This window comes from Zea mays, chromosome 4 (genome assembly GCF_902167145.1).
Source record: "Zea mays cultivar B73 chromosome 4, Zm-B73-REFERENCE-NAM-5.0, whole genome shotgun sequence".
Classification (NCBI taxonomy): domain Eukaryota; kingdom Viridiplantae; phylum Streptophyta; class Magnoliopsida; order Poales; family Poaceae; genus Zea; species Zea mays.
Genome location: NC_050099.1, coordinates 82,581,575 through 82,653,663, shown reverse-complemented (window position 1 = coordinate 82,653,663; position 72,089 = coordinate 82,581,575). Strand labels below are relative to the sequence as shown.

Below are 72,089 nucleotides of genomic sequence, written 5' to 3'. Positions count from 1 at the left end.
AACTCTGTCAATCTCTTTGAATGTGTTCCCTCTATTAACTAGTGCATCAGCTGCTGTAGGATCTATACGGTGTACTTCAGTGTAACATGTGATAGCATTAGCATAGTTTCCCTGGTGCATACAACAAAATAGAGAAATCAGAGAGAGAAAGAACAGGTATTAGGTGTACAACCAGCGATTTCCACAACAGAAACACAAGGCATGCATTAAATTGCAAATTTGCGGTCATTTTCCCAAGACGACAGGATCCGCACACAATTATCGATCCTACTACTTAACTCACAATAGGAGGTAACTGCACTGCACGCGTACTAGTCATCATTTCCCTGGAATATTTTGCATGTTTTCCTTTATTTGCCTCATAAGTCATACTTCTCCCATAAATATATACATAATGAATTGTCCAAAAAATAAAATTAGAGTGTTATTTTTAGTTCTAGATAATATTAGGAACAGAACCTTAACAATTACAGCGGAAACAAGATGATCAGTCAATTACTTACTTTTGATGGCGCTTCATCGCCATTCTCATCTTTATCCTTCTTCCCTCCAAATAAACTATACACTTGGAAAGATCTATAACTAGCTCTCTTCCTTGCGGAACACGACAAACAGAAAGCGCCTTCTATGTTTATTCTATTACCTGAATAACAGTCAAGAGTGGGCACAAGATGTTCAGATGTTACCCAATCCAACATCAAACTATCAGCAAGTATGCACTGGTGACTCAGTACAAAAGAATGTCAGTCTAGAATAAGTGCGCAAGATTCCATTTTATAGAAGTTTGGTTCAAGTGTTCAACAAAGCAACAAGAGTCCATAGTCAATCTAAAAACCTAGAGTAATTTTCACATGCTCGTAATTGTTCATCGGCAGGTCCAGCTGAGTAATCGTTACAAGATAAACAGTTCTTGTAACACCCTAGGTGTTACCAAGGCCCTAACTCCCTACTTGTACTCATTACATGTTATCTCATGTGGTTAAGTGGAGGTGAGGGAGCTCCAAAATCTTGGAACCATGGGTTAACTAAGAATGTTAATGACAAAAGCTTCACCCAAATGTTTTGAGCAATTGTCACCTTGGGCAAGAGAAGATTAAACCCTAGAACCTTCTTGAGCCCTTAACTCCCAAAACCCTGGTTTGAGGGAAAGGTTAAGCAAATGTGCAAATCATGAGTTAACCCTTAACCAAAGTTTAAGTAACATTATAATCTACAAAATGCAGAGGGGAAACATTACAAAAAGGCCCCTTAAAGACCCCAAATCCATTCTTTAAGTGGAAAGCACACTAGAGCTCTCTAATCCTCTCTAAGTCAAAAATAAACCCTAATCTAAAGATCAGGCGTGTTCACTTAGTAAATGGCGCCAGAACCACTTGGTCTGAATATCAAAAAGGAACTAAACCACCTAAGGAACCCACTGGAAAAGTTTGAACCCAAGCCAAATTCGTTTGTCACGATTTGATAGCACTTTTGTCTTGGGGTGAACAGTGAGACAACCCAGAATTGGCCTCCGCAAATCTCCCTACCTTGGGCATATCTGCCATTGGAACTCACATACAAGAGACAGCCCTAGGTGCCAGGAAGAGGTATGCGCCGGATTTTTGCCAAGATTCGCACGTTTGCGATCTCAGCAAGCTTTTGAACAAGGGCAGAAACACACCTCCATGTGTTCGACGTGCCCTGAACTCGCCAGAACACGCCCGGTGCCCGACCCCACGCGCCATGCGTCGCGCCAAGTCGAGCCCGTGCCATTGCCCGCACCTGCGCCTATAAAGCCAGCCAAGGCTTCAACCGTACGCCCCCGCTCGCTCTCGACCTCGCCGAAGCGCAAGATCACCGGTGTTTGCCTGGCGCACAGCGTGCCAGCGGCCGACCGAGCACCCACCACCATAGACCAGCCAACCGAGCAATCCCCAGCCCCGTCCGACCCTCGAGAGAGACTCTGCGTGCCTCGGTGAAGCTCCCAGAGCGAGGAATTGAGCTCTGCCTCGTCGGAGACACCAGATCAAGGTCACCGGACTTCACCCGACCGCCAGCGAACGTGGACCAACCTCCACGGTGAGCCTTTCTTCAATTCCTTGCACGGGTAGACTCCTTAGCACCCCGTGAAGCTTCCCGTGCCCTTGGATTGAACTGTATCGCCGTGGATAGGCCGGAGCACCCGTCGCCGACGAGCTCGCCCACCTGCGCACGTGGACCGGCCGATTCCGGCCATCACCGTCGTCAAGCCGTACCTCGTCGTGACCGCAAGGACTTCCTGGAGCCAACCCCGCCCTTCGCCAGACCTCCCTCGCCACCGGTAAGCTGCGCCGCCCTATTTACTTCCGCGGGTACTGTTCAAAAGGGGGGAGGGACCTCGGGGAAGAAGGAATAGAAATCGGGGGGGTTTGAATTGTCAGAGACTCAGATGAATAGTTACACAGGGGTATAAGTTAAAGTATTGTTTTAGGAAAAGCCCAGGGTCCTCGGTGTAAACTGGTTTTCCAGAAAACCTTTTAAACATTTCTCTTTTAAATACAAACAGAGCTTGTAAAATTCATAACTTCAGTTTTATTCAACCAAATTTAGTCAAACCAATTTTGCCAGATTCTAAATAAGGTAAACTACTTAGGAAAAATACAAAACCCCCTAAGTGTTGCAGAAGAATTTAAAGTTCTGAATTAAATAGTGTTCTGGCCAAAAGCAAAATAAAAGAGGGAAAAATAGTTACACTGTTAGACTGGGGTTAAGAAAAATCAAAGAAGTACTTAATCACTCCTTAACCTGTTTAAAAATAATATACCCCTCAGTACACCAAATTAAGGTAGGGTTTACCATTTAAATCATTTTTAGTCCAAAGTTAAAGAAAATAGAAAAAGTAGTTTAAAATAAGAACCAGGGGGTAACCACATTTTTGCTAGCTCACTTATTTAGTAGAGTTCACTGAAAAATTTTGTTAGACCCTCTGTTAGTACAAAAGAAATGCATTACCTTTTATTTTATGAGAACAATGAAAACTTAGGAAAATCTTAGAAAAATAATCCTAAGGAGAAAACACCCCAAACTTTGGGATAACTAATATTTTGTTATTATAAATATAGGAAAAATACGAGTTCTGTTGTTTGATGTTTTTCAAATAACAAGTTAGTTATAAGTATCTTTTTGGCATTAAACTTTAGAAAATCACAACTAAATATCCAGTAGGTCTTTTTCTGTGATTTTTAACACAGAGGCCTAATATCACCTATGAATCTTGACAAAAATAAAATTTAGTGCAGAGACTTCACCTAAATTAGAGCTATGGTATAAAGTGCCCTTTTTCCCCTTACTTTTGATAATTTTACACATGTAGTGTCTGAATTAATTTCAGCCTCAAACTTCTAGAATAACCCACAATGGTAAATGTTTACCCACTGTAATTTTTATGACATTCTTGAAAAATGTAATCTGACCATAATAGTTCAAAATGCTTATTTAGAAGCAATGGAAAGTCAAAGGGAAATGTTGGGATAATTAGATAATGTACAACCAAAACCTTTCAAGTACCCTATGGAACATAAAAATATAATTAAAAAGTGTAACATCATTCAAAATCTCAAAGATGAAAGTGCAAAACCCTTAAGTATACCCACAAGAAACCCTAGAGTACCCCTACACTTAGTACTATTTTACCATGCATAACCCCTACAATTTATCATGTCATTAATAAGCATGTATCTTATTCATTGCATTCGATAGATTGTAATCTTGCTGACGGGGAGTACATCCTCGTGCCGGAGCAAGGAGTTGCTCAGGAGGTAGCCCAGGATCCAGCACCAGAGCCTGCCATCGAGGATCTGCCTGCCCCAACTTTGGAAGGCAAGCCCCGGTTTTATGCATAACCTACTTATTATGCTATTTTACTACACTTATTGTTTGTAGGTTTGTAATGCACACTTAACTGTAGGAGTTGTTTGGAACCTTAGTTGCATGACTCAGGATACCTTTTGAGATGGATACTAGTATGCTAGGTCAAGTAGCTACTTTACTAATTAGGGATCTCGGTAGAAGTCGAGTGATTTTCTAGCACTCGCGCGAGGTCAGGAATTGATTGTATCCACCTTGATAACAAAATGATTATGGTCTGTGGACACAGATCAATGGGGATGCGTTGTTTATGAGACAGAAATTGGAATAAGGATTAACGTGTGGATACTTGTGTCAAGCGTTTGAACGTACTAAGCACATGCCGAGAAATATGGTAAATCAGTAAGCCTAGTACCTGAGTGAACCTGACAACAGATTGCCCTCCTCACGCAACCTGAGACGTGGTCTCCCATTCCGGTTATGGTGGGTACAAGTGCGGTCACTGCACGACGGCAGACGGGGTTGATCAGTGAGGCATTGTACGCCAAGGCGGTGAGCCCCTCTCTGCTGACGGGGAATCGATGGGGACGATTGATATGTGTGGGGATGGAGTGCCTCGCCACGTCGTGTATTTAGGTTTACCTTGAAAGGATAAAAACCCAATTCGAATCATCTGCTTCTCGCAGCTAATGAGACTGCTTGATCCATTGTACTGCATTGAGTAACATGTGGAAATGTGTTGACTTGGCAAAAGATGTTGAATGCTAAATGTTTGATACCATGTATGACTAGATAGGTACACATTTAGTCTTAAGAGAGTCACACAAAAATTTGAAAAAGCTAAAACTTGATTTTAGACTCAGCTAGTGCTTTTGGCAAACCAAACCCCTCAGCCAAACAGTTGCATGTCTAGAGGTAGAGGAGTAGACTCTTCACACCGGGTAAGTCTAGCTGAGTATTAGTATACCCAGCCTTGCTTGTGGCATAATTTTACAAGTTCCTTGGAGGACATGGTTGCTAGAGTGACTTGACCGTTCATCTTGCCACCGGGTTGGACAGTCGAGTGGGACCCTACCTCGGCAGGCGAGGAGCATGAGGAGTGATGGGACATGCTTCCCCATCTCTCTGTTTATTTGTCGTTAGTTTTATTCCGCTGCATTCCGAACAATGATCACCGCTTTTGCTAAACTCCGATGATGTTGTAATAAATTTAATACTCCTTAGTGTATGGTTTTATGATTTATTGTATTTGCTCTGTGTCTCACCTTCGAGTGAGCATGTGGTACTTGATCCTGTTAGTGGCCTCGTCGGACTAGATCCGAGGGACTAACGTTTTATTCATATTTAAGTGTGGTCTAGCCTTTAAGGTGGGACTTAGGCACTTAAGTTGGAATAATTCGGGCGGTTCCGCCACAGTTCTGACTCGAGCTCAACGGTCCACAATGATCTACTGTTGCAGAATCCTCTCGAACAAGGAATTCCACATTGCTATCAGTGGTCTTTTGTGGGAGTAGCCCAGAAAATGCACCAGATCCAAAACTGTCAAAGCTCAAACTAACACATTCTGTATTGGTAACATGCAAATGATCAGGAATTATAACTGCTGGGTTATCTTCAGCAGTCTTTTTTGCAGCTAACTATCATTATGTAGGCTTAAACTCTGGAAATTTTCTGCTGCTGCTGATACATCAGCACTGGAATCCTCGACTGCAGATAAACAACAGTTACCAAAGGAATCAGATCATTGTGGACCATGCCAACAATTTTGTACAAAATTAGAAACAAGATCAAGCTATCAGAACGCAACCCGATCCATAAATATCCAATGCAAACTATGAAAACAAAGTAAACATTAGTGAAAATATGTTAACAGAAATGGTATGGGACAAATCCCAGAAAAATGGATCCTGAGGGTGAAAAGGAAAGAAACATACTAAGCCTATGTTGTACTAATGTTGAAATTTTCTTTTTTCACACAGCTTGGAGAAAATATAAAATATCATATGAGGTTGGTAAGGAATAATACTGTAAGTTGTAACTGATATTTGGCATGCCTAGGTCTGATATTGATAGCTAAATCAGCCATAAGCAAGTTTGCTTACATTCTGTTTATTCAGTTATTCCAAACTAATACTACACCTATAATACTCCAATTTGGCACAGTTGTTCATTAGTCACCACTCGAAAGCAGTAAGAACATTTTGTTATTAGCTTGCACCTAGGAAAAAACATTTTTCTCTACCATCATGTCGATCAAGAGATACAGTTGATCAAAGAAAAAAGATACTACAAGGAACATATTTAATTCTCTGTTTCGTAATAGTGGTACTGTTGCATCAATGTTCATGAATCTAGTGAGCACGCCATAAAGAAACAACATAAGCATTTTCACGTTGCTATAACTATGATTTCCACAGCACAAGCAGGCAGAACACTGAGCACTGTCACTGAACTGATCTCCGTACCTTGAGACCACATTTTGCTGAAAAGATCAACAGTTGTACCTGCCATCCGTTTGAAAAGCATCCACCAATCATAGAATTCCAAGAGATGGCATCCCGAGGATGCATACTGTCAAATACCCGCGCCGCATCCTCCATCCGTCCACACCTCGAGTACACGGTAATCAGAGCATTTGCAAACGCGCATGCTTGACCGAGACCCAACTTCTCAAGTAATCCATGAACCACCTCTCCTTCCGTAAGACTACCCAAACTAGCAATGCACTTGAGGACACAGGAAACAGCATGTGCATCCGGACTGACCCCGCAGTCCTCAAGTGAGAAAACCTAGATTGACAATTTATAAAGAAAATGCAAGGCAGCAGTTCAGAGGAAGTAATTTGGATGTATGTAATAATTACTAAGAAAACATATATATAGGAAACCTTAACTCAGATACTACATACTAGCATATAGTAATAGTATGGAAAACTAGCAACACTAGCATATCACCAAAAACAAGTACAGATGGTCAAGTTGGAAAGAGCAAAAACAAAAAAGGTGATGCAGCATAAGTTGAGTCATTGGTCAAACTTAGCAACTTACTGTAAAAGGACAATACTCCAGGTACCATTATCCAAAAACCGTGTGTATATCAAGAAGTTAATACAAACAAAGCAATATGCCTGCATCTTGGTTAAGTACACTAAATACGCTGAATCTTATTTTGATGGGTCTCATTACATTTCTTGGGAATACGGAAGTCTAGAAATGCTGCTAGTTCAAAACCTCTGGCCTCTGCAGATAAAAACATAAAAAAAGATGATACTGGTACAGCATAAGTTGAGTCATTGGTAAAACTTAGCAGCTTACTATAAAACAGTAATACTCCAGGTATCATTATCCAAAAACTGTGTGTGTATATCAAGAAGTTAATACAAACAAAGCAACATGCCTGCATCTTGGTTAAGTACGTTAGATATGCTGAATCTTATTTTTATGAGTCTCATTACGTTTCTTCGGAATATGTAGGTCTAGAAATGTTGCTAGTTCACAACCTTTGCAGATAACCTTTTATGCACACGAAAAGTGTAAAATTACCAGTTCCTTACACATTTTAATTAGCACAAAAGACTATACACCAAAGAGGCAAATCTGACTAATCTAGATACCAATATGCTTCCAAGTTCTGACAGAAACTTAGTAGTAGAAGAAGCAAATTCAGCAAAAAGGATTGTGTCTCCAATTTAGCCCGTGATTTTTTTTCCATACCACAGAAACTGCGCTGACACAAACCTAGCAAAATACAGTCCGCATTACAGTACTTTCAACACTGAGGACACCAAACTGCAGAGCATTTAACTGACATGAGTCAACTGAAGTAACCTCGCAGTTAACTTTGTGTATCTCCTTTCTAGTCCTTAGAAAGTAGAAACTAGAACATAGAGACCAACTTGCTCCAAAATATTGACGATTAATGACAACAGCCCAGTTTAGCCATGAACAATCTGCTAGAAGCAAAATGTCACAAAACAACTTGCTCCAAAATATTGACGATTAATGACAACAGCCCAGTTTTGCCATGAACAATCTGCTAGAAGCAAAATGTCACAAAACAAACACAAGGGCATGTGTTCCACTCAAATCAGTACTACCTCCACGAACTTGTCTGACGACCAACAAGTAAACTTCTATCCTATGGTTCGCGAGACAGCATTTCATGGACGCACCTTCATTTCGTAGCCCATGGCCTACAGAACCGAAGCGACGCTGACCATCTGAAGCTGCATTGCGCTGGGATACAGGTCACCGAACACCTGCAGAAAGTTCGAACGCGGGCAGCGAGAAAAATCAGAAAGCACATGGCGAAAAGCCCATCCCCTGCCCATACAAATCCTCCCCAACGCCACGCCAGCAATCCTCAGTACTCACCATGGCAAGCCACGGCTTCCGTGCCCCGAGCCTCGTTACGGGCGTCCCGAGCTCCGCCAAGCTCTTGGCCTCCTCCCTCTGCTCACTCACCCATTTCTCCCTCAGCCTGGTCGGATGGAACTGGAACGCCACGCCCGCCTCCCACATGACGTGGCATGGCGGCGGTGTGGCCGCTCGAGGTGGCGCTGCGGTGGCGCGGGTTGCTGTTGGTGGCGTGGTGGCGGCTCGGCCTGGCGCTAGGTGAGAGGAGCGTGTGTGTGTGGGCGGGATGAGACAAGGGGTGAGAGAGAGAGCCGCACGCGTGGGATTTTGGATTTAGGTTTTCAGGATTAAGTTTGACGGTGTGCACAAGCCCGACGTACTTAAGTTAAGAACGTGGGTACCCACGTTCCTAACACGTTAAGTTCGACGGTTTTTTCCAGGGCCCACAAACTTAACTTAAGAACATGGGTACCCACGTTCTTAACATAACCCATGAACTTAACTCAAGTAAGAACGTGGATACCCACGTTCTTAATTTTACCCACGAACATTTATCAGTTTCTTGTAGTGCTCGTGATCTGGAGTTAGCAACAGTGGTTCATGCACTGAAGACCTAGAGGCACTATTTGGATGGGCAGAAGTGTGATATCTACATGGACCACAAGAGTCTCAAATACATATTCACTCATTTAGAGCTAAACATGAGGCAGCGAAGATGGCTGGAACTAATCAAGGACTATGAGCTAGAGATACATTATCACTCTAGCAAAGCTAATGTGGTTGCAGATGCTTTGAGCAGAAAGAGCCAGGTCAACATGATGGCCACTCACCCGATGTCGTATGAGCTAGCAAAGGAATTCGATAAGCTGAGTCTTGGATTTCTAAACAATATTCAAGGAGTGACAGTTGAGCTGGAACCCACTCTAGAGCAAGATATCAGGAAGGGTCGGAAAGATGATGAGAAGATCAACGAGATTTGACAGCTAATCATAGATGGGAAAGGCAAAGACTTCCGTGAAGACGTAGAAGGAGTGGTATGGTTCAAGGATAGACTCTGCGTTCCCGACATCAAATCAATCCAGGAACTGATTCTAAAGGAAGCTCATGATACAACATATTCCATACACCCTGGCAGCGAAAAGATGTACCAAGACCTGAAGAAAAGATTTCGGTGGTACAAAATGAAAAGGGAGATAGCCGAATATGTTGCTATATGCGATAGTTGTCAGATGATCAAGGCAGATCATCAGAGACCCGTAGGTTTATTGCAGCCATTGTAGATTCCTCAGTTGAAATGGGATGAGATTGGGATGGACTTTATAGTTGGTCTGCCCCGCACTCGTGCTGGTTATGACTCCATCTGGGTAGTAGTGGATTGCTTAACCAAGGCGGTCCATTTCATATCAGTCAAGTCCACCTATAATAGTGCAGTGTTGGCAAACTTATATATGTCTCAGATTGTGTGCTTGCACGGTGTTCCACAGAGGTACCCGATTCACTTGCATGAAGCCTTGGGCACAAATTTGAAGTTTAGTTCAGCTTATCACCCGCAGACAGATGGTCAGTCAGAGAGAACCAACCAGATTCTTGAAGATATGTTGAGAGCTTGTGCACTGCAAGACAAGTTAGGATGGGACAAGAGGTCACCGTATGTGGAATTCTCCTACAACAATAGCTACCAGGCCAGTCTAAAGATGTCACCATTTCAAGCACTCTATGGGAGGAACTATAGAACTCCGTTGCATTGGGACCAGCCTGGCGAAAGACAGGTGTTCGGTCCAGATATTTTGCTTGAAGCCAAAGGGAACATCAGAATGGTTCAAGAGAATATAATGACAACACAGTCCAGACAGCGAAGCTATGTTGACACAAGAAGAAGAGAATTGAGTTTTGAAATGGGAGACTATGTCTACTTGAAGGTGTCACCCATCAGAGGAATCAAAAGGTTTGGAGTCAAGGGCAAGCTAGCACCTCGATACAACGGACCGTACCAGATCCAAGCAAGACAAAGAGAAGTGGCATACCAACTCAGCTTACAAGAAAGTCTATCAGCCGTGCATGATGTGTTCCATGTGTCTCAGCTGAAGAAGTGCTTGCAAGTGCCGGAAGAGCAATTGCCAACCGAGGATCTCGAGGTTCAAGAAGATTTGACTTACATTGAGAAGTCTACTCAGATTCTGGAGACAGCATACCAGGTCACTCGAAGAAGTACCATCTGGATGTGCAAAGTCAAGTGGGGCCATCACTCAGAGGAAGAAGCAACATGGGAAAGAGAAGATGATCTGAAAGCCAAGTACCCTGAACTCTTTGCTAGCCAACCCTGAATCTCGAGGACGAGATTCTTTTTAAGGGGATAGGTTTGTAACACCATGAATTTGGGGGTATAAAATTTCTTCTCTAAATTCCTACCAAATTCAGGTGTTACCCTTTGTCTCTCTCTAGTCTTTCTCTATTTTCCTTTTGTATAGAATTAGGTTAACTAAGTGAGGGATTAATTAATTATTTTGTCAAAATTATGTGAGTCATGGTTTGTTGCATCATGTTGAGCCTAAATTATTCTTTGAATTGATGCACATGTTTGAATTGGTGTGAATTTGAAACTTGGTTTGAATTTGATTTGAAATCCATAGAGAAAATAAAAAGAAAAAGCATTAAAAATTCCTTGGAAAAAAGAAAAATCAAAAGCAGCCCAACCGGCCCAGTCCAACCCAGCAGGGCCGCGCGCGTGCCCGCGCCGCCTGACAGGTGGGCTCCACCTGTCAGCGGCGGTTTCCTCCACCGCGCACTCTCTTCCCCCCTCTCCCTTTGCCTAGTGGGGTCGGTTTGTCAGCGCCAGTCGCCTTCGCCCACGCACCCCTGTCAGCGTAGTGAGTCGTTCCCCCCGCGCATCTGCTCCCTCTCTCTACACCATGGGACCTCCCTGTCAGCTCTGTCTTTCCCGCGAACCGCCGTGGACCAGCGCACACGCACGCCGAGAACCCTGGCCACGTCGCCTGCCCACGCACCCCAGCTCCCTTTTGAGTACCGCCCACACCCGCTCTCTCTCCCCTACCTCATTTCACGCAAGCTCACCCTCTCTCGCGCTCTTCCCTTGCCGCTCACCGAAGTTTCGTGCCCGCTGTGCCGGCCGTCTAGCCAGTCAGAAGTTGCGCCAAGCCTCCTTGAGCGCCGTCCCGAGGTGAGGAGCTTGCTCCCGTGCTCTGTTTCCTTTAATTCCACCTCGTCGTGGCCAATTTGTCCCTGTCGGAGCTCGACCGCGCTTGCTCACCGCCTCCACACGGCGGCTGGCCAAATTGGTCCCATCTCGTGCCCCTATGCTGGCCCATAGCACTCCCCTACCCTCACCGGAACTAGTCCAAGCCTTAGTGCACACGATTGCCCCTCCCCGTGGCCGGGATTCCTCGCCGGAGTAACCCCAACCCGCCTAGAGCTTCCCCTCCACCGTTCTCCCGCCTCTGGCCCTGGTCTCGTGGCCGGGATTCCACTAGTGAGTTCGCCGGGTCCTTCTCGTCGGTCCTGGCCAACTCTAGTGACCTCGGAGCCCCTGTAGCCCACACCCGCCCCAGCTCCAGCGACTTCACCGCCGAGGAGTAGGAGCGGCGCGGCCCGCAGCCGTAAACCCCCCCCCGGCGTTGATCTCAACTGTCTGATCCCGATCGCGTGCAGTGGTCCAAATCCCCGGATATTGCTTCGCGCACGCGCGCCCAGCGCCTAGGCCCATCTGTCGGTCGCCTGGGCCCCTGGCACCAGGCCTGATCGACCACTCCGCCTCCCACTCTCGATTGCTGATCGCTTTGACCCACTAGTCAGTGCGTGCCTACAGCCGCGCTCGCGCGCTCGCCCGCGGGAATCTGTTCTCGGTCGTTGATCTGAGATCCGATGGCCGAGAAAGCCCGATACCCCTTCTCATCGTAAAATTATTAAAGAGACCCCCGACTCCGAGTGTCGCGTGCAAGTGATTACAAGATTGCGTGAACAGTACGGGGGTACTGTTCATCTATTTATAGGCACAGGGCGCAGCCTGTGTGAAATTACATTTATGCCCTTTACAATCGATTACAATCATGACACAAACTATCATGGGTCGATTGGTCATTTCATCTTTAAGTCGGTTCACTCCTTCGTCTTGAGACATGTCACTATGCCGAAGCTTTATGGGTGATAGCTTCGGCACTGCTTTTGAGAGGATCTGCCGAAGGTGTTTCTTTCTTCACGATCTTCGGCTACGAAGCATACCCCCAATAGTAGCCCCTTTGCGGTGCTAGATCGTTTTTCGTAACGAGCTTGATCCATGAAAAAGTCTCCTAGGCTTCAGGATGCTGAAGATCCGAAAAACACCTTCCCTGAGCTCGTTGCCGAGAAACGATTAAAATAATCCGAGCGCGAGGTGGCCCCACCTTGCAGCGGTTACGCACGTCTTGGCGATTCACCTTCTCGGGCTCTGTGGCCCACCATTCAGTGGGTGCGGGCGACTGTTCGTCCGGTGCGGAAGACTTGACAATTCACCTTCCCACCTGCGACACTATATAAACAGACGGGTAGGTGTGAAGTTACCACAGCATTCATTGTTATTGCACTGTTTTGCTACCAAAAATTTGACCATAACCGAAGCTTGCTTACTGCATCCTCAACCGAGGCTATTCATTTTGCTCAAGCTTCGTAACAAGAAAGAGCTTTGGCAAAGCTAAAAAAAATTTCAACTTCGTCAAAAGACAAGAAATTCAATCATCAGATGGCTAGGGTACGCTCAACAGCTAGGGTTACTCGCGACGGAGAGGAAGCCGAAGCTGCTGAAACTGCTCCAATCTCTAAAGTAATGAAACGGTCAGGACTGGTAGTATCGGAGGATGCACCTGCCGCTGAAGCTGAGCAGGTTGATGCTGAGGAAATTGAATCTGAAGATGATTACAGTGCCGTGTCATCTAAACCCAGCCACCTGGAGTTTGGGAAATCCACTATTACCGAAGATGATATGTCTAAGCTGATGAAGTTAGGCTATTTCAGTGAAGCAAAAAAGGAGCTGGTTCATTTTGGCGGACAGGAAATTACTCCGAAGCCGGAAAAAGATGAGGTGGTAGTCTTCAAAAGCTTCTTTAAAGCAGGATTAAGATTTCCTTTGAATGGGATGATTGTTGATGTTTTGAAGAAGTTTGGGATTTATCTTCATCAGCTAACTCCTCACGCCATCGTTAGGCTTAGCGTCTACATCTGGGCCCTCCAAAGCTAGGGGGTAGAACCATTTGCCGAAGGCTTCTGTCGAGTACATGAGCTTCATTATCAAACAAAAGCTAGAGAAGATGGGCTGCATGAAAACTTCGGTTGCTACAATTTTGCTTATCGCAAAGATGCAAAGTTTCTAGTTATCAGCTATTGTACCAAGTGGCCAGCTGGCTGGAAGACTGAATGGTTTTACGTCAAAGTTGATGAAGAAAAGGTGAAGCTGGTTTAAAGCCCACTAGAATTAATCTTCGGAGAAACCAGGCCCTAGTGCAACATGAAACCGGGGAGTCCAAGCCAAATTGCACTGGGCGAATTTCGAGTTATTGCGGAGCATATTGGCACTAGGGATCTGGTGCAAGAATTCTTGGCTTTTAGAGTGTTCCCAACTTTGAAAGAGTGGGACATGCCGAAGCTCAAGGGAGAAAATAAAAAGAAGGAACTTGTTCGGTTGCCCTATTATTATAAATTCAAGAAACACTTCAAAGTACCTTGCCAAGAATGGTTAGACACGATTGAAGTTATGTGCAACGAGATTCTTGGCAATTATTCTAAAAAAGAAGATCAACTAATGACTGTAGCCTTCGGCACTCGTCCGAAGCGAAGGTTAAACCGGGTGATGGATGCTGTGTACTTTGAGTATCCTAACTATGAGCGACTGGACAGAGGTGCCGAAGGACAAAAGAGAAAGAGAGTTGCTAGCGTCCTAAATAAAGAAGCTGCTAACTTGGTGAAAGATGATGAAGAAAAACTGAAAAAGAGAAAAATGAGGCCTGAGCCGAAGACAGATGCTTCGAAGAAAAGAAAAGTTGTGGCTCCGAAGCAGAAGGCAACTGATATAGAAGAAGAAACTGCTGCAACATCTTCTGCCACCGACGTGGAGGAAATCTTAAAGGTAATGACTGAATCTTTGCCTATCAAGCTAAGTCCACTGGGGCCACATCTGACGAAGCTTTTTCAGAAGGAAAAGGAGCCCACGATAACGAAGAAGGCAGCTGGGCCGAAAAAATGAAGAATTATTACTGTGACAGAAGTTATTGAAGGGACACCACCGTCAGCTTTGGCTTCGAAGGCACCAGCTGTTGAGAGCGCAACAGCTACCAAAGCTGCACCTACTGAAGCTACAGCTGCCGAAGCTACCACGGCCGAAGATGTACATTTAGAAAGCATACTTTCCAATATTGATAAAATACTTCTAGACATGGCCGCAGAAGAAACTGCTGCAGCCACCGAAGAAACCATGGCCACAGAGCCTGAGAAGGAGAAGGAAATAGCCGAAGACGCTTCGGAAGAGGAAATTTTCAACTTTCAAAACTTAGTTGGACAAAAGTTGACAAAGGCTGAGAAAGAAGAGTTAAAAGAATATGCCATATCCTGCGGATATCAACCAGGGGCACTACTCTTCGGTGGTGTTGATGATGAAAAGTTAGGCTGCGTCCGAGATCAAACCGGAGCGAAGGTTATCGGTACTCTATCAAAGAGTATTGGTTTCCCGAAGCTTGAGACAGACATTAGCCGCTACCGACGACAGCACATTGTCGGTAGTTTATTCTATTCCAATTTCAAGGTAAAAAAAATTTCTTCAGCTTTTTATTGTCTTTAACAACGAAGGTGTTTTCTAACGAAGGTTGCTTGTGCACAGAGTATGCTGTTGAGTAAAGCTTTGAGAATGCAACAAGATCTTGAAGATAAAAAACATGAAGTTATAATTGAGGGTTTAGAAAGCAAAATAAAAGATCAAGCAGCTGCTCTTGAAAAGATAGATTTCGAGCTTCAGACAACATAAGGTTTATTGGCAGAAGCTGAAGCTAAAATTGCAAAGTTAAATACGGAGCTTCTCTCAAAGTCAGAAAGCTTCGAACAGGAAAAGGAGAAGTTTAATGCAAAATTTGAGACTGAGGTCGAGAAAAGTTCAAATTTGCAAAAATCATTGACAGAGCTTCAAAACAAATGTCTGGAGTTCAGTAGCCGATGTGTACAATGGCTGAAGCAGATCTTCAATTCGGTTGGAGCCAGCTGTGAAAAATTTAGTCCTTCGACTGAAGACCTGCCAGGGGCCTTCAAACATATCGAGGGTGAAGTTGATGCCCTTGATGAAATTATAGCCGGACATGGTGATTTCTGTGCCCTGGTAGCTTCTCGGGGCACAGCTGTCGCCTTCCTGAAATCTGGTTGCACACATGGAAAGATTTTCAATAGACCCAACTTTAGTTTATCACCAGTAGATCTGGTTGATATTCCCAGTCTTGCCCGAAGCATAGGAAACAGATTTATAAAACTAGTATGGACGAAGGGTGGACGAAGCATAGCTGGTGACGAAGCTCGAAGTCATCTTAAGCCGGTAACAAAATCATACCTTGTGCTTACCTTTTCCTTTAAACTTGAATTTTCCATACAATACTTTAATATGTACAGGATGACGAAGCTGAGGAGCAAGATGACGAAGCTGAAGAGCACAAAGCCGAAGCTTAATAGATAATGATGAAGCTTGAATAGATAGCTGTGGAAAAAACTCTAAGAACTCTTGTAATAACCTTTGTAAAGAATATTGTAATTTAAGAATTAGATTTTACTCTGTAAATTTTGTCCATACCTTGTAATATATTTTTACCTTTCCATCAATGTATGAAGTGCTTCGATGTGAACGAAACTAGCATTTTTTGAGCCGAAGGCGAAAAACACCTTCCCTTCTTTTCGTACACAACGAAGCATGAAACTGCTTCTTTTTCTTTTTGCCGAAGCCTTATCTTTAGAGTCGAAGCATCCGCCTGTGTTATGATGATGATGATCCTATGTATGTCTAAATGAATGTTTATGAATGCAAATGTATGATGTAATGTGTCGTGCAAATGGATGTCCAAACACACACATACGAAGCTACAATCATAGCCTTCATTCCCTTGGGAATGACCGAAGTCTCTTTGCCGCTTATTTTTCGGCTTCACCGCTTATTTTTTGGTGTATCAGCGCTGACTTTTCGCTGTAAGTTCTGCATCCCCTTAGGAACGTCTTTTGAACTTCTTCGCCTTCTATTTCGGCGGTATTCGCGTTGACTTTTCGCGCTTTGTCTTATATTTCGGCGGTATCAGCATTGACTTTTCGCTGTAAGCTCTGCATTCCCTTGGGAACGACTTTTGAGCAGAAAACTTACGCTGCGCTCCCTTAGGAACGGTTTTTTGTAGCTTCGTCGTGCTCTGCATCCCCTTAGGGACGACTTTCGAGCTTCTCCTTGTTCTTTTTTCTTTTTCCCTGCACTCGATGGTGCATGCTCAGTTTTTACATTTACATATTTGGGGGATTTTGCTCTTGTAGAGCTGCAATAAGAAAAAGAGAAATTACATGCTATGGCACCATTAAAAACCTTTCTCCCCCTTTAGAAAGGAAAAGGGTGCCATAGGAAAAATAAAAAGATTACATCAAGCTATACATAATATCGTCGAAGCTCATCCGCATTCCAAGATCTAGGAATGTCGTTGTCGTCCATATCCTTCAATCTGTAAGAACCGGGTCTTGACGAAGATACTACCAGAAAAGGTCCTTCCCATTTCAACTGTAGCTTGCCTACTGTATCTGGGTTGGCAACTCTCCGAAGTACCAAATGCCCTGGCTTAATGTTCTTTAGCCAAACTTTTCTGTCACGCCATTTTATTGTTTCGGCTTGATATTTATTGATGTTCTCCATGGCCTGAAGCCTAATCCCTTCTATAGCATCTTTTGCCACAGAATAATCAGCTTCGTCCTCTGCCGAAGCCACTGTTTTTATTGATCCTGCCTTAGCTTCTTCTGGGGTTATTGCTTTGTCACCAAACAGTAATTTGAATGGTGTAAAGCCTGTTGACCTTGATATTGTTGTGTTGTGGCTCCACACCACTTTGATCAATTCTTCTGGCCACTTTCCTCTAGGCTGATTGAAGATTAACTTCATTATTCCTGTCATTATAATGCCATTAGCTCTTTCAACGAGTCCATTTGACTCTGGATGTCTGACCGATGCAAAATGAATCTTCGTGCCAATTTGTTCACAGAATTCTTTGAAAGCTTCAGTATCGAATTGTGTTCTGTTGTCCACAGTAATAGCCTTCGGCACTCCGAAGCGACAAACAATATTTTGCCAGAAAAATTTCTGGACAGTGACCGAAGTTATTGTGGCTAAAGGCTTCGCCTCAATCCACTTGGAAAAATACTCTACCGCCACCACAACATATTTTAGATTTCCTTGTGCTGGTGGAAGTGGGCCTAGCAAATCGAGTCCCCACCTTTGCAACGGCCAAGTGGGCTGTATTAACTGAGTGAGAGATGAAGGTTGCTTCTGGTCTCTTGCACATTTTTGACAACCTTCACATTTTTAACTAATTCTGCTGCGTCCGAAGCTGCCTTTGGCCAGTAAAATCCTTGTCAAAAAACTTTTCCCAATAAGGGTCTAGATCCAATGTGAGATCCACACAGACCTGCATGTATCTCTTTCATTAATTCCATACCTTCGGTTCTTGATAAACATTTGAGGAGTGGTGAACAAACTCCATGTTTATACAATTCTCCTTCTATTATCACATATGGTCTTGTTCTTGCCTCCATTCTTTTGTTATAAGCTTCTTCACTTGAAAGACAATTGCCTTGGAGGAAAGATATTATTTCAGTTCTCCAGTCTTCACTGTGTACTGGAGAAATAGTAAGCACTGCTCTCTCCATGAGCTCAACCGAAGGTGCTTTTATTGTTTCAAAAAATACTTCCGAGGGTAAGGGGAACCCCTGAGCCGCTGATTTGGCTAGCAAATCTGCATGCTCATTTTCACCTCTTGGAATATTCTTGACAGAAAAACCTTCGAAGGAAGCTTCCAACCTTCGAACTGCATCCAGATATTTTTCAAGCTTCGGATCCTGTGCCTTGCTACTTTTGTCCATGTGGCCAGCAATAACTTGAGAATCAGTCTTTAGGATGGCCCTTCTTATTCCCATTGCCCTTAGTTTCCGAAGCCCCAATAGAAGTGCTTCGTACTTAGCAATATTATTTGTGCAATTGAAATCCAGTTTGACTGCATAACATGTTTTGACTTTTGAAGGTGCCACTAGGACCGCAGCTGCCCCTGCACTGAAGGTTCCCCAAGAACCATCGCAAAATACTGTCCAAGCTTCGGCATCTTTGCTTGTCCCTTCTTCGTGAGCCCCTGGCGTCCAATCAGTGATGAAATCTGCTAGCGCTTGAGATTGAATTAAAGATCTATGCACGTAATCAATAGTGAATTCATTAAGCTCCACGGCCCATTTTCCAATCCTTCCAGTAGCTTCTCTATTTCTCATGATATCCTTCAGGGGCTGTGATGAAGGAACGATTATGTGATATGCTTGAAAATAGTGCCGAAGCTTCCTGGACGCCATTAACACAGCATACAACACCTTCTCCAATTCTGTATAATTTTTCTTTGATAAACTCAAAACTTCAGAGACAAAGTATACTGGGACTTGCTTTTTAACTTGTCCTTCAAGATTCTCTTGTACAAGCGCCACACTCACTGCAGAGTACAAAGCTGCCACATATAATAGCAATGGAGCCCCAAGCACGGGTGGAGTTAATGTTGTTAAATCGATCAGATATTGCTTCAACTCTTCAAAAGCTTTCTGTTGAGTTGGGCCCCATTGAAAAACTTCAACTGACTTTAGCACTTCAAAGAATGGTAAATTCCTTTCTGATGATCTAGATATAAATCGATTCAAAGATGCCAGTCTTCCTGTCAGCCGTTGAGCCCCCTTCTTTGTGCTTGGCGGCTCCATTCGAAGGATAACTTCGATCTTGCTTGGGTTGGCTTCGATCCCCTTCGTTGAAACTAGACAGCCAAGGAACTTGCCCTTCTTCACTCCGAAGACACATTTTTCTGGATTTAATTTCAGGCCAGCTTGCTTAAAATTAGCAAATGTTTCCTGCAAATCAGTAATGTGGTTTTCTTGCTTCGTGCTTTTCACTATGATGTCATCAACTTATGTTAGCACATTTCTGCCTATCTGAGAATGAAGAACCCTGGCTATCATCCTGCTGAAGCTTCCTCCAGCATTCTTGAGCCCCTCAGGCATCCGAAGATAACAATATGTTCCACTGGGGGTTATGAAGCTGGTTTTTGGCTCATCTTCCTTCTTCATCCAGATTTGGTGGTAGCCTAAATAACAATCTAGTAGACTCATGAGCTCTGACGAAGCTGCTGCATCTACTAGAGAATCTATTCTTGGTAATGGGAACTCATCCTTTGGACAAGCCTTGTTCAGATCAGTAAAATCAATACACATTCTCCATTTACCATTGGCCTTCTTCACCATAACAGTGTTGGCTAACCATTCTAGGCATTTCACTTCTCTGATGACACCAGCACTGAGAAGTCTTTTTACTTCGTTCCGAGCACCTTCGGCTTTATCGTCAGACATTTTCCGAAGCTTTTGTTTCCTAGGTCGAAAGGATGGATCGACATTGAGTGAATGTTCAATGACGTCCCTGTTGACACCACAGAGATCGTTGGCTGACCATGCAAAAACATCTTTGTTGTTGAATAAAAACCTTATCAAGGTTTTCTCCTGCTCTTCAGATAATTGGGATCCCAGCAATACCTTCTGCTCTGCTATGTCTTCACATAGAAGCATGGGCTTCGACTGATCAGCCGAAGCAGCCTTCTCTCTTCGGTACTTATACTGTTCATAAGCTTCGGCTCCATCTATATTGTGGATTGCTTTCGAGTCTATCCAACTTCCTTCAGCCTTTCTGGCAACTTCTTGACTTCCATGAATAGCAATAGGCCCTTGGTCCGAAGGTATCTTCATGCATAGATATGTTGGATGAAGAATTGCTTCGAATGCGTTGAGTGTTCCACGACCAATGATTGCATTGTAGGGGTATTCCATGTCAACAATATCAAAAACAACCTGTTCAGTCCTTGTGTTGTGGACAAATCCGAAGGTCACTGGCATTGTGATCTTGCCGAGTGCTACAATCTGCCTTCCTCCGAAGCCACAAAGAGGGTGTGTAGCATCATGAATCTTGTCCTCTGGCTCTTGCATCTGTCTAAAGGCTTTGGCAAATATAATATCCGCTGCACTGCCTGTATCAACCAGAACATTGTGGACCAGAAATCCCTTGATAACACAAGATATAACCATAGCATCATTGTGAGGGTAATCCTTAAGCTGAAGGTCCTCCTGGGAGAAGGTGATTGGGATGTGGGACCATTTCGACTTGATGAAGGGTCCCTGCACCCCAACATGTTGCACCCTTCTCTGGGCCTCCTTCTTCTGCTTCTTGTTGGCCGGCTCTGAGCATGAACCGCCTGTTATCGGGAGCACCAGCTTCGTAGCCGAATCTGCTTCAGCTTGGTTGTTGAACGAAGCCATCAGCTCAAAAAGTGGAAGTGAGTTCACAAGAGGTGGGCGCCAATGTTGGGCACTTGTTCTCAAATGCTTCGAATCAAGAACAAGGCAACATAAAATAATAAATGTTAATACCCTTCGTCCATTGAAGCATTATCTCCCCAAGGGTATAATGAACTTCGGACGAAGGGCATGAGCAAAGATCACGAAGGTCATGCCTTCGTGATGAGAATTATGAAATAATGAAAGATAAAATATATAAAATATGAAACATGAAAGAATAATACATCTAAACACATAAACTTATTCATATATTTCATCATACAAACTTAAATATTAGAACATAACATTTAATCTCATTTATACCTTCATCTTGACAGAAGGCAATAATCCGAGTGTCGCATGCAAGTGATTACAAGATTGCGTGAACAGTACGGGGTACTGTTCATCTATTTATAGGCACAGGGCATAGCCTATGTGAAATTACATTTATGCCCTTTACAATCGATTACAATCATGACACAAACTATCATGGGTCGATTGGTCATTTCATCTTTAAGTCGGTTCACTCCTTCGTCTTAAGACATGTCACTATGCCGAAGCTTTATGGGTGATAGCTTCAGCACTGCTTTTGAGAGGATCTGCCGAAGGTGTTTCTTTCTTCAGGATCTTCCGCTACGAAGCATACCCCCAACAATTAATTTGCTGAAAATTTGACATATCTTGCGAAGTACTTCTGGTGGCGCTTTCAGATGAGTTACTGTCTTGTCAAAAGGGTAGCTAAAGCTGTTGAGGAGTGAAAGTCACCTAGAGGGGGTGGATAGGCGGAATCTGAAATTTACAACTTAAAACACAAGCTACAAGCCGAGGTTAGCGTTAGAATTAAGTCCGAGTCCGAAAGAGAGGGGAAAACAAATCAACCAAGAAATAAAGCAAATGAACACGATGATTTGTTTTACTGAGGTTCGGTTCTAAAGAACCTAGTCCTCGTTGAGGTGGTCACAAAGACCGGGTCTCTTTCAACCCTTTCCCTCTCTCAACCGGTCACTTAGACCGAGTGAGCTTTCTCCTTAATCAAACGGGTCACTTAGACCCCGCAAGGACCACCACACACTTGGTATCTCTTGCTTTGATTACAAGTCTCTTGGGAACAAGAATGAGGAAGGAAGGAAGTGATCCAAGCAACAAGAGCACAAAGAACATGAACAAAACACTCTCTCTAGTCACTAGGTGGTTGGAATGAATTTGGGACTTGGAGAGGCTTTGATTCTTTTGAATTGTGTCTAGAAGTGAATGCACTAGCTCTTGTATTGAATGAGAACCTCAAAAAACTTGGATGCTTGGAGTTGTGGTGGTTGGGGGTATTTATAGCCCTCAACCACCAATTGACCATTGGGGTAGGCTGCTGTCGATGGACGCACCGGACAGTCCGATGCGCCAGCCACGTCACCCAACCGTTAGAGTATTGGAGCAGTCGACCGTTGGAGGCTTTGTCCTCTAGTGGCACCGGACATGCACTGATTACTGTCCAGTGCGCCTCTGACCTCTGTTCTGACTTCTTCCGTGCACTGTAGCGCTGTGAGGGGCACTGTTGCAGTCAACCGTTGCGCTGATAGTCGTTACTCCGCTGTCGCACCGGACAGTCCGGTGGCACACTGGACAGTCTGGTGAACTATAGCGGAGTGCGCCTGAAGAAACCCGAGAGTGGCTCGTTGGACTCTGTATGGTCCTGGTGCGCCGGACACTGTCCGGTGGCACACCGGATAGTCCGGTGCGCCAGACCAGAGCACACTCAGTTTCTTTGCTCCTTTGAATTTGATCCCTAACTTCAATCTTTTATTGGTTTGTGTTGAACCTTTATGCACCTGTAGAATATATAATCTAGAGCAAACTAGTTAGTCCAATATTTGTGTTGGGCATTCAACCACCAAAATTAATACTGGGAAAAGGTTAACCCTATTTCCCTTTCAATCTCCCCCTTTTTGGTGATTGATGCCACCAAAAAACGGAGACTTTGAGAGCCCTTCTTATTTTGTCTCCATTGGTACAAGTAAATAAGGGTGAAGGATTATACCAATTGAGAGATGTGGAGTAACGACGAAGGACAATGATACCGTTAGAGTGGAGTGGAAGCCTTGTCTTCGTTGAAACCTCCATTTCCCTTTCAATCTATGACTTAGTATAGAAATATACTTGGAAACACATTAGTCATAGCCTTGGTACATAAGTGATAAAAAATATGCATTTGTACCAAACGAAAGAGATATGATCAAAGGTATATAAATGAGCTATGTGTGCAATGTTTTAATAAAAATTCCGAGAATCAAGAATATTTAGCTCATTCCTAAGTTTGCTAAAGGTTTTCTCATCTAAAGGCTTGGTAAAGATATCGGATAATTGTTCTATGGTGCTAACATAAGCAATATCGATATCCCCCCTTTGTTGGTGATCCCTCATAAAGTGATACCGAATGTCTATGTGCTTAGTGCGGCTGTGTTCAACGGGATTATCTGTCATGCGGATTGCACTCTCATTGTCACATAGGAGAGAGACTTTGCTCAATTTGTAGCCATAGTCTCTAAGGGTTTGCCTCATCCAAAGTAATTGCGCATAACAATGTCCTGCGGCAATATACTCGGCTTCGGAGGTGGAAAGAGCTACTGAGTTTAGTTTCTTTGAAGCCCAAGATACTAGGGATCTCCCCAGAAACTGACAAGTCCCTGATGTGCTCTTTCTATCAATTTTACACCCTGCCCAATCGGCATCGGAATATCCTATTAAATCAAAGGTGGATCCCTTGGGGTACCAAAGTCCAAACTTAGGAGTGTAGACTAAATATCTCATGATTCTTTTCACGGCCCTAAGGTGAACTTCCTTAGGATCGGCTTGGAACCTTGCACACATGCATAAAGAAAGCATAATATTCGGTCGAGATGCACATAAATAGAGTAAAAATCCTATCATCGACCGGTATACCTTTTGATCTATGGACTTACCTCCCGTGTCGAGGTCGAGATGCCCATTTGTTCCCATGGGTGTCTTGATGGACTTGGCATCCTTCATTCCAAACTTATTAAGGATGTCTTGAATGTACTTTGTTTGGCTGATGAAGGTGTCATCTTGGAGTTGCTTAACTTGAAATCCTAGGAAATACTTCAACTCCCCCATCATAGACATCTCGAATTTTTGTATCATGATCCTACTAAACTCTTCACAAGTAGATTTGTTAGTATACCCAAATATGATATCATCAACATAAATTTGGCATACAAACAAATCTTTTGCAATAGTTTTAGTAAAGAGTGTAGGATCGGCTTTATCGACTTTGAAGCCATTAGTGATAAGGAAATCTCGCAGGCATTCATACCATGCTCTTGGGGCTTGCTTGAGCCCATAAAGCGCCTTTGAGAGTTTATACACATGGTTAGGGTACTCACTATCTTCAAAGCCGGGAGGTTGCTCAACAGAGACCTCTTCCTTGATTGGTCCATTGAGGAAGGCACTTTTCACGTCCATTTGGTAAAGCTTAAAGCCATGGTAAGTAGCATAGGAAAGTAATATACAAATTGACTCAAGCCTAGCTACGGGTGCATAAGTTTCATCAAAATCCAAACCTTCGACTTATGAATAACCTTTGGCCACAAGTCGGGCTTTGTTTCTTGTCACCACACCATGCTCATCTTGCTTGTTGCGGAATACCCATTTGGTACCTACAACATTTTGATTAGGACGTGGAACTAAATGTCATACCTCATTCCTTGTGAAGTTGTTGAGCTTCTCTTGCATTGCCAGCACCCAATCCGGATCTACTAATGCATCCTCAATCCTGTATGGCTCAATAGAAAACACAAAAGAGTAATGTTCACAAAAATGTCCAACTCGAGATCTAGTGGTTACCCCCTTATGAATGTCACCAAGGATGGAGTTGACGGGGTGATCTCGTTGAATTGCTTGGTGGACTCTTGGGTGTGGCGGTCTTTGACCCTGAATCTCTTGCTCATCTTCCTTGTCTTCATCTCCCCTTGATCATTGTCCTCCTCTTGAGGTGGCTCATCCTCCTGATCTTCATTATTTTGAGCCTGATCCTCATCTTGGGTTAGTGGAGATGCTTGCATGGAAGATGACGGTTGATCTTGTACTTGTGTAGGCTCTTCGGGTTCCTTAAGACACACATCTCCAATGGACATGTTCCTTAGCGCGACGCATGGAGCCTCTTCATCCTCTAGTTCATCAAGATCAACTTGCTCCACTTGGGAGCCATTAGTCTCATCAAACATAATGTCACAAGAAACCTCAACTAATCCAGTGGATTTGTTGAAGACTCTATATGCCCTTGTTTTGAGTCATACCCTAGTAAAAAGCCTTCTACAGCCTTAGGAGCAAATTTAGATTTTCTACCTCTTTTAACAAGAATAAAACATTTGCTACCAAAGACTCTAAAATATGAAACATTGGGCTTTTTACCGGTAAGAAGTTCGTATGATCTTTTCTTGAGGATTCGGTGAAGGTAGAGCCGGTTGATGGAGTAGCAGGCGGTGTTAATCGCCTCAGCCCAAAACCGGTCTGGAGTCTTGTACTCATCAAGCATGGTTCTTGCCATATCCAGTAGAGTTCTATTCTTCCTCTCCACTACACCATTTTGTTGTGGTGTGTAGGGAGAAGAGAACTTATGCTTGATGCCCTCTTCCTCAAGAAAGCCTTCGATTTGTGAGTTCTTGAACTCCATCCCAATGTCGCTTCTTATCTTTTTTATCCTTAATCCGAACTCATTTTGAGCCCGGCTCAAGAATCCCTTTGAGGTCTCTTGGGTTTGTGATTTTTCCTGCAAAAGGAACACCCAAGTGAAGCGAGAATAATAATCCATAATAACAAGACAGTAGTTACTCCCGCCGATGCTTATGTAAGCTATCGGGCCGAATAAATCCATGTGGAGTAGCTCGAGTGGCCTGTCAGTCGTCATGATGTTCTTATGTGGATGATGCGTGCCAACTTGCTTTCCTGCTTGACATACGCTACAAACCCTGTCTTTCTCAAAATGAACATTTGTTAGTCCCAAAATGTGTTCTCCCTTTAGAAGCTTGTGAAGATTCTTCATTCCAACATGGGCTAGTCGGCGATGCCAGAGCCAACCCATATTAGTCTTAGCAATTAAACAAGTGTTGAGTTCAGCTTTGTTCTCATTAAAATCAACTAAATATAGCTGACCCTCTAACACTCCCTTAATGCTATTGAATCATTCTAAAGACAGTAACACCTACATCTGCAAAAAGACAGTTGTAGCCCATTTTGCATAATTGAGAAACAGAAAGCAAATTGTAATCTAAAGAATCTACAAGAAAAACATTGGAAATAGAATGGTCAGGTGATATAGCAATTTTACCAAGTCCTTTGACCAAACCTTGATTTACATCCCCTAATGTGATAGCTCGTTGGGGATCTTCGTTTTTCTCATAGGAGGAGAACATTCTTTTCTCCCCTGTCATGTGGTTCGTGCATGCGCTATCTATTATCCAACTTGAGCCCCCGGATGCATAAACCTGCAAAACAATTTAGGCCTTGTTCTTAGGTACCCAAACAGTCTTGGGTCCTTTGATGTTAGAAACAAGCACCTTGGGTACCCAAACACAAGTCTTGGAGCCCTTGTGTTTGCCCCCAACATATTTGGCAACTACTTTGCCCGATTTGTTAGTAAGCACATATGATGCATCAAAAGTCTTAAATGAAATATTAGGCTCATTTGATGCAGTAGGAGTTTTCTTTTTAGGCAATTTAACATGGGTTGATTGCCTAGATCTAGAGGCCACATTCTTATACATAAAAGCATGGTGAGAAATAGAATGAGATTTCCTAGCATGAATTCTCCTAATTTTGTGATCAGGATAATTAGCAGGATATAGAATATAGCCCTCATTATCCTGAACCATGGGAGCTTTGCCCTTAACAAAGTTAGACAATTTCTTAGGGGCATTAAGCTTGACATTGCTTCCCTGTTAGAAACCAATGCCATCCTTAATGCCAGGACGTCTCCCACTATAGAGCATGCTTCTAGCAAATTTAAACTTTTCATTTTCAATTTCATGCTCATTTATTTTAGCAGTTAATTGAGCTATATGATCATTTTGTTGTTTAATTAAAGCAAGGTGATCATGAATAGCTTTTACATTAACATCTCTACATCTAGTACAAATAGTAACATGATCAACAGTAGATGTAGAGGGTTTGCAAGATTTTAATTCCTCTATCTTAGCATTTAAAATTGCATTCTCATTTTTAAGACAGGAAATAGAATCATTGCAAACATTCAAATCTTTAGCCTTAGACATTAAACTAGCATTTTTAGTCCTAAGGCTAAAAATTGAATTATTCAATTTATCAATCTTAGCATTTAAACTAGCATTTTCATTTCTAAGATTGGTAATTGAATCATGGCACATGCTAAGCTCCTTAGTCAAATTTTCACATTTTTCTACTTCCTGAGCATAAGCATTTTTCACCTTAACATGTTTTTTGTTTTCTTTAATAAGGAATTCCTCTTGGCTATCCAAAAGTTCATCCTTCTCATGAATGGCTCCTATCAATTCATTTAATTTTTCCTTTTGTTGCATGTTAAGGTTGGCAAAAAGAGTAAGCAAGTCATCTTCATCTTCACTAGAACTACCCTCGTCACTAGATGTAGTATACTTGGGGGCGGTTCTAGTTTGTACCTTCTTCTTTTTGTAGTCCTTTGCCATGAAGCATTTGTGGCCGACGTTGGGGAAGAGAAGTCCCTTGTTGACGGCGATGTTGGCGGCATCCTCGTCGGAGGAGGAGTCGGTGGAGCTCTCATCGGAGTCCCATTCCCGACACACGTGGGCATTGCCGCCTTTGTTCTTGTAGTATCTCTTCTTCTCATTCTTCTTTCCCCTGTTGTCGTTGCCCCTGTCACTATCACTAGATATTGGACATTTAGCAATAAAATGACCGGGCTTACCACACTTGTAGCACACTTTTTTGGAGCGGGGCTTGTAATCCTTCCCCCTCTGTTGCTTGAGGATTTGACGGAAACTCTTGATGATGAGCGCCATTTCCTCATTGTCGAGCTTGGAGGCGTCAATGGGAAGCCTACTTGATGTAGACTCCTCTTGCTTCTCTTCCGTCGCTTTGAATGCGATGGGTTGCACCTCGGGTGTGGAGGTGGTGCCTTGCTCCAAGTTGACGATGTGTTTGGAGTCTTTGATCATTAGCTCAAAGCTCACAAACTTACCAATCACTTCCTCGAGAGACATTAGCTTATATCTAGGATCCCCACGTATTAATTGAACTTGAGTAGGATTACAAAATACGATGGATCTAAGAATAACCTTGACCATTTCATGGTCGTCCCATTTGGTGCTCTTGAGGTTGCGCACTTGGTTCACCATGGTCTTTAGCCGGTTGTACATTGCTTGCGGCTCTTCTCCTTTGTTGAGGACGAATCGACCAAGTTCGCCCTCGATCGTCTTGCGCTTGGTGATCTTGGTCACCTCATCTCCTTCGTGCACGGTCTTGAGGACGTCCCAAATTTCTTTGGCACTTTTTAACCCTTGCACCTTATTATACTCCTCTCGACACAAGGAGGAGATGAGTATAGTTATGGCTTGGGAGTTAAAGTGCCTAATTTAGTCGACCTCGTCCGAGTCGTAGTCCTTATCCCCTACCTTAGGTACCTGCGCTCCATACTCAACAATATCCCAAATACTTTTATGGAGTGAGATTAGATGATGCCTCATTTTATCACTCCACATACAATAGTCCTCACCATCAAAATATGGTGGCTTGCCTAGGGGTACGGAAAGTAATGGAGCGCGTTTAGAAATGCGGGGATAGCGAAGGGGCATCTTACTATACTTCTTGCGCTCATGGCGCTTAGAAGTAGTGGACGACGAGTTGGAGCCGGATGTGGAGGGCGACGATGAGTCGGTCTCGTAGTAGACCACTTTCTTCATCTTCTTATGCTTGTGACCCAACTCTCTCGAAAGGGTTCTCCCCGAGTTTGCGGGCTTGTTGCTGGTCACGATCTCCCTCTTGGTGGATCTTCCCGACATTACTTCGAGTTGTTAAACTCTAATGAAGCACCGGTTGATACCAATTAAAAGTCGCCTAGAGGGGGGTGGATAGGCGGAATCTGAAATTTACAACTTAAAACACAAGCTACGAGCCAGGGTTAGCGTTAGAATTAAGTCTCAGTCCGAAAGAGAGGGGAAAACAAATCAACCAAGAAATAAAGCGGATGAACACGATGATTTATTTTACCTAGGTTCGATTCTAAAGAACCTAGTACCCGTTGAGGTGGTCACAAAGACCGGGTCTCTTTCAACCCTTTCCCTCTCTCAACCGGTCACTTAGACTGAGTGAGCTTTCTCCTTAATCAAACGGGTCACTTAGACCCCGCAAGGACCACCACACACTTGGTGTCTCTTGCTTTGATTACAAGTCTCTTGGGAACAAGAATGAGGAAGGAAGAAAGCGATCCAAGCAACAAGAGCACAAAGAACACGAACAAAACACTATCTCTAGTCACTGGTGGTTGGAATGAATTTGGGACTTAGAGAGGCTTTGATTCTTTTGAATTATGTCTAGAAGTGAACGCACTAGCTCTTGCATTGAATGAGAACCTCATAAAACTTGGATGCTTGGAGTTGTGGTGGTTGGGGGTATTTATAGCCCTCAACCACCAATTGACCGTTGGGGCAGGCTGCTGCCGATGGGCGCACAGGACTATCCGGTGTGCCAGCCACGTCACCCAATTGTTAGGGTATTGGAGCAGTCGATCGTTGGAGGCTTTGTCCTCTAGTGGCACCAGACAGTCCGGTGCCGCACCGGACAGGCACTGTTTACTGTCCGATGTGCCTCTGACCTCTGTTCGGACTTCTGACGCGCACTGTAGCGCTGTTAGGGGCACTGTTGCAGTCGACCGTTGCGCCGATTGCCATTACTCCGCTGTCACACCGGACAGTCCGGTGAATTATAGCTGAGTGCGCCTGAAGAAACCCGAGAGTGGCTCGTTGGACTCTGTACGGTCCTAGTGCACCGGACACTGTCCGGTGGCACACCGGACAGTCCGATGCGCCAGACCAGAGCACACTCGGTTTCTTTGCTACTTTGAATTTGATCCTTAACTTCAATCTTTTATTGGTTTGTGTTGAACCTTTATGCACCTGTAGAATATATAATTTAGAGCAAACTAGTTAGTCCAATATTTGTGTTGGGCATTCAACAACCAAAATTAATACTGGGAAAAGGTTAACCCTATTTTCCTTTCAAGGAGCATGACGACTATTTTTTTCTAAAAGAAAATGTTGTCAGTGTCTATTGTTTTTGTGTCTACAGAAAGTAACAACAGCATTAAGACAACTAGCTTATGGTGTTTCACTAGATTATGTTGATGAGTATACGGATTGGTAAGAGCCTCATAGAATTTGCTAAGGCTATTTGTGAGTTGAGACAGCAAGGAATACTTAAGCCCAAATAAAGATGATTCAACCAGGCTGTCCAATATTGGTAGTATTGAATGTATGCATTGAAAGTGGAAAAATTATCCTACAGCTCATCATGGTATGTACTGTGTTCATGTGAAAGAATCAGCAATTATACTAAGACAGATGCATCTACATATTTATGGATATAGCATGTCTTCTTTGGTTTACCTAGATCAAAGAATGATATTAATGTTTTATACTGATCTCCTATTTTTGATAGGCTTACTAACTATCAAGCCCCAACAGTTAATTGTATGATTAATGGGCAAAACTACAATATCGGCCACTACCTAGCTTATGGTATCTATCCTTCTTGGTCGACATTTGTGAAGACGAAGAAGGTCCCGGTAAATTTGAAGGACAAAAATTTTGCTGCTTTTTAGAAGTCTTAGAGGAAAGATGTTCAGTGTGTATTTGGTATGTTGCATGCATGCTTTGCCATTGCCAAAGCTTCGACACTGTTTGTGGGATGATGCTGATATCGTAGGTATGGTGTCACGTGCCAGGGACAAGGCCCCCCGTATATGGCCAAGTGTTAGTGGGCTCTTAAAAATTTGGGGCCTTAACTCTTGTTGCGTTGAATATTTAAGGTATGCCTGAATTGATAAGATATAATCGCGTATTGAAAATGAACACGAACCGGCATGCCGTCACCACACCACGCGATACACTGTGAGACATATGGTACATATCACCGATCTAGACAACTCATATATTCAGCATGTTTCATTAGTCACCTATGTAGTCAGCACATAGAAGCAAGATCTAATAGCAAACCGACAAGATTGTACACAAGAATTTAAACCTTACATACGGATACAGTAACTTGATCATCAGTTGATTCCGCATCAGTTGATTCCGACAGCATCAGATATATATTAGCTAATCAAACCGATAACATTTTTACTGTCATCACTATCAATTACAATAAACTAAACCTCATTAATTAAACAATATATTCATTTTACTAGGTATATATTAGTTTACTTAATTAATTTGGCCATGCTGGTTCCGTATAAAATAGAGATCAATTTTATCATCACGTTTTCAAAAGTTAGATTTTTTTTTTTTGGTTACCAAGAGCGCAAAGAAAAAAGGGCCTCAGTTTATGTTTCGCTCTAGGGCCAAAAAAACGTAGATGCGGGCCTGCCAGGGACATCAAAGTTTTCGTCGTTTGCTCAAATGCGTCAAAAAATTCAAGATTGTCACATACTCACATGCATGCACCGTCATTTGCAAGAAGACCTAGTCGACCATCTATGGAACCGGCAAGGGCACCGAAAGGAGCAGCACTAGTTCAAGCAGAAAATATATATATTTTTCCTAATCACATCTATGCTCGTCATGTACATGTGGCATAGTATATATTTTTTTAATCATAGTCACGTTACGTTGGCCAAGTACTTGAGGCAAACAGTATGTATTTTTTCCCATCATGGTGATATATCTGACTGATAGACCTTAGTGTTTCAATCCAACTACTGACATAATATGCAACACATGCATATGATGGACAAAGTCTGCAACATAATTTGCAACACATGCATATGAATATATGATGGACATCAACTAAATGCAGAGTAGGGGTGGAAACGAGCCCCTCGGCTCGGTTGGCTCATGCAACGAGTCGAGCTCAGCTAGTCCATCGGACGAGCTTGAAAAAGCGACTTGGCTCAGCTCGCTCCTGACTCGTCGAGCCAACAAACTTAGCCATAAACATAAATTTGCCCTCGAAATTATAATATAAAATTTTAAAAATATTTTAAATAATATATTTTAAATTACTAAAATAGATATTTGCTAATATAATATAGAAAATAGATTATTACTTTTGTATAGTAATCTAAATTAACATAAATTAATTATCTACTTAGTACTAATATTATATGTTAATTAGGATTTTATGTAATAAATTGTTCTTCGGTCGAGCCACGAACCAGCTCGCGAGCTGGCTCGCTCTTTTCACGAGCTATAAAAAGAGGTTCGACTCAGACTCATTCGGAGCGTTAAACCGGTTCGAGCCGAACTGCTACGAGCCCGAGCCAGCTCGAGCTTTTTTTCTGGCCCTAATGCAGAGCATCCACAAGTATTATAGCATTATTGAAGATACAAACCAAATACTAACTCCATTAAAAAGAACGAAAAACAACTTCAGTCTAAAATCCATTAAATGGAAACACCTATGCTTTCCTACTCTTGAATCGACGAGCCAAAATCTCTTCTTTCATCAGCTTAAAGTATTGTTTTGCTTCACTGTCCATTGCGCTCGTGTCAGTTTGCATTATCATTGTATCCAGTCGGTCTCGCTTCAAGTCAAGCTTAATCTTCTCTAGCTCATAGAACTTATCATCACGGGCCTTTCGATCTCTCTCTATTTCTTGATGTGCTTCTCTCGTCTTTTTAATTTCTTCAATGAAAGGGTCATCATCACAATCTTCATGCTTTCTCGCCAGCACTTTTTTCTCCTCAGCTTTTCTTCCGGGTGATCTTTCAGCATTGACATGATCGTCCGCATTACAATTGTTAGGTTTATTCCGATATTTCAGCTTCTGATATTTCAGCTTCAGTTCTCTAATTGATGCACCCTCCAGGTTGAGTGCAGAAGTGTAATAACCACCCCGGCAGGAATCAGTGCTGCAAAAAAAAAATATTGTTCGCACATCAATCTCAGTTTCATTGATATCAACGGTGAAGTGAAATATGGAATTATTTCAAATGCTCGATCAGCTAAACCTTAAATTTCACTTGTTTACAGTATAAAGAACATATGTGACATTTCAGAAACATGGCTTTTGTTTGAATTTTGGGTTCAAGGTGCTTGTTAATCTTTCATTAAACTGCTATTTAAGTATGGGACAATTGTGATTATAACCTCCTCTGGCTTTTCAATTCTGATTTTGCTCCTCATTTTTAACTTTGTGATTTTGCCACTATATTTTGAAATTGAAACTGCCGTTTGCCCCTCGTTTCCAACACCGTCAGCAATAAACGGTATTTTGATTAAAAAAATAAAAATATATGAAAACAGATAGTTAAAATGTCTAAAATACCCTTTTGTTTTGACGTCGTCTAACGGTCTAACCCTATCTCATCCCTTCCTAGGTCCCAGGCTCCCCGCGCCGACTCCCACAGGCTCTTAGCGCTGACTCCTTTACGCGCACCGGCTCACCATACCCTCAACCGGCGCGAGGACCGGCGCCGGCACGGCTTCGAGTTGGCGCGCTGCGGCCGCAGACCTGGGCCTGGGCGTGTGCCGCCCGGAGACGCTCGCGGCTGCGGCATCGACTTGGGCGCAGCGACCGGAGACCTGGGTGCGGCTTCGACCTGGGTGCAACCGTGCAAGGCCATCCGACGCTGTGCACAGGGCAGGAGTGACGTCTGACAGACTAGGGTAAGAACTTTGCTTCTCTCGAGAACTTGTTAGATTGAATATGTAGTATTTTTCCAATGAGAATTGTTGTCAATTTGTAGGTCTGAACACAATGATTTGCATGTTGTTATTGAAGTTGGCTCTTATTTTGCTTTGTTGGATGGGGAATCAAAGCGCTACTGTCGAAGTTACACATTACAACCACTTGTTCTTGAGAGAAGCAATTGTGTGCTGCTGAATTTGATAAATTACGTAGGCGCAAAATGCATGTGGGGTTCAAAACAGTACATAACTTAGTGGCGTTCTACCTTGGATGATGTTGCAACTGAGATTAAAACTAATGAACAACTTGTAGAATGGTTTGAGTTAAATCTTCAGTATGGGGTTATGCATGTTGATGTTGAGAACAAAAATTTTGATGGGTCATTGCAATTTTCACCTACTAAACGTCGATGCTACCTTTTAATAGTGAAGAGCCACATCTCGGTCCATCCAAGATAGGGCAAATGAGGGTGCACATGTCGATGAAGAGGGTGCATTTTCTAACACCGATTCACTTAGAGCACTAAGAGCAACTCCAAAAGAAGTTGTAAATATATCCCAAAACAGATATTAGGAAAAAAAATATGACTTTTCTCGCTCCAACAACTCTCCCATCCTTTTCCAAAAAAATCGCGTCTCGCATCCCTCCTCCCCTCCCGCATATTTGTGTGAGCAATTTGTCACCCAATCCGCCAACGCATCTATTCCCGCGTTTTTTTGCAGCGCGCCCTAGATCTCGCCGCGAGCTGGCACTAGGGATGACAACGGATTGGATTCGGATCAGATATTGCAAATATCCGTCCACAACCATATCCGCTGTTGCAACCAATATTCGCCCGCGACCGTACCCACGGGTAGAAATTTATATCCATGCCCGTGCCCATCGAATTTCGGATGGGTTTCAGATATCTGTCGGATATGACAGACACAATCATTTATTCAACAATTCAATAGCATAATTAGTCAAATTTCTTCCCAATTCACCATCATACACAATTAAAACATAATAAAAGAATTATTATGGGCCTGCGAGCCTCGGTTAGGAGCACTAGAGCTTGGAAGGGCCAGCCGTCAGTGGTGCTACGACCTATGAGACTTGGAAGGGGCCACGGGGCACAGCGCATGAAGCCAGCAAGGCTATAAGGGGCAGCTAACAGTGGAAAATTGGGAGCGTTAGGTGTGGGGTTTATGGTGTTAGGATTTGTTGTTTGATATGTAATATGGGCTAGGCCAAAAAATACACTATGGGTCGATTTCGGATATCCAACGGATAACCCGCGGGTAGAAGGTAATATCCTAATCTATGCCCACCCGACTTCGGGTCGGATTCAGATCTGACCCACGGGTCAAATATGTATCCATGCCCGGCTCCGTCGGGTCGGATATCCGGCTTCGTCGGGTCGGATATCCGACAGATATCCAAATCCACGGATGACGGTGCTCGTCGCGTCCGTGGTCGACATCACGTACGTGATGATGCACTAGATGCTAGTCTCCCAGGCGAGCCGAGTCAAGTGTGCCGAGATCCATAGGCCATCTCAGGATGGGTGTTCATGCCGTTGTTCATTCTTTTGGATTTTTTTTTGTTGAGGCAAGTGCGCTTGCTTTTGGCTGTCTAGTGATTGAAAAGCTCTACAGCTTTGCTTCAGTATTAGGTGTTTTTTTACTTTAGTCCATTTTTTTGTTTTTAACCTTTGTTTAAGGGAACTGTTGGAGTATAGATGATAATTTTCACTTAAAATTTTTAGTTTGTCCTGAATAATATTTTTTTAGGAAAAACTTTTTAACATTCTTTTGGAGTTGCTCTAAGTGATAGCAGTTTTGACAGCGATTTGGCTATGTCATCTGACTCTGACTTTGATTCTGACACTGAGTTTGATCCAGGCAGGGAAATAGTTGAGAACACCAAGAATATCTAGAATCAAAGCTTCTTAAGAGGTCGGAACAAAGAAGAGGAGAAAATGTATTGAATGTGGTGAACTAGGCCAGATAGCCAAACATTGCCATGGAGGTCCTACAGCTAAAGAGAAGAGGAGGGTCTCTTCTTCAGGAAATACAATAGCCATGAGTAACAATGATCCAAGTGAAGCACAAACATCAAAGTAATCATTGATTTCTCATTTTCTGAAATTAAAATTTACTTGTCAACTAATTCATTTTTGCTTTGTAATATGTTATGCTAGTGATAGTGCAAGTGCAGCTCCTGAAGGAAGAGGAAGAGGAAGGGGAAGAGGGAGGCTAGCAACATTACTTGGGCTTGAATGATTATGAGACTTATATGCTAGGTGCCTTATATGTTAGGTGCCTTCTTTTGTATGAACTTGAACATGTGATGATTATGGGACGTCTGTAATGATTATGAGGATTCTGCTGGACTCATAATGAGGGGTTTAATTGAACTTGTTTATGCCTATGTTTGTTATTGCATAATTGTTGAAAAGTTGTGAAAATACTGCTAAAATCCTGTCAAAATCATGTCAGATTTTTTGCTGAAATGCTGTTCAAAACAGAGGGGCAAAATCATAAATTTGAAAAAAGAGGGGTAAAATCACAATTGTCATGCCAGAGAAGAGTATAATCACAATTGTCAGCATGGGTATTTTGGTCTTTATCCATCAGATTTAACACCGTCAAGTGTAGTTAACAGCACAAGGGCATGAACCAGTTTCGTTTTCAAAACGGAGGCGCAAAAACATAAAGTTGAAAAACAAGGGGCAAAGCCAGAGGAGGGTATAATCACAATTGCCCCTTTAAGGGCCTGTTTGGATCCACCTCGGTTTCTTAAAAACAGGTTTCTAGATTTGGTTTCTAGAAATTGGCTTTTAGAAAAAGAAAAAAAACTGGACATGAATGTTTGGATCCACTAAGGGCGTATCCAGTGCCGTAGGCTTCCCGCACTATGCGGGGTCTGGGGAAGGGTATCTTTAAGCGCCAAGCCTTACCCGCATAATATGCAGAGGCTGGGCTCGAACCCGGGACCTTCCGGTTACAGACGGTAGGCTCTACCGCTGCACCAGGCCCGCCCTTAGTTTTTAAAAATTGGTCTCCAGTTTTACTTCGACAATAACCGTCATACCCTTCTTTGTTTAAAGAAGGTTAGCTTTGTTCCCGCCATTTTACTTCGCTCGCGTTCGTACAAGGTTTCATTATATTACATTATTACTAATATCAGCTAGCGACCGGTGACGCTACATATGCTCCTCATGCATATATACTATCCGATCGTCATCATTATTTATTGCGCTGAGGCAAACAACAGCCTGGGCACTAGGACGAGAAGTACGTGGACGAGGCGCGAGAGCTGGCCTCCTGGGCAAGACGTCGGGCCAGATACGACGTGCTTGGCTGAAGACATGGAGGCCTGGGCAGTAAGAAGGCTGGGCGTGGAGTTGGCCAGATGAGCTGCTGGGAGGATGAAGACGGCATGATTGCTCGGAGGATTGCGTGGAGTTGCTAATGAGACGGTGGCATTGTTAGTAATTCTTTTCCAACTTATTAAGGGTAGTATGTAAATAGCCATCCAAAAACTGGTTTTAGCTGGGTGTAATCAGATTCTTGGTTTTTAAGAAACCAGGAAACTAGTTTTTGGAAACTAAATTAAAAGTAGACCTGTTTGGAGGCCTTCCAGCTTTTAAAAACCAGATTCTAAGAAACCTGGTGGATCCAAACAGGACCTAAGTATTGTCATGATTTGACATTTCTAACACCACTCATATGTGCTGTCAGATCACTTGCTAATATTTATTGAGGGGAGATGGCCATTTCTGGAGCTACTCTGTTTGCACAATGATGATAACAGTTCTACTGAACTTATGCTGCACCAATCTGTCTCTAGCTACCAAGCTTCTGAGGACGACCTGGCTGTCTACTATACTATTCATTGTTGGCTGCTCCCTCGTCAAAGCATACTGAGGTGTGCCATTCTTCTTGGCCTTTTATTTTTCCTGGGTATCCTGTTAGCAGTGTGAGTGCGCTAATAATTCATACAATTTCAGTGGAGTTACTGGAGAGGGCCTAGGTGTTATGGTTCAGCCATCAGCAGTTTCTTCAGGTTCAACTCCTGATGTTGCTGATGCACAGGTATAATTTCTTAACTATTATTTTGGGTGAAATCTATAAATGAACTCAAGTTTTGTGCCAATTCTTTGTGATTTTTGGCTAAAAATGGTTAGCCATTTTATATGTGCACATAGTTAGTTTATGGTGATTGCTGACGTGAATTATTTATTGTGCACTAAAGTTATGAACCATATGGTTCAATATATGAGATATGAACCTCTGAGTTGCTCAATTTAGTCACTGAAGTGCATTTCTAATAACCACAGGCCCCACCTGCTGACAAGGACGACGATGATGATGTTAACTCAGCCTATCATAGTGATAAAAAAACAATGTGTTCAACTGAAAAGTTACCAGTGCTAATCAACTGGAACCAACATCATCGATGTCAGCATCTGTGGCTGATTTGTGTCATTGCTCCAGTGGATGGCGCGGCTTCTTGCTGTTCTTTTGGACAAACATCTACCTTTTGGAACTGTTAATGGTGATGCTCTTTCTAATTATGTTCAGTTCACCTGGTGATCGGATGATGCAGAACTCTCGCCCCGTTTAAAAGTTTGAGTTTCTATGGGAAGCGTGGTTAGCTGTAACCCGCTAGGGTGTGTTTTTCCCCCATGTAATAGGTTCTGACTTAGCTAGCATTGGTCATGGTTGGTTGGGCATATTTTCCTTTTCAGGATGGTTTTCTGATTAGGAGTAGTTTCGCCGGCCTTCTTCGATTGACAGTCTTCTAAGTCGTAGTTCTCGTGTTGGTAATATATGAAACTCGTTGCCTATTTCTTAATGAAATGGGAGGAAACCCTTTCTGTTAAAAAAAATGAACCTCTGAGTTGCTCAGTTTAGTCACTGAAGTGCATTTCTAATAACCGCAGGCCCCACCTGCTGACAAGGACGACAACGATGATGTTAACTCAGCCTATCAAAGTGATAAAAAACAATGTGTTCAGCTGAAAAGTTACCAGTGCTAATCAACTGGCACCACCAACATCGATGTTCGGATTAGTAGTGTGCTATACTCTGCCGTAGAAAACAAAAACTGAATCACTGCAACTCAATGGCTGGAATACTGCCATTGATGCCGTGGTTAATCCAAAATAGTACTATGAGTCTTAATAAAAGCACACAGTGATATATGCATGAACTAACTAGCATTAGGGTTGTGGAGCTATAGATTTAATTTGTGAATTTTGGCTGGACAAACAAATGGAGTTGGATCATGGGATTTGGTTTGTCCGATAGGGATGTACATGAACCAACCAACTCGATTGACTGCTGAACCTGGATTGCGTACCTGTAACCAGACATCCAAGAGGGATCCCCGCTGCTGACCATTGCCTCATCTTGACATACATGTTGTGTGGATGTTTGTGGGGGTGGTGCAGGTCGGACTCCTCCAATAGTTATGACAGCATCAGCATGCAACGAAGACCTGCGGCCTCTCACCGATGACTGCATAGGATCCATCAGCTGTCTTGATTGCCGGCGGCGGCGGCGGAGGTAGCTCTAGGTTTGGGCAAACGGAATTTTATGTGACTATTCGGTTGGTGCGAAACAGACGCTATACTCTCTCGGTCCCTCCCACCTCCGTCTTCTTTATACCTCTTTTTTTCTTCCATTCACATTCTATATTTATAGATTAATTATTAAATATATATATATATATCTTTATTCTAAAACAAATTACTCCTATATTTTAGAAAATCGATTATATTTTAAAATAGGACCTAATTTAAGATCTCTTCGCTGCACGGTTTATCCACTGTCACCGTGTCACGGCCGCGACATGTGCGGTGGCGCAGACCCGTTACTCTACCCGGTAAATATCTCCTGCGGCATTTTTGACTCCATATCCGCGCGGCGCCTATCTGGCATCGGTGAAGAGCGGGCGCTAGAGCAGAGTGAGCGTGCGGTTCTTGGTCATGGAGCGCGGTGCCGTCGTCCTTCCGCTCCAGGGCGCCGGGGTTGGGCGCGTCCTCCTCCCCGTGCAAGTGCGGGTACGGTCGTTCTTGAGGAGCAGGAGGGCGACGGAGCGGCGGCGCCGGCTCGCGAGTTCCGCGGCGCCGGCGAGGTGCAGCAAGATGTACGTTCCCGGTAGGTAGCCGTTCGCCTCTCGACCGACTCTCCATCTGCATCCACTCTAGCGACTGCACTACATAGTCGCCCCGCGCTTACTATGGCTGTGCGGCTGGTGACGATTCAGGCTTTGGGGAGGGTTCACCGGAGCGGAAGGCGGCGATCAACCTCCAGCACTTCTTTAACTACATCGCTGTCAGCATTGTCCTAGCACAGCTTGAGGTTGGCCTTGTCGCCTTCTGGACGAGACTGGCTGTTCCTTTTTGTTCAACAGCACTTCGATAGTTCGATATCCTGAGTGATCGCCAAAGGGACTCGAAACGGTTATCAGATTTTGATTCCTTTTTTTATTCTTTTGTTTGGATCATCGATAAAAAAAAAGAGTTACAATAGGGAAGCGTACTTGGAGCTGAAGGAGTTCATCAGCCGCACCTCCCTGAACGACGCCGAGATTTTCTGCGAAAAGCTCATGCGCGAGTCTCCAAGGCTCAAGGGACTAGGCAAGTCTAGTTCTTTTTTAACCACACACTGTTTTACTTTCTTGATCCTTTGATGAAACAGTGTATGAAATTACTGAGGCATGTGTGGTTTCGTCTCTTGGAAACAAACAGCCTTGAGGATTCTGGAGGTGCGTACTGATCATATTCTAATTAAACTTAGTTTTCACAATATGTGTTCGAAAGGGATTCTCACTTTGTCAGATGAATTGATGCGACTGCAGGTCCGATCTGCATATGTGAAGAACGAGTTCGAGTGGGACAATTTGAAGGAATTATCCTTCAAGGTACGTTGAATTTTTATTAATCTTCTGCTCCATCTACTATATGGGTCTATTACTTGCTAATAATAAATTTCGACAGACTAAACTTCTTAAAGTGTCTCAGTTATGACCCGTAGTATTCCATAAATTTTTTGCTCAGTAAAATTGTGTCAAATATTACCACCAAAAGATAGATCGTAGTCAGTAAGAATTTCAGAAAAAGCAACAGTACTATATATTTAGCGTTGTAATTTTCTATGCTCTTTTGTCTTCCACTGTCTGCAGATGGTTGATGAGGCCAACACAAAGCTCATGAGGGATTACGTCGTCGAGGTCAGCCACATTGAAGACGAAAACTAAAACATCAAGTGGTTTCTCTTTGAACTACTATATTTTATAGGCGAACGATAACATCAAATGCTTTCTCTTGAACCTTGCCTACAGCATTTTATAAGAGGCTTGCATGTATATATAGAAGATGTATAGGTTATGAAGCGCACTAGCTTGATCCTGAAACTTTGTATGTAGCATAGGTACTAAACATAGTAAGCGCATTAGCAGTGATACACCGTAGATGTTTAGCATTACTTGAATAAAACTCGGCACGCATACACCGTGTTACTTTCTTGATCATCAATAGGAGTGAGAACAAAAACGGTAAATTTCGGTTACCGAGAACCGTTTTAAAAATTTTACCGAAATTCAGGGTTAAACGGAAACAGTTACCGAAAATACGGAAACGAAACAGGTACAAAAAACGAAAACGGTTTGGGTCTCTTCCGGCCGTTCCGAAAATTACCGTATTTATTCGGTATTTTACCTTTGGTAATGAATTCGGTAATTTTTACAGAAAAATATAAAATCTGAACCGATCTTTGTAAAATTATAATAAATTCATGAACTTAGAAAAATGTGAAACTAATTTTATTAGTTTCCTAAAATCATGGTCTATCTATTGATATATAGATTAGAGTTGTTTAAAACTTTCATAGATCTTTTTTTATAGTTTGTTTTACAATTATTACTTTAGATACATATATTCATAATTTGCATGAGAGCCTAAGAATGACTAGGATGATACCAATTATGTTGACTTTCTAACTATATGTATGTGCGCATAGTCCTATTCACTTGCATTTGTGAGATATATTGCTTTAATGCTTTTGTGAGATATGCTTTAATCCTTCAGGAATTTGTGAATGTTTATATATTATTACTAATTTTTATGTGGATGTTGAAAGTCGCCTAGAGGGGGGTGAATAGGGCGAATCTGAAATTTATAAACTTAAGCACAACTACAAGCCGGGTTAGCGTTAAAAATATGAACGAGTCCGAGAGAGAGGGTGAAAAACAAATCGCGGGCAAATAAAGAGTGAGACACGATGATTTGTTTTACTGAGGTTTGGTTCTTGCAAACCTACTCCCTGTTGAGGTGGTCACAAAGACTGGGTCTCTTTCAACACTTTCCCTCTCTCAAACGGTCACTTAGACCGAGTGAGCTTCTCTTCTCAATCAAACGGGACACAAAGTCCCCGCAAGGACCACCACACAATTGGTGTCTCTTGCCTCGGTTACAATTGAGTTGATCATAAGAAAGAATGAGAAAAAGAAGCAATCCAAGCGCAAGAGCTCAAATGAACACAAGTCACTCTCTCACAAGTCACTATTTGATTTGGAATGAACTAAGGACTTAGAAGAGGATTTTATCTCTTTGTTGTGTCTTGTATTGAATGCTATAGCCCTTATAAGGTGTGGAAAGTCAGAAAACTTGGATACTATGAATGGTGGGTGGTTGGGGGTATTTATAGCCCCAACCACCAAACTAGCCGTTTGGTGAAGGCTGATGTCGCATGGCGCACCGGACAGTCCGGTGCGCCACCGGACACTGTCCGGTGCGCCACCGGACACTGACCGGTGCGCCTGCCTCGTCACTAAACCGTTGGATTCCGACCGTTGGAGCTTCTGTCTTCTGGGCCACCGGACCCGGTGGTGCACCGGACAGGCACTATTCAGTGTCCGGTGCGCCATCAGGCTCTGCTCTGACTCTGGCACGCACTGTAGCGCATTTAATGCCTTCTGCAGACGACCGTTGGCGCAAAGTAGTCGTTGCTCCGCTGGCACACCGGACACTGTCCGGTGCTACACCGGACAGTCCGGTGAATTATAGCGGAGCGGCCTCCAGAATTCCCGAAGGTGAGCAGTTCGGAGTTGGAGTCCCTGGTGCACCGGACAGTCTCGTGCACCAGATCAGGGCACACTTTGGCTGACTTTAGCTCTTTATATTTGAATCCTTTCTCGGTCTTTTTATTGGTTTGTTGTGAACCTTTGGCACCTATAGAACTCATAATCTAGAGCAAACTAGTTAGTCCAAATATTTGTGTTGGGCAATTCAACCACCAAAAATAATTAGGAAAAAGGTGTAAGCCTAATTCCCTTTCAATCTCCCCCTTTTTGGTGATTGATGCCAACACAAACCAAAGCAAATATAGAAGTGCATAATTGAACTAGTTTGCATAATGTAAGTGCAAAGGATACTAGGAATTGAACCAATAAATATTCTCATAAGATATGCATGGATTGTTTCTTTATTTATTTTTAACATTTTGGACCATGCTTGCACCACATGTTTTGTTTTTGCAAATTCTTTTGTAAATTCTTTTCAAAGTCTTTTTGCAAATAGTCAAAGGTAAATGAATAAGATTTTGAGAAGCATTTTCAAGATTTGAAATTTTGTCTCCCTGTTTCAAATGCTTTTTCCTTTGACTAAACAAAACTCCCCCTCAATAAAATCCTCCTCTTAGTGTTCAAGAGGGTTTTAGATATTAGTTTTGACAGGGTTGTACCAATTTGAAATTCTATCAAAAGTAAGATACCGATTGAAAAATCATCAATTGAAAAATCTTTTCTTAACTCAAAATTTTGAAAATTGGTGGTGGTGCGGTCCTTTTGCTTTGGGCTAATACTTTCTTCCCCTTTGGCATGAATCGCCAAAAAAGGATACTTGAGTGAAATATAAGCCCTTGTATTTTCTCTCCCAATGGTAAATAACATAAGAGTGAAGATTATACCAAAGTTGGAGAGCGGCCCGGAGCGACGACGAAGCATGAGTAATTTGATGGAGTGGAGCGGAAGCCTTTGTCTTCGCCGAAGACTCTAATTCCCTTTCAATCTATGACTTGGTTTGAAATATACTTGAAAACACATTAGTCATAGCATATAAAAGAGACATGATCAAAGGTATATTAATGAGCTATGTGTGCAAAATATCAAAAGAAATTCCGAGAATCAAGAATATTTAGCTCATGCCTAAGTTTGTTAAATGTTTGTTCATCTAGTGGCTTGGTAAAGATATCGGCTAATTGTTCTTTGGTGTTAATATATGCAATCTCGATATCCCCCTTTTGTTGGTGATCCCTTAAGAAATGATACCAAATGGCTATGTGTTTAGTGCGGCTATGTTCAACGGGATTATCTGCCATGCGGATTGCACTCTCATTATCACAAAGAAGAGGAACTTTGGTTAGTTTGTAACCATAGTCCCTAAGGGTTTGCCTCATCCAAAGCAATTGCGCGCAACAATGGCCTGCGGCAATATACTCGGCTTCGGCAGTAGAAAGAGCTACAGAATTTTGCTTCTTTGAAGCCCAAGACACCAGGGATCTTCCCAAGAACTAGCAAGTCCCCGATGTGCTCTTTCTATTAATTTTACACCCCGCCCAATCAGCATCCGAATAACCAATTAAATCAAATGTGGATCCCCTAGGGTACCAAAGGCCAAACTTAGGAGTATAAACTAAATATCTCAAGATTCGTTTTACGGCCCTAAGGTGAGCTTCCTTAGGATCGGCTTGAAATCTTGCACACATGCATATCGAAAGCATTATATCCGGTCGTGAAGCACATAAATAGAGTAAAGAACCTATCATCGACCGGTATACCTTTTGATCTACAGATTTACCTCCCGTGTCGAGGTCGAGATGCCCATTGGTTCCCATGGGTGTCTTGATGGGATTGGCGTCCTTCATCCCAAACTTGGTTAGAATGTCTTGAATATACTTCGTTTGGCTAATGAATGTGCCCTCGTGGAGTTGCTTTACTTGAAATCCCAAGAAATACTTCAACTCCTCCATCATAGACATCTCGAATTTTTGTATCATGATCCTACTAAACTCTTCACATGTAGATTCGTTAGTAGACCCAAATATAATATCATCAACATAAATTTGGCATACAATCAAATCATTTTCAAGAGTTTTAGTAAATAAAGTAGGATCGGCCTTTCCGACTTTGAAGCCATTAGTGATAAGAAAATCTCTTAGGCATTCATACCATGCTCTTGGGGCTTGCTTGAGCCCATAAAGTGCCTTAGAGAGTTTATATACATGGTTAGGGTACTCACTATCTTCAAAGCCGGGAGGTTGCTCAACATAGACCTCCTCTTTGATTGGTCCATTGAGGAAGGCACTCTTCACGTCCATTTGGTAAAGCTTGAAGCCATGGTAAGTAGCATAGGCAAGTAAAATGTGAATTGATTCTAGCCTAGCTACAGGTGCATAGGTTTCACCGAAATCCAAACCTTCGACTTGTGAATATCCCTTGGCCACAAGTCGGGCTTTGTTCCTTGTCACCACACCATGCTCATCTTGTTTGTTGTGGAAGACCCACTTGGTTCCTACAACATTTTGGTTAGGACGTGGAACTAAATGTCATACCTCGTTTCTTGTGAAATTGTTGAGCTCCTCTTGCATTGCCACCACCTAATCCGAATCTTGAAGTGCTTCCCTCCTGTGTGGCTCAATAGAGAAAACGAAAGGGTAATGTTCACAAAAATAAGCAACACGAGATCTAGTAGTTACCCCTTTTGAATATCGCCGAGGATGGTGTTCACGGGGTGATCTCGTTGGATTGCTTGGTGGACTCTTGGGTGTGGCAGTCTTGTAACTTGTTCATCTTCCTCATATTGATCATGAGCATCTCCCCCTTGATCATTGCTCTCCTCTTGAGGTGGCTCATCTTCTTGATCTTTTCCTTCATCATCTTGAGCCTCATCCTCATCTTGAGTTGGTGGAGATGCTTGCATGGAGGAAGATGGTTGATCTTGTGCATTTGGAGGCTCTTCGGATTCCTTAGAACACACATCCCCAATGGACATGTTCCTTAGCGCGATGCACAGAGCCTCTTCATCATCTAGCTCATCAAGATCAACTTGCTTTACTTGAGAGCCGTTAGTCTCATCAAACACAATGTCACAAGAAACTTCAACTAGTCCAGAGGACTTGTTAAAGACTCTATATGACCTTGTGTTTGAATCATATCCTAGTAAAAAGCCTTCTACAGCCTTAGGAGCAAATTTGGATTTTCTACCTCTTTTAACAAGAATAAAACATTTGCTACCAAAGACTCTTAAATATGAAACATTGGGCTTTTTACCGGTTAGGAGTTCATACGATGTCTTCTCGAGGATTCGGTGTAAATACAACCGGTTGATGGCGTAGCACACGGTGTTGACCGCCTCCGCCCAAAACTGATCCGAAATCTTGTACTCATCAAGCATGGTTCTTGCCATGTCCAATAGAGTTCTATTTTTCCTCTCCACTACACCATTTTGTTGTTGGCGTGTAGGGAGAAGAGAACTCATGCTTGATGCCCTCCTTCTCAAGGAAGCCTTCGATTTGTGAGTTCTTGAACTCCGTCCTGTTATCGCTTCTGATCTTTTTGATCCTTAAGCCGAACTCATTTTGAGCACGTCTTAAGAATCCCTTTAAGGTTTCTTGGGTATGAGATTTTTCCTGCAAAAAGAACACCCAAGTGAAGCGAGAATAGTCATCCACAATAACTAGACAGTACTTACTCCCGCCGATGCTTATGTAAGCTATCGGGCCGAATAGGTCCATGTGTAGGAGTTCAAGTGGCCTGTCAGTCGTCATAATGTTCTTGTGTGGATGATGAACACCAACTTGCTTCCCTGCCTGACATGCGCTACAAATCCTGTCTTTCTCAAAATGAACATTTGTTAGTCCCAAAATGTGTTCTCCCTTTAGAAGCTTGTGAAGATTCTTCATTCCAACATGTGCTAGTCGGCGATGCCAGAGCCAACCCATGTTAGTCTTAGCAATTAAGCAAGTGTCGAGTTCAGCTCTATCAAAATCTACTAAGTATAGCTGACCCTCTAACACTCCCTTAAATGCTAATGAATCATCACTTCTTCTAAAGACAGTAACACCTATATCCGTAAAAAGACAGTTGTAACCCATTTTACATAATTGAGAAACTGAGAGCAAGTTATAATCTAAAGAGTCTACAAGAAACACATTGGAAATGGAATGGTCAGGAGATATAGCAATTTTACCCAATCCTTTGACCAAACCTTGATTCCCATCCCCGAATGTGATAGCTCGTTGGGGATCTTGGTTTTTCTCATAGGAGGAGAACATCTTCTTCTCCCCTGTCATATGGTTTGTGCACCCGCTATCAATGATCCAACTTGAGCCCCTGGATGCATAAACCTACAAAACAAATTTAGTTCTTGATTTTAGGTACCCAAACGGTTTTAGGTCCTTTGACATTAGATACAAGAACTTTGGGTATCCAAACACAAGTCTTTGACCCCTTGTGCTTGCCCCAACATACTTGGCAACTACTTTACCGGATTTGTTAGTTAAAACATAGGATGCATCAAAAGTTTTAAATGAAATGTTAGAATCATTTGATGCACTAGGAGTTTTCTTCTTAGGCAATTTAGCACGTGTTGATTGCCTAGAGCTAGATGTCTCACCCTTATACATAAAAGCATGATTAGGGCGAGAGTGAGACTTCCTAGAGTGAATTCTCCTAATCTTGTGCTCGGGATAACCGGCAGGGTACAAAATGTAACCCTAGTTATCCTGAGGCATGGGAGCCTTGCCCTTAACAAAGTTAGATAATCTTTTAGGAGGGGCATTAAGTTTGACATTGTCTCCCTTTTGGAAGCCAATGCCATCGTTGATGCCAGGGCGTCTCCCACTATAGAGCGTGCTTCTAGCGAATTTAAATTTTTCATTTTCTAAGTCATGCTCATTAATTTTGGCATTAAGTTGAGCTATGTGATCATTTTGTTTCTTAATTAAAGCTAGGTGATCATGAATAGCATCAACATTAATGTCTCTACATCTAGTACAAATGGAAACATGCTCAACGGTAGATGTAGAGGGTTTGCAAGATTTTAATTCAACAACCTTAGCATGTAATATGTCATTTTCACTTCTAAGATTAGAAATGGTAATATTGCAAACATCTAAGTTTTTAGCCTTAGCAATTAATTTTTCATTTTCAATCTTAAGGCTAGCAAGAGAGACATTCAATTCTTCAATCTTAGCAAGTAAACTAACATTATCATCTCTAAGATTGGGAATTGAAACATCACAAACATTTGAATCAACCTTAGCAATTATTTTAGCATTTTCATTTCTAAGGTTGGCAATAATATCATGGCAAGTGCTTAGCTCACTAGATAGTTTTTCACATTTCTCTACTTCTAGAGCGTAAGCATTTTTAACCTTAACATGCTTCTTGTTTTCTTTAATTAGGAAGTCCTCTTGAGAGTCCAAGAGTTCATCCTTCTAATGAATAGCACTAATTAATTCATTTAATTTTTCCTTTTGTTGCATGTTTAGGTTAGCAAAAAGGGTGCACAAATTATCCTCCTCATCACTAGAATTATCTTCATCACTAGAGGATGCATATTTAGTGGAGGATCTTGATTTTACCTTCTTCCTTTTGCCGTCCTTTGCCATGAGGCATTTGTGACCGACGTTGGGGAAGAGGAGTCCTTTGGTGACAGCGATGTTGGCGGCGTCCTCGTCGGAGGAGGAGTCGGAGGAGCTCTCATCGGAGTTCCACTCGCGGCACACATGGGCATCGCCGCCCTTCTTCTTGTAGTATCTCTTCTTTTCTCTCCTCTTTCCCTTCTTGTCGTCGCCCCTGTCACTGTCACTTGATATTGGACATTTTGCAATAAAGTGACCGGGCTTACCACACTTGTGGGGGATAGATATCCTCCGGGTCCACTAAAAGAGTAAAAGACCTCACGAAAGGCCCAAGGGCCCAATAAATCGTAAGGTCATTCTTTCGTGGGCCTGGGGAGAAACAACCAGCAAAGCAGAGCGACATGAGGCCGGATTGGTGCAAACCCGAACGGCCCGCAACGTCGAGCGAGTGACCACAACAGAGATCCGACTTTCCCGTGCTGGAGCCCCCATGCAACGGAGCCATGCGAGGATAAGTCGGCAAGGGTTACGTGGAGATAAACTCAAGAGGTTCACTATCTTTTAGCTACTTGTTGTTATCATATCCACGTGTATTGCCCCACGGTCGAGTATATAAGGCCTAGGGGGCACCCCTTCAGAATGATCGACCCTATTACTTAGCCACCCACGTCAACTCTCTGTATTCTCAATCCAGAGAGCTCTCTTGTAACCACATTCACCAAGCATACTCACCAAGACGTAGGGTGTTACGCATCTCCAAGCGGCCCGAACCTGTAAACCTTGTCTACTGTTCCTCGTGCAACCGGCACGAACCATTTTGCTACAGTTGTCGACACTGTCCTACTCCTAAAAACACCTTGAGGGGCAACCCCGGGTGTGCGGTCGGACCCAAAACACCGACAGCTGGCGCGCCAGGTAGGGGGTGTGTCGACGATCTAAGCTAGCTCAATGGCCGTCACTTTCTACAGCAAGATCACCCTACGCCCCGGATCCGTATTTTGCTTCGGGACAATCTCATCTGTAGCGGATGAAGAGGGAATTCTACACCGTATCGCGGATCCGCCGGAAAAGAAGTCTCCTCCAACAAACTCCGAAAATGCCGGAGAAGCGCAACCTCCAGCTCTTCGGAAAAAGATCGTCTCCGGAAAGTCGGGGGCCGAGGGCTCGCTGACCCGGAGAACTCCACTGTCTACTTCCCCGACAAAAGAATGGACACAAATCGCGAGGAAGAAGGAGACCAGGGAGAAGCAAGTTGTTCTTTCCGTTCCTCCGGCCTCAAAGGAGAACGGAAAGAAGGTCGCCACGACAGCAGCACCATTCTACCCCGACGTCCTCTTCATCGGGAGAGTGGAGTCGCCTACCGTCTCCGACGACGAGCCGACCGCACCCGGAGAAGAACCGCCTCAACGAGAATCCCGCCGACGGAGGAATCGGCGCAGGAACGTTCAACGACATCACGCAGCCGGAGAACGGGATCCGGAGCAGCCTGTCTCGCGAGACGAGGTCTCGGAATAGGAGAAACTCCAGAAGAACGCGTCTTCAGAGAACAAAGGAACTCCCGACGACGTGATCGCCGACGGGCTCAGGAACAAGCCGAGCAAGATGCAAGGCAACGCCGGGAGAATCCACTCTTCGGGCGCAACCTGAATCCCGACTTCGCCCGAGCTATGAACACGCCGAGCGAAGTCGGAGGGGTACTGGCTCGGATAGCTGATGGACTTCCTCGGACTCCCGACGCTGAGGGCTACCGACGCTTGTTCACCCAGGCAGCCAACCATCTTCTACCGCTTGCTCACCCGCCGAACGATCTACGACACGCCATCAACAGTCGCCGAGACGCGCGAAGCTCCATCAATGCTTCGCGCGAACGGCGGCATGAGAACGAGATTCGCCGTCGGGAGGAGTACGACAGGGATCATGGCATCCCGGCTCAGAGCCAGGCCACCAGAACTGAGTCGGCAACGGCCTCAACTGGCGGTACCACCCAGGGACGGTCGAGGAACCACAACCACAGCTCCCCTCCCCGGGACAGACATCATCCCCGATGACAGGAGGACACGTGCGGAGTATCCGCTCTTACTCCGCGCCTTAGGGCCATCCAATGGCCTCCCAACTTCAAGGTATCCAATGTCGACAAATATGAACCTAAGCAGGATCCAGGGGGTTGGCTAGCCGTCTACACCACCGCTGCTCGAGCTGCCGGTGCATCTGAAGACGTGATGACCGCGTATTTGCCCATTGTCCTTGGGCAAGACGCGCTGCAGTGGCTGCGACATCTACCCCGACACTGCATCGACGACTGGGGGGATTTCAGTCGACGCTTCACCGCCAACTTCCAGTCCCTCTCCGACAAGCCGGCGCAACCGTGGGACCTCAAATCCATCAAGCGCCGGGGGGATGAGACTCTCCGGTCGTACCTCAAAAGGTTCCAGACCATGAGAAATCGCATTCCCGAGGTCACAGAGGCGGTCGTGATCGAGGACTTCTACAGAGGATCCAACGACTCGACTTTTGTCCGAGCCATACTACAGAAGGCGCCGACTACCTCCGAGGAGCTGTTCCAGGAAGCCGACCTCTACATCACCGCCGACGAGCGAGCTCAGGACCTCATCGGAGGAGCAAAACCCGCACCGACAGCACCACGACGCGACGCGAACCAGCCACCCGACAAGCGCTGGGAGAAGAGGCCTTGCGAAGAAGTACACGCCGCCGGGCCACCTGCCTCTCGCGCCCGAGGAGGACCTCGCGGAGGCGAACGCACGCTGGACGACATCCTCGACGCCCAGTGCCCGTACCACAAGGACATGCGCCACACTCTTCGAAACTGTCGGGACTTCAAGCACTCCGTCGGACACGGCCGACCCTTCCCAACCTCTACCTCCTCCTCCGCCGAGAGGAGGACCAGATGAACCACGACAACCTCATCGGCAGGAGGAGGGAGGAGGAGGAGCTTTCCCGCGCGTGGACAGGGAGGTTAACGTCATCTTCGGCGGACATGGGTCGCAGGAGAACAAGAGACAACAAAAGCTCAACGACCGCCAGATACTGGTGGCGACCACCGGTCCTCCCGCCCCATACCGGTGGTCGGAACACCCGATCACTTTTACTCGGGAGGATCAATGGCTCAACTTCGACCATCCAGGCAAATACCCGCTCCTCGTCGATCCGGTGATCCGAGAGAGCCGGGTGAAGAAGGTGCTAGTGGACGGGGGGAGCAGCATCAACGTCACCTTCCCCCGGACACTCCAAGGCTTGGGAGCTCACCTCAAAGAGCTCCACAAGTCGGACACTCCTTTCTTCGGCATCGTGCCGACGGAAGGGGAATACCCGCTGGGCCACATCTACATGCCGGTCATCGTGCATCGGGCATCCTCATGAAGTGCGTTCTCCCGTCCACTGGGAAGCAACTTCTGGAGGAGGTCCATGCTGGGCAATGTGGAATACATGCAGCCTCCAGAACACTAGTCGGGAAGGTCTTCAGGTCAGGATTCTATTGGCCAACAGCGAAGAATGATGCAGCCGAGTTAGTTCAGAGGTGCAAGGCTTGCCAATACTTGTCGAAGCAACAGCACATGCCAGCACAACAACTGCAGACCATACTAGTAACTTGGCCTTTCGCATGCTGGGGACTGGATATGATTGGACCTTTCAAGAAAGCTCAAGGGGGATACACTCATGTATTGGTGGCGATTGATAAATTCACTAAATGGATAGAGTTCAAGCCCATTGCCTCTTTAACCTCTGCTAAGGTCGTGGAGTTCATACAAGACATAATATTCAGATTCGGGATACCAAACAGCATCATTACGGACTTAGGATCCAACTTCACAAGTTCAGAATTCTTCGACTTCTGCGATCAAAAGAGCATTCAGATCAAGTATGCATCTGTAGCACATCCAAGAGCCAACGGGCAGGTTGAGCGAGCCAACGGAATGATATTGGAGGCACTTAGGAGAAAGGTCTTCGATAAGAATGAAAAATTCGCAGGAAAGTGGATAAGGGAATTGCCCTATGTCGTTTGGAGCCTAAGAACCCAGCCTAGCCGAGCCCTGCATGGAAACACTCCTTTCTTCATGGTCTATGGGTCGGAAGCAGTGCTACCCGCTGATCTCAAGTTTGGGGCGCCAAGGTTGATCTTCGAAAGCATAGCAGAAGCTGAGGCCACCAGGCTGGAGGACATTGATGTACTTGAGGAAGAACGGCTAAACACGGTAATCCAATCAGCACGGTACCAGCAGACTCTAAGGCGCTATCACGACAAGGCTGTGCGACAACGATTCTTCTCAGTAGGAGATCTCGTCCTCCGCCGAATTCTAACGGGGGAGGGACGGCACAAGTTATCACCCTTATGGGAAGGACCCTTCATGGTAGCAGAAGTCACTCGGCCCGGATCGTATCGCCTCACTCAGATGGATGGCACAGAAGTTGGGAATTCCTAGAACATAGAACACCTCAGAAAGTTTTATCCCTAGCTGTATTTCAAAATTGCTGGGGCAATGATGTATTCTGTAAAGTGGAAATATGTCATCAATAAAAAAGAGGTTTTAAAGATACTCAGTTCGTTTACGATTGACTTACATTCTTACTTAACTCAGGGTGACCACTATGCCCTACTAACGGAGCAATCGACTTAAGTCGGCAGCGACTTAAGGCGGTGCAACATGCTCACGCTTACTTAACTCAGGGTGACCACTATGCCCTACTAACGGAGCAATCGACTTAAGTCGGCAGCGACTTAAGGCGGTGCAACATGCTCACGCTTACTTAACTCGGGGTGACCACTATGCCCTACTAACGGAGCAATCGACTTAAGTCGGCAGCGACTTAAGGCGGTGCAACATGCTCACGCTTACTTAACTCGGGGTGACCACTATGCCCTACTAACGGAGCAATCGACTTAAGTCGGCAGCGGCTTAAGGCGGTGCAACATGCTCACGCTTACATAACTCAGGGTGACCACTATGCCCTACTAACGGAGCAATCGACTTAAGTCGGCAGCGACTTAAGGCGGTGCAACATGCTCACGCTTACTTAACTCGGGGTGACCACTATGCCCTACTAATGGAGCGATCGGCTAAAGTCAGTGGCGACTTAAGCCGGTGCAATATACTCGTGCCTATGCAATTCAGGGGATGACTTCTATATCCAGCAAACAAATTTCATAATCATCGTGTGTCATTTCATTACTACGAATTTACGAACTGATGAATTCTGATACAATAAGAGAGTAATTATATCATTCGAATACTGAACTGATGTCCTCTAACAAATACTCGATCATGCTAACCGCGCGCTCAAAGCACGCAAAATGTTTCTCTATTTCGCAATGTTTTTCTCAGGAGCAACCGACGAAGAAGGGCGACTCGAGGAATCAGGGACGGCATTCACATCAGCCCTTATGTCCTCAGGAACAACCACGCCGGGTCTCCTCATCAAGATTCGTCCCGCCCGAATAGCCTTGTCCATGGCTTTGTCGCGCTGGGCTTTGAGAGTAACAGAAGTTTCTTCGGCAACTTTAGCAGCCAGTCGAGCAGTCTCTAACTCCTGGGCAATGGATTTCTTGGAAGCTCGGAGTTCTTTGATGGTGGCATCCTTTGCTGATATCAACTGCTCGAGGCGGGTCATTTCGTCTGCGGATTCCTGCAGCTTACAACATTGATTGTCCAATTCCTCCATTGTAAAGCGGTGACTCCTCTCCAAGATGGACAGTGAGTTGCTAGAATCGCGATACAATCTGTCAAGATTGTCACGAGAAGCAGCAAGGATACGTTTTTCTTCCTGCAAGCAAAAATCAACTCCTTCAAAAACCAAGCAAATAATATGAACACAGCAAGGCAAGGCACAGTTTTGTAGATCACCTTTTCAGAATCAAGCTGTGCATGAAGAGAAGAACTCAGGGCATTGGCATCATCTAAGGCAGCGGAGACCTGACCCAGTTCAGTTTGGCTCTGAGAGTACTTCTCCTCGAAGTCAGCACACCGCTGGACCATTTCAGCCTGATCTCGAGAATGTTTTTCCTCAAGAGTTGAAATATGTCGAGTCATTCCTAGCAAGAAATAATCAAATAAAATGGGGTCAGAAGGTAAGGTAGTCCACAGCGAAGGCAAAGAGAAGCAAAAAAGCACTAACTGGCGTTGGTCGCCTCCAATTCAGAGATGCGATGTTGAAGTGAGACTGGATTCCAACATGCAAGAGACGAAGCCACTTTTGGGACGGAAGCACCCTGCAATCTCAGCTGGCTGGCCATCCCATCCACCAAAGCCTGATGAAGAGAACAGATGAGTGTAATGACAACAGTTCACGCAATATAAAAATCAAGCTAAAATGCATCACAGTACCTGAAGGTTGGAAAAGAACGAAGGGATCTCCAAATCAGGAGAGATCAGTTGATAACCAGGCGTAAGACCACCACCCGAAGCAGCTTGCAACAAACTAGTAGAGATCAGCTCAGTACCTTCAACAGGGCCCGACACTCGGTCAGCAGGGACGCTGCCCTCTAAAGCGACTCCCTGATCCAAAGTTTGGGCTACCACCATACAGCCAGAGTATGGAGGAGATCCCGCGTGAACGTCCATGGAAGTACAGGAAGGAGACCCTGCTTGAACACCCTCGGGGGCTGGGTCATAGTTGGCACTGCCCACTTGAGCCGGATCATCCCCGGCAGCACCCTTGGGGGCTGGGCAGTGGCTTACACTCTTTGCCCGAGCTAAGTCACCCCCGGTGACATCCTCGGGGGCTGGGCATGTGTCAGCACCATTCTTGAGGTCCAAGCTCTCCGCAGTAACCACCTCTAAGGTTGATGGGCCCTCAGCTACTTCCATAGGACCAGGACAATTCAAGTCAGCTTCCCGACCCTCGAGATCGTGCTCTAAGGTCGACGAGGCACGGGATGACCTCAACCCAGCATTGGGCACGTCAGCACAAGCCTCCATTGCAACATCATCCACTGGCTCCGATAACAAGCCCTCTGGGACCATATCCTCAAGAGTCTGATCAAAGTTGGCCAGGGACAGTTCTTGCAGACCAATGAGGGCAGACAAAGCAGGAGATGGAACTCCACTACTCTCACCACTGGCGACGAACTGCCGACTGTTTTTCCGAGTCAAAGGAACCTCATCTTCTTCCTCCTCATTATCCACATTGACAATACAAGCAGCACCCCCATTGGGATCAGCAACAGACGGAGCACACCCATTGGGATCAGCAGTAGATTGGGTACACCCATTGGGGTCAGCGTCAGTAAATCCAGTCGCAAGCACTCCTTCAGTAGCAGGAACTGAGGTACCAGCGTCCTGATCAAAACTGGATACTCGCCGGAGGCGTCTTCTTTTCTTTTTCTGCTCATCAGCAGAAGGATCAGGCTGATTGGTTCGGCAAGGGCGCCTCGGGCGAGCACTGACAGGCTTCTGAACATCCAAAGTCGTATCAGCTTCTGGGAGGGGCGCCACTACCAACGCACCAGCAGGAGCAGCATCGAAAGAATCCTCAGCTAGCAAATCGAGCATAGCGTTTATATCCGCATCACTAGGGTTCAGGGGCACCTCAAAATAGACCTGCCGTTCGTCATCAGGAATCTCCCCAAGCGAAGCAACCAAAGCACTGACTTCTTCAGCAGAGGGTCGCACTCTAAGGCCCAAACTGCCATCAGTAACAGGTGGATTCGACACGAAAAGGGTGAAGGCTTTGGGAGGAGGCAAGTTCCAGGCCGAGTACGCCACTGGAGCACCAACATTTGACACCTTGCCCCTGAGGATCATTTCAAGTCGGCTCACCAAGTTTGCAGAAGGAATTCTCCTATTGGTAACCCGAGTTGAGTCGGCTAACCCTCGATACAGATAAGCTGGGTAGGCCCTGTCTTTCAGTGGTTGAATGTTCTTGAAAACAAAGTCAGTAACCACAGCTTCAGCAGTTAGACCTCTCTCTTTCAGCAGTCCAACTTCAGCTAGCAACACACCTGCCTCAGCTACCTCCTGATCTGTGGGAGACTCGGTCCAGCTTGGGGTGCGAACGTCCGGCTGTCTTCCCGACCGGGAGGGGAGAGAATTCCCATAATTCTCAACTATGAACCACTCTAGGCGCCATCCCTTGATGTTGTCCTTGAGGGGGATCTCGAGATATTCAGTTTTCCTCTCGCGGCGCATCTCCAAGCTGGCACCCCCGACCAACTGATGTTGTCCCCCGGCCATCCCAGGGCGACAATGATACAAGTATTTCCATAAACCGAAATGGGGCAGCACACTAAGAAAGGCTTCGCATAAGTGAACGAAAATGGAGATTTGCAGAATTGAATTGGGGTTCAAATGGGTCAAGTTAATGTGGTAGAAATCAAGGAGGCCGCGGAAAAAAGGAGAGATGGGAAGGCCGAGGCCTTGGAGAAGGAAAGGGGCATAAACAACGGACTCATGGGTATCCTCTGTCGGAACAGTAAACCCATGGCAAATCCGCCAAGAACAGAGTTCTTGCGGAGGAAGAACCCCGATAGATACGAGGTGGAGGAGTTCAGTTTTAGAAATGATGGACGTATGGTTACCTGCGAAAGGCAACTGGCTGTTGGGGTCGATTGGAGGAATCACCACAGCAGACGAGCTCGCGGTCTTCCTCTTGGGTGCCATCTCGATTCTACCGGCGAACAGAGTGGGAGGCGAATGGCAGAGAGGATTCGGAAGCGGGAAGGCAAGAACTAGGGCACGGAAAGCAAAGGCGGCTAAAAGCGCAGCTCTTATGGGATATTCTCGAGCCAGATACCGTTTCAAAAAGTGCCCAGTCATCACCCGACGGTTATTTCCAAAACCCCAGCGTGCCACGTGGTCATCCGGCAGTTATTTCCAAAAAACCGATGCGCCACCTCATCACTCGGTTATCATCCTCAAAGTAGCTCAGGCGGCCTGCTATCACTCGGCGTTGCCTCTAAAACGCTGATTTCGTATTCAGTCGCTCGACATTACCTCTAAAATGCTGACGTCACCCTCTAGTCACTCGGCATTGCCTCTAAAACGCTGTTTTCGTATTCAGTCGCTCGGCATTACCTCTAAAATGCCAACGTCACCCTCCAGTCACTCGGCGTCGCCTCTAAAACGCTGATTTCGTGTTCAATCGCTCGACATTACTTCTAAAATGCCGACGTCAACCTCCAGTCACTCGGCGTTACCTCTAAAACGTTGATATCATATTCAATCACTCGGCGTTGCCCCTAAAACGCTGATACAGCGTTCAATTGCTCGGTGTTGCCTCTAAAACGCCGACATCGCCCTTCAGCTGCTCGGTGTTACCTCTAAAACGCTGATGCCGCCCTCTGACATCGTCTTAAGTCACTCGGCAGTTATTTTTAAAACTCTGTAATTATGTTGGGTCACTCGGCAGTTACCTCTAAAGCGCTGACACCGTCTACAAGTTACTCGGCAGCCATTTCGGAAAGCATCAGTTTGATCCTCAAGTTATTCATCTACTATCTCAAAGGAATTAGTGGAGCAAACAAGCAAGACAAATCATCAAAAAGGAGCCAACGTCATTCTTTCATTTAAAGGGAAGATAATAAACTTACAAATCAACTCTTTGCGAGTTGACACTTCCCTACTACTGCTACATTACATTACTACTACTACTATACTACGCTATACTACTCTACATTACTACTACAATTATTCTAACTATACTATACTAATATCTAAAAGACCAGTGGCATCTAGCCACTGGCCCTGTTGCTGTTGCCGCCGCCGCCGCCCCTGGTGCTGCCCTTGCTGCTGCCACCCCGGTTGCTGCCCCTGCTGCTGCCGCCCTGGTTGCTGCCCCTGCTGCTGCCGCCGCTGTCACCGTCCTTGCCGCCGCCGCCGCTGCTCCTGCCGCTGCCGCTGCCGTCACCGTCACCGTCGCCACCGTCGTCGTCGTCGTCGTCCTCGTCCTCGCCGCCGCCGTCCGAGTCCTCCTCATCCGAGGAGTACTCCGACTCATCCGAGCCCTCGAGCTCGGGGCGCTCGACGGCCCGGATGTACGTCCAGACCTCCGCGGCAATCCCCTGAGAGTCGTCCGAGTCATCGGACGACGCTGGGGGAGAGACGGGAGCCGGAGACCCCTCGGACTCAGAGGAGAACTCCTCCTCTGAGTATTCCGAGTCGCCAAAGTCCTCTGACGGAAGAGTCGGCTCACGCTTGCGCTTGTTGTTCTTGCCCATGGTGGAAGCAGAAGGGAAAGAAGAGAAGGAAGCAGTAGAGAACAGCGAAGAGATGTGAAAAAGCCAGAGAGACAACGGCGTTATTTATAGAAGCAGAAGGCAACCGCTCATCTCCAACCGCGGTCACTGAACAGTCGCAAAGCATTCAATAAGCACTCCAACCCGTCTGAAGACACGTCAGGCGGTTGACGCCGTTTCACGCAACACAACACCCATTGGGACTCCAGTCAACAGCGCGGAGGATATGATTACACTCGCCGTCACATCACATTACTACTCAGAAGCAGCCGGCTAAAACACTCAGCGTACCAAGCCGTCCCTTGCCCACACCCATTGGGGGGGACGCCCAGGAATTATCAGTATATTTTTCAAAACGGTCACATCTGTGCAGGGCACGCAGTGAATACCTCAAGACAAAAATGAGATATCAGTAAGGATCAGAGGAAAGCCAAATATAGCCAGCGAAGTACAAAGTATGGCCGACAGAAGCGACGTGAAGACTAGACAGAGAACGTCCATCAGATGTCCAATCAGTCGCAGTGCAAATAAATCGCACTGCCCAGCAAGATATGGATGGATTGCGAACTCGGCTGCTAAAGACAAAATATGCTGACCTCTGAAGCAAAATATTGATGACATAGTGCTGACCTCCAAAGCATAATGCAAATAGCTTCATGCCAATTTCTACAAACGAAAAGGATAATTTTCAGCAAAGAGGCACGAAAGGAAGACCTTCGAATGGATTATCCTTAAAAATCCATTCGAAGGTCGGGGGATCATTCCAAGACAAGATAGCGCCGACTTCTAAGGCGTGGGGCAAGATTAAAAGGCCAGCCCTCAACCAAAACGCAGGAACACAAATGGAAATAATTTCTGGGGAAGACCTTCGAGTAGATTGTTTTCTAAAATCTACTCGAAGCTCGGGGGCTACACCCATTGGGTGCACCTCCGGTGCACCCAATGAAGTTCAGAATCCTACAAATTGAAATGCCGACTTCTAAGGCACAAGCACGAAGCTATGCTTCGGTCAACAAGTGATCGGAGCAGGAGAAGATAACAGGAAGTCATTTTTCTTCAAATCACCTGCAAGCTGGACCTGCGATCTTTGGGCTGATTACCTCTAAATTAACCCAAAGATCGGGGGCTTGTGGGGGATAGATATCCCCCGGGTCCACTAAAAGAGTAAAAGACCTCACGAAAGGCCCAAGGGCCCAATAAATCGTAAGGTCATTCTTTCGTGGGCCTGGGGAGAAACAACCAGCAAAGCAGAGCGACATGAGGCCGGATTGGTGCAAACCCGAACGGCCCGCAACGTCGAGCGAGTGACCACAACAGAGATCCGACTTTCCCGCGCTGGAGCCCCCATGCAACGGAGCCATGCGAGGATAAGTCGGCAAGGGTTACGTGGAGATAAACTCAAGAGGTTCACTATCTTTTAGCTACTTGTTGTTATCATATCCACGTGTATTGCCCCACGGTCGAGTATATAAGGCCTAGGGGGCACCCCTTCAGAACGATCGACCCTATTACTTAGCCACCCACGTCAACTCTCTGTATTCTCAATCCAGAGAGCTCTCTTGTAACCACATTCACCAAGCATACTCACCAGGACGTAGGGTGTTACGCATCTCCAAGCGGCCCGAACCTGTAAACCTTGTCTACTGTTCCTTGTGCAACCGGCACGAACCATTTTGCTACAGTTGTCGACACCGTCCTACTCCTAAAAACACCTTGAGGGGCAACCCCGGGTGTGCGGTCGGACCCAAAACACCGACAACACTTGTAGCACACTTTCTTGTAGCGGGACTTGTAGTCCTTCCCTCTCCTTTGCTTGAGGATTTGGCGGAAGCTCTTGATGATGAGCGCCATTTCCTCGTTGTCGAGCTTGGAGGCGTCGATGGGGAGTCTACTTGATGTAGACTCTTCCTTCTTCTCCTCCGTCGCCTTGAATGCGACCGGTTGTGCTTCGGGCGTGGAGGGGCCATCTTGCTCGATGATTTTCTTTGAGCCTATGATCATCAATTCAAAGCTCACAAATTTTCCTATTACTTCCTCGGGAGACATTAGAGTGTATCTAGGATCACCACGTATTAATTGTACTTGCGTAGGGTTAAGAAAAATGAGTGATCTAAGAATAACCTTGACCATTTCATGGTCATCCCATTTTTTGCTCCCGAGGTTGCGCACTTGGTTCACCAAGGCCTTGAGCCGGTTGTACATCTCTTGTGGCTCCTCCCCTTGGCGAAGCCGGAAGCGACCGAGCTCCCCCTCGATCGTCTCACGCTTGGTGATCTTGGTCACCTCATCTCCTTCGTGCGCAGTCTTGAGTACGTCCCAAATCTCCTTGGCACTCTTCAATCCTTGCACCTTGTTATACTCCTCTTGACTTAGAGAGGTGAGGAGTATAGTGGTGGCTTGGGAGTTGAAGTGCACGATTTGGGCCACCTCGTCCTCATCATAATCTTCATCCCCTATGGATGGTACATTTACACCAAACTCAACAACATCCCATATGCTTTTGTGGAGTGAGGTTAGGTGATATCTCACTATATCACTCCACCTAGAATAATCTTCACCGTCAAATGTCGGTGGTTTGCCTAATGGGACGAAAAGTAATGGAGTATGCTTAGGAATGCGAGGATAGCATAGGGGGATCTTACTATACTTCTTGCGCTCTTGGCGCTTAGAAGTGACGGACGCGGCGTCAGATCCGGACGTAGAGGGCGAGGAAGAATCGGTCTCGTAGTAGACCACTTTCTTCATTTTCTTCTTCTTCTCGCCACTCTTGTGCGATCGAATGCGTGAAGGGGATCCATCCTTCTTGTTGTTGGCGGACTCCCTTGATGGAGCCTACCCGTGGCTTGTAGCGGACTTCTCACCGCCGATCACGATCTTCTTGGCGTGATCTCCCGACATCACTTTGAGCGGTTAAGCTCTAATGAAGCATCGGGCTTTGATGCCAATTAAAAGTCGCCTAGAGGGGGGTGAATAGGGCGAATCTGAAATTTATAAACTTAAGCACAACTACAAGACGTGTTAGCGTTAGAAATATGAACGAGTCCGAGAGAGAGGGTGAAAAACAAATCGCGGGCAAATAAAGAGTGAGACACGATGATTTGTTTTACCGAGGTTCGGTTCTTGCAAACCTACTCCCCGTTGAGGTGGTCACAAAGACCAGGTCTCTTTCAACCCTTTCCCTCTCTCAAACGGTCACTTAGACCGAGTGAGCTTCTCTTCTCAATCAAACGGGACACAAAGTCCCCGCAAGGACCACCACACAATTGGTGTCTCTTGCCTCGATTACAATTGAGTTGATCATAAGAAAGAATGGGAAAAAGAAGCAATCCAAGCGCAAGAGCTCAAATGAACACAAGTCACTCTCTCACAAGTCACTATTTGATTTGGAATGAACTAAGGACTTGGAAGAGGATTTGATCTCTTTGGTGTGTCTTGTATTGAATGCTATAGCTCTTGTAAGGTGTGGGAAGTTAGAAAACTTGGATACTATGAATGGTGGGTGGTTGGGGGTATTTATAGCCCCAACCACCAAACTAGCCGTTTGGTGAAGGCTGCTGTCGCATGGCGCACCGGACACTGTCCGGTGCGCCTGCCTCGTCACCAAACCGTTGGATTTCGACCGTTGGAGCTTCTGTCTTCTGGGCCACCGGACAGTCCGGTGGTGCACCGGACAGGCACTGTTCAGTGTCCGGTGCGCCATCAGGCTCTGCTCTGACTCTGGCGCGCACTGTAGCGCATTTAATGCCTTTTGCAGACGACCGTTGGCGCAAAGTAGCCATTGCTCCGCTGGCACACCGGACACTGTCCGGTGCTACATCGGATAGTCCGTTCAATTATAGCGGAGTGGCCTCTAGAATTCCTGAAGGTGAGCAGTTCGGAGTTGGAGTCCCTGGTGCACCGGACCTTGTTCGGTGGTGCACCGGACCTTGTCCGGTGGTGCACCGGACACTGTTTGGTGGCACACCGGACAGTCCGGTGCACCAGACCAGGGCACACTTCGGCTGACTTTAGCTCTTTATATTTGAATCCTTTCTTGGTCTTTTTATTGGTTTGTTGTGAACCTTTGGCACCTATAAAACTCATAATCTAGAGCAAACTAGTTAGTCCAAATATTTGTGTTGGGCAATTCAACCACCAAAATTAATTAGGAAAAAGGTGTAAGCCTAATTCCCTTTCAGATGTATTATTTGCAAATTTTTGAAGTCAATTGAGGATACATGTTAGGATTTTTACCAATGCATTTTAGATTCCGATCGTAATCGGTTTGTTTCCATATCGAACTTTCATTTATGATGTTTTCAAATTACCAATGTTGTTTTCGTTTTTGGATTTATCGTTTTCGATTTCGTTTCCGAGAAAATATATGAAAACAAAAATGATTTTAGACTTTTAGTGTTTACCAGCAGTTTTCACCCCTAATCATCCATACACAACTAGCAAAGATCTCACGAACTAATAATAAGTGTATTATGTTGGAATTTGGCCAATTTGAGTGGCTCATTCTGTTAAAATACCAAAGCAAGTGGTCGTTGGTCTTTAGTCCCGTATTGCTAGTTTAAAGTGGTACAAACCAATTTATATAGCAATGCTCATTCCCATGATTGAATAGATAAAGTAATGGGAGAGAGAGAGCAATTCTATACGCACGTGTTCCGCGTGACTTGTGACTTGTGACGTGCCACCGTGGCATGGCGTAGTGTATTTGGCCACTTGTATCCTTTACGCATTTTTAACCATTTTGTATTAATTAATTAAGATTTAGTACATGTTTTATTTCCATAAACAAGGTTAATTGGCTCATGCTGCCAATTAATGGAAGAAATTAAGGAAAACAACTACTTGAGAGCAGTCACGACTATGTTAGGCCCTGAACGCGTTCAGTTTCCACACATCAAAATTCCTTCCATTTTCCTCTTCTTCTTGCTTTGAAAAGTTGTGTTGTGGCGATTGAGTTTTTGCGATTTCACCAACCCTTTTTCTTGGGTGCAATGAGGAGAGCGAGTGGTATCTTCGAACCGTTGCCATCGAGAAGCCTGCACCAGGGGCGTCAATAAGGTTTCTGGACAGCGCAACTGCGACCGCTCGAAGTTTTTCGATGACGTTTAGCACTGTCTGATGGATAAATCGTCGTGTCTACATTGACGACCTGCTTTGTCTACTTCTATGCTTGATCAAACTAGCACCGACAAAGCCGATGTGAGTCAATATGCTTATTCAGTAGTTTATTGTGTTGATCTACATGATGCTATGTGTAGTGTGTATATCCATTTGATTGGTTGCTGCATGGTAGTATCCTAGTCCGTACGCGAGGAATCAGGCTCCTTGTGTACATGCTAGTTTAGTGCATAGGCTTGTGTTTGATTGTTTGCATTAGCGTATTTAGGACTGATTTGTTTGTCTGCATTAGAACATGAACTAGTGAAGTGTGCATAACTGAATCTTTAAATATTATACAACATGTGTGATCTAATTTGTTCAAAACATCTCTGAAACATGAATATAAAAATGGTTCGATGATTAAATCTTTTATTTGAAAGATATAATAGAAAAACAACATAAAAATGTTCTCGGATTGCGTGTTGCTACATGAACCTCATGCGCTCGGCCTCCACACGGCACTATGCTGCTCTGGAGCATCTCACGCGGGTCTGGCCGACAGTCCCTTCTGCATCTTCTTGGACTGTGTTTCTAGAGAAGGGAACCAAATAATATGCGCTTTAAATCTCTGCGTGTGTAGGTGAAAGGGAAATGTGCCCTTGGGCCATTTCCATAGTGTTTTGGTGATTAGATGCACAACACACTATGTGTGAACTAACATAATATTGAACAAAGGAATATTTAGATGGATCAAGTGTGAAGGTAAGTTCTAGACACTCCTTGTCTAAGTGCTAGGAACCCAATTAAGTCAAGCCCAAAAGGACCAAAAGGAGTTCAGTTGAAACAACCAAGTGGAGCACCAGCTGTGGGTGCACCAGACAGTGTCCGGTGTCTAGTCTGCTCAGCGATAAATTATCTGCTCTCAGGAATCGCCGGGGACGCCGCGGCTAAAATTCACCAGACTGTCCGGTGTGCACCGGACTGTCCGTTGAGCCAACAGCGTCCGCGCCAACGGTCGGCAACGCGATTAGCGTGTAATCATCGGGCGACGCGTGGCATGCGCCAACGGTCACAAGGCCGCACCGGACTGTCCGGTGTGCACCAGACAGTGTCCGGTTTGCCAAGTGGACCAAGGGTTCAACGGTCAGCTTTGCCAAAGAAAGAAACAAATCGTGCACTGTTCATGTCCGATGTGCCAACGAACAGAAGGCAAGAATTGCCTACCAAATGGAGCTCCAACGGCTCCTAGCTGCCCTGGGGCTATAAAAGGGTCCCCTAGGCGCATGGAGCTGAACACCAAGCCTCCATTGAACATCCTAAGACGCCTAGACTCCGCAAGCACGCATCTGGATCATTGTGATTGAGATTTGAGCACTTGTTGAGTTATGAACTCGCTGCGCTGTGTTTGTGTTCTCGTTTCTTGACTTGTGTGCGTGTCGTTGCTGCGACTCTAGCTTTTGCGTGTGTTTCTATTCCCTCCCTTACTCTTGTGGTTTTCATTATGATCAATACTGTAAAGGTGAGAGGCTCCAACTTGTGTAGATTCCTCACAAAGGGAACATCTTCTATAAGAAAGAGAATCGTGGTATTCAAGTGGATCATTGGATCGCTTGAAAGGGGCTGAGTGCAACCCTCGTCAATTTGGATGCCACAACGTGGAAGTAGGCAAGTGTTCTACTTAGCCGAACCACGGGATAAAAATCGTTGTGTCACCTCGTGTGTGATTCTCTCTGCTTCTACTCACTTGATAATTGCTCTAAGTTTAAATACTCACTTTGTGAAGAGCAATTAAGTGAAGAAGTCATCTCTTTCTCTCTAGACATAGCACCATGGTTTTGATTCCACTAACATTTCATAAGTCAAGTTTTGAGCCGTTTAGTGTTGATTTCAGGATCACATATTCACCCCCTCTAGGTGGTCTCAATTGGTATCAGAGTCGTACTCTTCATTAAGGGACTAACCGCCCGAAGAGATGGATCATAAAGATAGGGGGATGGCGATCAACCACAAGGAGAAGGAGACCCTCTATGACAACGAGCCAAAAGATGACAAGCCCACTGACTCAGGCTCAAGTCACAAGAAGAGGGATGGGAAGAAGAAGACGCGCATAAAGAAGATCATCTACTACGATAGCGACACCTCCTCCTCTTCACCAAGGGATGACGACGACGAAGACTCTTCGTCGAAAAAGAAAACGGTTAATCAAACTATTCTTTTGATTATTCTCGCATCCCTTATAATTCGGATGCCCATTTACTATCTATTTCACTTGGAAAACCCCCACATTTTGATGGAGAAGACTATTCATTTTGGAGTCATAAAATGTGCAGTCACTTATTTTCTCTCCATCCTAGTATTTGGGAAATTGTTGAAAATGGAATGCATTTCGATAGCACTAACAATCCTGTATTTATTAATGAGCAAATACATAAAAATGCCCAAGCTACTACTGTTTTGCTAGCATATCTATGTAGGGATGAATACAACAAAGTGAGCGGCTTGGACAATGCCAAGCAAATATGGGATACCCTCAAGATCTCTCATGAGGGTAATGATGCCACCATGATTACCAAGATGGAACTGGTGGAAGGCGAGCTAGGATGGTTCGCCATGATAAGGGGAGAGGAGCCAACTCAAACTTACAATAGGCTCAAGACCCTGGTCAACAAGATTCGAAGCTATGGGAGTACAAGATGGACGGATCATAACGTCGTCGACTCATGCTAAGGTCTTTTACTGTTATTGATCCTCATCTTGTGAATCTTATCCGTGAGAATCCTAGGTACACCAATATGACGCCCGAGGAATTTCTCAGAAAATTTGTAAGCGGGCGCATGATGGTGAAGGAAGCGAGATACATGGACGATGCTACAAACGGACCGCTTCCTCTCTATGAACCGCAGCCCATTGCTCTCAAAGCAACCAGCAGCAAGGAGGCGCTACCTAGCAAGGTAGCACAAGTGGAGGCTGCCGGGCTCAACGAGGACGAAATGGCGTTTATAATCAAGAGCTTCAAGACCGCCTTAAAGGGACGCAAGGAGTACCCCAACAAGAACAAATCAAGGGGAAAGCACTCCTACTTCAAGTGCGGTAAGTCTGGTCATTTCATAGCACAATGTCTCGATAATGACAATGACCAAGCATAAGAAAAGAATGGGAAGAAGGAAAGGAAGAAGAACTACAGGAAGGCAAAGGGCGAGGCGCACATTGGAAAAGAATGGACTCCGACTGTTCTTCATCCGACTCCGATGATGGACTATGTCACACCTAGTTTTGGAAGGTAAACAAAATGCGAACCATGTACATGTCAGGATCAGAACTCATCTACACAACGATTACATAATTGAACATCATCACACAATGATCGAATTAAATAAGGAAAGGGTACTTAATTACATCAAGATGTCTGAGACATCCACAGAGTCTAATACATGTCCATAGGGTTCAACAATAATATCAAAGTGCGGAGTAACGAAACGTAGAAGATAAGCCTACACAGGCAGTTGACTGGGGGTTTGCCACTAAAGTAAACTAGAACTCGTCGTAGTCCTGGAACTCCTCAAAGTCCTCCATGTTTCCAACATCTCCTCCTGAGCACTGAGTACAGTGGGGACAACCTGGGGTGGGGTGGTTTGTAAAGCAAGGGTGAGTACACATCAACGTACTCAGCAAATGTCCCGTTTGGCTAAAGTGGACTAGATGTATGTGGAGTTAAGGTTAAGCAGTTGCTTTTAGTTGGTCAAGTTTTATTACTATAAGTAGAGCCAAAATTTAGTAATAACCCAGTTATTACCCAGAAGTACTCCCTCCAAGAGGAAATACCAGAGATCGGAATTATAATCATCACTGCTAATCATCATCATAAAAGTAACCAAAGTTCTTCTAATTAAAGAGGATCCCAAGGCTGCTCATAACCGTGAGCACGGCTGATATACCAGTTTCTAACACTCTGCAGAGCTTGCACACTTTACCCACAAGTCATGATTCCCTTTCTGCCCGGGGTTCTAGCCTCCCCATTGATCACTACCAAGGTGACCCAGCAGGGTCTCACTACGTAGCCTTTACAAAAATTCCCCAGAGGCCATAGCCGCCCGTTAGGTTTCTCCAGTTTGATAAACACAGTACATCTCCCCAAAGGAAGGGTGACTAACAAAACCAAATCAAAGAACCTCTGCAACCAGCCTTGCCAGAGCAAGTACTATGCCCGGACCCCATTGACGACCCTACGACAAAGCCAACTACTCCTCTGGTTCCTCTAATTAATCAACTAAGGGCGTCTCATTCCACCCTCATGGTTGCACTGTCATCCTGGGTTGTCACTCCCCAAATAGGTCCTTACGGAGAGGCACTCAGGAAAACAGCCTGAGCCCCCTAAAGTAATCACAAGAACCTCATTGGGATAACATCATTGTATCATAAATAATCACATCATGTTCATTGATTAAGTTAAAGCAATAGCGTAAGCTAACCTTGATTAACCCAAAAAGGTAAACAAGGATAAGGTAAATACAGACTAGTCAATCCTTAAGTTTCAATAATGTAATGCGGGACAGTGAATTATAAAGTAAAGTAGGACATGATAGGTCTGAGGACACTTGCCTTCACCAGGTTGTTGCTCAGAGGGATCTTCGGTAACACACTCAGGAACCACGGGCTGCTCGTTGTCTAAATAAAGCGATCATACATTCAATACATTTGGAAAGTACAAATGAACATCACATAAAAAATGTACAAACATTGGAACATAAATCAAAAGAGGTAGTACTAAATAAAGGAGAAAAAGATCAAGTTATAAAATGGACTAATCTTAATTGGGGATTGATTACTCTCTAAGTGTTGGAACATAGCTCAAAAAGGTAAAGTAGTAATTAAACAAAGAAAAGATTAAATTATAAGATGAACTACTCTCATTTAGGGATTTGATTATCCTTTAAGTGTTATCCATACTTACATAACCTATTTCTATTCATTTCATTGAGACCTAAAAGTTAAACCAGAGGAGAATTCATGTAGTACATATTATTAATCTCACAAGATTAAATATACTTTAATTCCTAGGATTTTCCTTTTATTTATTTCATTAAATGAATAAATCAACATATACTTTAATCCTATATTCTAACTATAAAATTAAAGTATACATACTATAGTTGGTCATATTTTATTTGAAGAGAGAATAATTTTATGAACATTTTGCAATTTGAACCACTAAATTTGGAGTTCATATGAAAAATATATAAAATAAACAAGTTTTAAAGTTTGAAATATGAAATTATGGCTAAATCTTAAACAAAAGCACAGGGGGTTAATTAAACAAACCAGGGACCTGCGCGCTAAAACAGAGGACGGCGGGTTGATTTCCTAAAAGCCGAGGGTCTCTTAAGTAAAACTCACACGCGAAGGGGTACGGGGTAACTTCAATTGTCGGATCAGAGATCAACGGCCAGGATTAGATCGCACGGGCGCGCGCGCGGACGTGGCTGACAGGCGGGGCCAGGGCATTAGCGAGCCAGGGCGGGCTGACCAGCCGGGCCTAGAGGCAGAGACGCGGGTGAGGGGGAAGAGAGAGAGGTAGTTGGATATGGATCGGAGGGCTGCGATCAAATCCGCTCTGTTTAAGTCTAAACCGCCCGATCTCGGGCGGACACCCGAGATCTAACGGCCAGGGGCAGACACAGGCACAGTGGCGCCGCTCGGTCCCGCGGCGAGAGCTCGCCGGAGACAAGGAGGCTGGCCACGGCGGGGCTCTAGAGGCTTGGGGACTAGTTCGGGCGTGTTCAGGGCGGTCTGGCGGACTCGGCCATGGGTATCACGCCGGCGCGAAAGCACCAGAAGGCGTTGCACACGGCGAGGCGGGCTAACGGTGGCGCGGGATAGCTCCAATGAGGAATCGCGCGAGCAACAGAGCAATAATGACCAAATTAAGGGTGCGGGTGGGTTGCTCACCTTGAGGGGAAGCGCTGGAGTCACGGGGCAACGGCGGAGGCGCAAGGACGCGACGGGGCAACGACGGCGGGGCTCCGGCTGCGCAAGAATCGCTCCGGTGAGCACGGATCAGATGAACCACAGAGGGGAAGGGCACACCGAATGGTGTCCCGAGCAGCTGACGCGCGAGGCGGAACTCACCGTGGCACGAGACGGGGCGCGGACGTGATGGTGACCGCAGAATGGGCAGCAGTCGATGGCGGGCGGTAGCAGAGCTCTCTATTCACGCGGGCAGAGCGAGAGAGAGGGCGAGGGGGTTTGGCTGAGGGCGCAAGTGAGTGAGGGGAGGTGGGCGAGCAGGGCGCGGGGCTCAAAAGGGGCTTGGGCGCGAGGACATGGCCGGGGAACGTGCGGATGTGGGCGCGTCCACGACGTGGAGATCGTGGGTGAGAGGTTAGGGACGACTAACAGGTGGGGACGACGGGACAGAGAGAGAGTGGGCGTGGGGAAAAAGAACGGCGCCGACAGCTCAGCCCCACAGAGCAACAAGAGAGAGAGAGGGAGTGAGTGTGCTCGGGTTGGCGCCGACAGGCGGGGCCCGCCTGTCAGGCACCGAGGGCGCGCGGGGGCTGAGCTTAGTGGGCTGGTTTGGGCCGAATTGGCTTTTTCCTTTTTCCTGGAATTTCTATTGCCTTTTCTATTTATTTTCTCTAGGGTTTTTAATTTAAATTCAATCTAAGATTCAAATTCAAACCAAATCAAATATGTGCAACAATTCAAAGAATATTTAGGCTCAATATGATGCAACATTCCATGACTCATATGTTTTGGGCAAAATAAAATAAATAATCCTTCACTACTTAAACTAACTCTAACCAAAAGAGGAAGAGAGGGAGAAAAAAACTAGAGAGAGAGAGAAACTAGAGTGAGATAGAGAAGAGTAACACCTAAATTTGGATGATCATAAGAAAGAAATTTTATACCCCCAAATTCAGGGTGTTACAGACTAGCTGCCTCAGCCTTCAACAAATCCTTCCTCTTCCCCAACGAATGCCACACGTGCCTTATGGCTAAGGAGAAGAAGGTACATATATGAGATACAACTAAGTACACTTGTTGTGATGAGGAATCTTCTGACGATGAAGTAGATTATAGTGATCTATTTAAAGGCTTAGAAAGATCTAAGGTAGATAAAATAAATGAATTGATTGATGCTCTTAATGAAAAAGATAGGCTTCTAGAAAAGCAAGAAGATATTCTTTATGAGGAACATGATAAATTTATTAATGTTCAAAAATCTCTTGCTCTAGAAATTAAGAAAAATGAAATATTGACTTCTGAGTTGTTTGCTTGTAATGACTCTATCTCTAAGCTTAAGAATTTAAATGTTGATTTAAATGCTAAGTTAGAAGAAGTAATTTTTGCTAGTTCATCTGTAGAGCATGTTGTTATCTACAATAGGTGCAAAGATTTTAACATTGATGCTTGTAATGAACATGTCTCTACTATTCTTAAGTTAAATAATGATGTTGCAAGTCTTAATGCTCAACTTAAGACTTGCAAGGATAATTATGAGAAACTAAAATTTGCCAGGGATGACTACACCATTGGTAGACACCCCTCTATTAAGGATGGACTTGGTTTCCAAAAGGGAACCAAGAACGTAACAGGCCAAAGGGCTTCCAATCTCAACAAGGAAAAAGGGAAGGCTCCTATGGCTAGTAGTTCTCAAAAGAACCATGCTTATCTTTATACTCATGATAAAAAATTTACTAGTCATGATAGGTGTCATAATCATACTGTTTTACATGTATGTCATGATGATACCTTTACTTCCCATGCCATGTTCGCATCTAGTTCTTCAAATGCTCATGGTAGGAATAGATCTAGGCGCCTTCATATTTTTTCTAATGCGCCTAGAAAAGCATCAAGTGGACCAACTATGATTTATCAAACATGTGATGCTTCATTTGTTCTCTTATGCAAGAATGATAAAGTTGTTGCTAGAAGTTTGGGACCTAAATGCAAGAGAGACAAAACTTGCATCTGGGTTCCAAAATCTGTTGTGACTAACCTTGTAGGACCCAACAAGAGTTGGGTACCTAAGACCCAAGCTTAATCTTACAGGTTTATGCATCCGGGGGCTCAAGCTGGATTATTGATAGCGGATGCACAAACCACATGAAGGGGAGAAGAAAATGTTCACCTCCTACGTCAAGAATAGGGATTCCCAATACACTATCATCTTTGGAGATGGGAACCAAGGAAAGGTTAAGGGCTTAGGAAAAATAGCCATCACAAACGAGCATTCGATTTCAAATGTGTTTCTAGTGGAATCGCCCGGATACAATTTGTTGTCTGTAAGCCAATTATGTCATATGGGTTATAATTAATTATTTACAAATATTGATATATCTGTCTTTAGAATAAGTGATGTTCATTAGCTTTTAAGGGTGTATTAGACGGCAAGCTCTACTTAGTTTACTTCTCAAAAGAGAATGCCGATCTAGATGCATGCTTAATCGCTAAGACTAATATGGACTGGCTCTGGCACCACCGTCTAGCACATGTTGGGATGAAGAACCTTCATGAAC

At 44.6% G+C, this 72,089-nt stretch overlaps 2 protein-coding genes and 1 long non-coding RNA gene across 3 annotated transcripts; 2 read left to right on the top strand and 1 right to left on the bottom strand.

The window, feature by feature from the left end:
* Positions 1-32,239: 32,239 nt before the first annotated feature.
* On the bottom strand, positions 32,240-39,347 carry LOC103653446 (uncharacterized). Its single transcript, XM_008680350.3, has 2 exons — positions 39,001-39,347; positions 32,240-32,872 (listed from the first exon to the last, which is right to left on the bottom strand). Exons 1-2 carry the CDS (start codon positions 39,171-39,173, stop codon positions 32,419-32,421), a joined length of 627 nt encoding a protein of 208 aa, XP_008678572.1. The 5' UTR covers positions 39,174-39,347; the 3' UTR covers positions 32,240-32,418.
* Positions 33,285-38,485, top strand: LOC103653445 (uncharacterized). Its single transcript, XR_002269122.3, has 5 exons — positions 33,285-33,629; positions 35,535-35,752; positions 35,834-37,563; positions 37,646-37,730; positions 37,976-38,485. It is a non-coding gene; the product is annotated as an uncharacterized lncRNA (long non-coding RNA).
* A 210-nt stretch (positions 39,348-39,557) lies between the features above and the next one.
* Positions 39,558-41,150, top strand: LOC100277780 (uncharacterized). The gene is made up of 6 exons (NM_001349957.1): positions 39,558-39,800; positions 39,910-40,004; positions 40,165-40,282; positions 40,394-40,410; positions 40,504-40,566; positions 40,828-41,150. Exons 1-6 carry the CDS (start codon positions 39,629-39,631, stop codon positions 40,900-40,902), a joined length of 540 nt encoding a protein of 179 aa, NP_001336886.1. The 5' UTR covers positions 39,558-39,628; the 3' UTR covers positions 40,903-41,150.
* Positions 41,151-72,089: the final 30,939 nt, after the last annotated feature.

Coding starts and splice junctions, on each gene's coding strand:
- LOC100277780 (NM_001349957.1), top strand. CDS start 39,629: ATGGAGCGCGGTGCCGTCGTCCTTCCGCTCCAGGGCGCCGGGGTTGGG. Junction 39,801..39,909: donor CAGCAAGATGTACGTTCCCG/GTAGGTAGCCGT, acceptor GTGACGATTCAG/GCTTTGGGGAGGGTTCACCG. Junction 40,005..40,164: donor TTGTCCTAGCACAGCTTGAG/GTTGGCCTTGTC, acceptor ATAAAAAAAAAG/AGTTACAATAGGGAAGCGTA.
- LOC103653446 (XM_008680350.3), bottom strand. CDS start 39,173: ATGGATCCTATGCAGTCATCGGTGAGAGGCCGCAGGTCTTCGTTGCAT. Junction 32,873..39,000: donor TCTTGGATGTCTGGTTACAG/GTACGCAATCCA, acceptor TTTTTTTTGCAG/CACTGATTCCTGCCGGGGTG.